Genomic DNA, 72,089 nt, shown 5'->3' on the forward strand with positions numbered 1-72,089 from the left:
AACCCAGATCCCACCCAATCTAACATCCCATCACAGGCCATTGGGCATATTTACTGCTAATAGTCAAAGATCAATTAATTGCCAAAATTAGGCTATCCCATTATACCATCCCCTCCATAAACTTATCAAGTTTAGCCTTGAAGCCAGATATGTCTTTTTCCCCCACTACTTCTCTTGGAAGACTGTTCCAGAACTTCACTCCTCTGATGGTTAGAAACCTTTGTCTAATGTCAAGCCTAAACTTCCTGATGGCCAGTTTATATCCATTTGTTCTTGTGTTCACATTGGCACTGAGCTTAAAAAATTCCTCTCCCTCCCTGATATTTATCCCTCTGATATATTTATAGAGAGCAATCATATCTCCCCTCAGCCTTCTTTTGGTTAGGCTAAACAAGCCGAGCTCTTTGAGTCTCCTTTCATAAGACAGGTTTTCCATTCCACAGATCATCCTAGTAGCCCTTCTCTGTACCTGTTCCAGTTTGAATTCATCCTTCTTAAACATGGGAGACCAGAACTGCACACAGTATTCCAGATGGGGTCTCACCAGTGCCTTGTATAATGGTACTAACACCTCCTTATCTCTACTGGAAATACCTCGCCTAATGCATCCCAAGACAGCATTCACTTTTTTCACGGCCATATCACATTGGTGGCTCATAGTCATCCTGTGATCAACCAATACTCCAAGGTCCTTCTCCTCCTCTGTTACTTCTAACTGATGAGTCCCCATCTTATAACAAAAAATTCTTGTTATTAATCCCTAAATGCATGACCTTGCACTTTTCATTATTAAATTTCATCCTATTACTATTACTCCAGTTTACAAGGTCATCCAGATCTTCCTGTATGATATCCCGGTCCTTCTCTGTATTGGCAATACCTCCGAGCTTTGTGTTATCTGCAAACTTTATTAGTACACTCCCACTTTTTGTGCCGAGGTCAGTAATAAAAAGATTAAATAATATTGGTCTGAAAACCGATCCCTGAGGAACTCCACTAGTAACCTCCCTCCAGCCTGACAGTTCACCTTTCAGTAAGACCCATTGTAGTCTCCCCTTTAACCAGTTCTTTATCCACCTTTCAATTTTCATATTGATCCTCATCTTTTCCAATGTAACTAATAATCCCCCATGTGGAACCATATCAAATGCCTTACTGAAATCGAGGTAAATTAGATCCACTGTGGTTCCTTTATCTAAAAAGGCCTTGTCAAGGCCTGTGGATAGATACAACAGCAATTATGTTGTTCCAGGAGATTATACACTGTACAGAACATAGGTATGAGTAAAGACTAATGCACCCTTTCTACTGACCTCAAATACACCCATGACTACTTCATGTACAGTTTGCATTTATATTAATTAGAACTGAAAAAAGACTGTAAAAATAAGTTATGAAAATTCGTGCCCACTCCTTTCAAATAAGCACCTTTGTGCTTTCTCCCATGCTGCTCCTCACACTTGGGAGGTGCTCCACATAAACATCCACAAAACTTACTCAAGGGACCATCTGTGTTTCTCAATGCCTAGCACAATTGAGTCCTGGTTCATGACTGGGAGTCCTAGGCGCTATGATAATACAAATAATAAATCAGTATAACACGACATTTAAGAGGTAGATTTACACTAGCATTAACATGGTTGTGAAGAAGAGTGTGAGAGAATAATCTACAACTTCTACAACCCCGTGTGGCTGCATTAAGACTACCAGATAACAGCTCTATATCCACTGCAGTCACTGGGCTGCTGTCTTTTCTCCCCATGAAATAATGGGGTGGGAGGCAATGGAGCATGACAGGGAATGGGTGGAGCTGTCTAGGCACAGGGTAGGAAGTAAGCAGCACCCTTTTTCAGGGCTGCAGTACATTATTTCCCCTTCAAAGTAAGGGACTTGGCAGGGAATTGTGTCTCTGTGTACGTCTACACTTACCTCTGGGTCCGACGGCAGGCAATCAGTGTTCTGGGATCGATTTATCACGTCTTGTCTAGACGCGATAAATCAATCCCGGATCGATCCCGGAAGTGCTCGCCGTCGACGCCGGTACTCCAGCTCAGCGAGAGGAGTACGCGGCATCGACGGGGGAGCCTGCCTGGCGCGTCTGGACCCACGGTAAGTTCGGACTATGGTACTTCGAATTCAGCTACGTTATTAACGTAGCTGAATTTGCGTACCTTAGTCCGAAGTGGGGGGGTAGTGTGGACCAGGCCTTAGTGTCAGAACAGAGTGCATGTCTAAACATATTTTCTGTGCCACTTTAACTATGAGTTCACAAACCGATTTAGTTAAAACAGTACAACCCTCCTGGTGTACGCACAGCTATAGTGGTATAAGGGCACCTGAGGGGGGGGGACAGTTCCTCTCCTCTCTACCTACAGTGTACACTGTAGATTCAATACATTGAGGGTACACTGGCCCTTTAAGACCCCATTCGCTTGGTTTTCTGGCTTATGCCAGGTGCTCTTTAACTCACTGTTGTAAGTACAACATGGGCCTTGAAAATTCCACTTCTTCCCCACCTTGTGGGTTGGAGGAACTGGAATCCTCTCAGCTGCTCCCAGGAGTCTCACCCCACTCCCTCGGGGATTGCTGGGTCTGTGCCTTAGGCAGCTCCTTGTCAACCACTGCTGAGACACTTCTTCAGGGTTATCATGGCCTCTCTGGAAATGACCCTTCTACCCGAGTGGCAGCCTTTTATCCCAGCAGTTGCTAGTCAGTTAATTAGTTACAGGTGGGGAGGTAGCCACTCTACCCATTAACATTTTTGTGGCCACTGCCACATAGGATATATTCACCCCATACAGCTTGTTCACATAAGGAAATGGGAATAAGTTATACCAGTATGAGGTACCTTTATGCCAATATAATTGCAACCACATGAGGGGTTGTACTGATTTAGTGTGAGCCAGACCTGGGAGTCACAATTCCCTCCTGTGTTCTTCTGGAGGCAGCACTGCTGAATGCTGCCCTACATTCAGTGCTCAGCCTAAAGGCTTAATCTAGCCCTAAATGAATGTGTTGTGACTGTTCAAGCTCCTTTTGTGTTAACTTTCTGTGAGAATTCTAGCAAATGAGATTACTAGCGGGCATGTTTGTAGGAACAGGGAATTTTAAATGAATAATGAAGAACATTAACATAAAACAAATAATTATACTGATACTGTGTGCATTTGCATCAAAAACCTAATTGTTAAAGTTAAACTCATCCAGTCGGGGAGCAGAAAAGTGGCCTGTGCCCTCTGTGCCCAATACAACGCAAATTTCAGAATTGAATTCCCACAAAGAACTGTTTGTGTGAAAGCTCCAGACCAAAAAATAAATGATTCGCTGAATAATTCTGAATAAAGATTATATTTGAGAAACCAAATCAGCTATTTTCAGAGGATTCATAAATAGAAAAATAGGCCAAATTCACTTGCATCATTTGCTATGAATTATTTGTCCTATTTGAACTAACATGTAAATGCATGGTCTTTCTTCTTAATAAACCAGTGAATATAAAGGCTACTTTAACTACACAGAAAACAGGTCAATACTTAGAGGTGATTGAGTTTTTTAGGAGAACATTTCACCTGTTCAGGGCTGATTTTGTTAGGTACAGGATGTGAAGGAGCACCTACTTTTGCAATATAAATATGAGTACCATAATAACTGTGATCTAGATGCTGTGCTGACATGCCATGAAATGCAAGATTTTTAACCAAAAATGTCTTATCCTGGCATTAAATATGTTATTTAACAGAGATCATTATCTTTATTGATTATTGGATCGATATTTTCAGAGGAATCCATTATGTTTTTAGAACCTAAATGCATAATTCTATCAATTGGACCAGCAGGGGAACTCTATTGATTCAAAACAAGAATGAAGCAAGCACTTAATCATCAATATGTGAGATCCAGAGTATCTCTCAACTAGCAGGCTTTCAATTTTACAAAACTGTAAAATGTTTCAGAAAGAAAAAGGTGAAAGTTGCAGCTTTAATCACTAGTGGTACTGGAATAGTTCAAAACTATCATATTTGTTTTAATGTTAATTAAGCAGCACAAGTTGAGGTGCTGAGGATTTCCTGGGGATTAATGACTGTCTGGGAAGAGTTGATACCTCAAGGCTATGTGTTGGGCCATTAGCCCCAGCCGATCATTGATCTCTAGAATATGCCCAGTATAGAGGTCATTTTTACTTTCACAGGTATACACTGAAAAGGGAGAATAAGCCCAGAGTGGATAGTTTTATCTCATAGCTGATGAAACTGCAATTGTTACATACAGGATATTTTTAGAGACTTAATGCCCTTGTCTATCAGGAAGCATCATGCAGCATTCAGTATAACCTGTAATTATCTGTTACAATGAAAAATATGCTATGAAATATGTCGGTATGATGTATGGTATAAAAGGGTATTTCTCATATTTTCTTCAGCCCACCAGCCCACACAAGTTTAAAAAGAAATTGCTATTCAAACTCTTTGTCACCCACAATTTAAGGACCCGATCACCCTACTTACTTGAGGGTGGCTTACCCATGTGAGTTATACCAATGACCCCAAGTATTAAGAGTTGCGGGATGGAGCCCTAAATATTCACGATATTGTTTTCATTCTACACTTCACTGTCACTATTCTCTGTCAGTATTCAGTGTGTGCTATTTTCTGTTTGAGCTATGCTTCTTATTTACATTTTTGCAGATAAATCACATAGCACCAGGTTCTTATATCCTTACTCCTTGAGCAGCCTTACTGACTACAGTGGGGCTACAGAAGGAAGAAAGTACTACTCATTGTGAGTAAGCATATCAAAGTCAGCCTATAGTATTGTGTTCATTTGCTGGCTGGTTGAATGTGCAGGCAGTCCTACTGTGAATGCTGATATATGTAAATTTAAAATACAATCTCCACAAAAACTTGCCTTTGTGACTTTCAGACTCATTTTCTGTAAACTCATGTGCCAATAAACTTGATCACATGAATGTTCACGGGGAGCAAAGGCAAAAGGGGCATGAAGAAAAGCCCAAACAGATTCTTCTAAATAGTTGAACAAGTGTTTCCACAGGAAGTTTTTGTTTGCAGTATTCACCCAGGAGAGTTTTCAAAAGAATTGCCCAAACTGACAAAAATAAGAAGATTTTGCAGCATATTGGAATCTAATATGTATTTCCTGTTTTTGTTTATGGCAAATCTATCTGCACCTCAGCCACCTGTGCAATCAAGGCACTTACCTTTCTTTAAACTCCTCTAATTTGGATTTCATGCTGCAAATTTGTTTAAAATGTTTAATAACGTATTCACTAATTGCTTGTTTAAACCCACTCTAGCTGGCAAGCATTCTGTTAAAACTGATAAAATATAGATCACTCTGAATATTTATGTGTGATTTGTGTGCGAGTGACATTTATGATTAACGCAAACTTAATTTGTTAGTGGAATCAAATAAGAATTGTCTCAGTGTAGTCTACTGGAATGATTAGCCGGGGTCATTAATCAAGAAGTCCCTTTGTTCTTAATTTTATGCCAGATGAATGAGTAAAGACACAAAGGAAAAGAATGTTTTGTCAGGTTCCGGCTTTCTTTATATGATGGATTAAATTTTCTAATAAGGAGCTTCCACATCTGTAATGCTTTTCATCACTGATCTTCTGTGTGTGGCCATGTGATGACTGATTGGTATTCAAGAAAAACAATTCCAGAATACACAGTCATACATTTGACTCTAGATGGAATTTTGAGCATCTGCATCATAAACGGACACACAAGGAGAGTAGATGCTGAATGCAATTAAAGAGCCTTATCCAAAGCTCATTAAAGTCAGTGGGAGTATTTCAGTTGCCTTCTATAGGCTTTGAATCAGGCCCAAAATATCTTGAGGCCAAATTCAACTCTTATTAAGAGCAATGAGATTCACAGGTGTAACTGAGGACAGAACTTGGCCTTTATTGTTTTTCTTAGTTTGCTAGTTAATTCTTCTCCCTTGATATCAGCAATTTGTTCGACAGTGACAGGGGGCATGCAAGCAATTTATGGAGATGAAGTAAAAGGTTTTGAAGCAAGTGAAGTGATACCATGAGCCTGCAGGAATGGTACCTAAGATAGCACTGTAAAATACACTGCTAGTAACATCATGACACACTTAGTGCCAGAAATAAGATGGTGATCCAAAAATATTTGAACAAATTATTTTTAAAATATGTAAAAAATAATTGTTATAATCTGATATTGTAAATGATTTGATAACAGAGGCTTTCAGCTCTGGGCTACTGAGTTATCATCTCATTACTGCTCAGTGTCGTGTGTGAAGTGGCCAAGTTCAGTTCCCAATGGGATGGAGGGTATTTACAGAGCAAAAGACGCCATCACAATTGGTAGTAATAAACTAGTTTCAAGTATTTTTAATGGACTGGTAATATAAGAGAAACAGTTGTCATGATTCCTCCAGACCTTCACCAAGATGAATTAGACAGGAAAGCACAGAATGTTGTCCCGTCTCACCTGTAGTCTGATCCAAAGTCCCTTCAAATCAATTTAGACATTTCCACTGATTTCAAGGACCTCTGGATCAGGCCTTTAATTCTTTGGTATGGCAGTCACTTTAGCCACTCCTATGAAATAATGGATTAAATAACCAGTTGAGTGATGCCACCATCTGGCTGATGTCCAGGAATCCTCAATGCAGTTTCTTCATGGGAGCCTCTGACTTCATTAAGAGTTCTCAGTACAAGCTGACAGTAGTATCCTCAGACAATGGAATGCTCAGAACCATTATAAGCTGTCATGCACTTAATCACTGTACAGCTGAAAAGCCATACAGTTACTAATTTACAGCCAATCAGTTGTCAGAAATGTGAGTGGGCTTTATGTTTGCAAATTTGTACAATCACAAGTATAAAAAATAAAATCTCCACAGTTGTTAAAAATAGCTAATACAAGGCAAAGGAACAAATGAACCACTCTATTCATCCACATTTGAAAAATTCACAAAAAATAGAGCATTTTTATAGAAAAATAAATATATATGTATACATCTCTTATTAATTATTATTATTATTATTATTTATTATGCTGTGCCTAGAAACCCCTACTATGATGGGTCCCATTGTGTAAATCTATTGCATTGTACAAACACACAGCAAGAGATAGTCCATATCCTGAAGGGTTTACAATCTAAGTTGATGAGCAAAGTGTGGGAGGGGAAACAGAAGTACAGAAAGTTAAAGTAACTTGCCCAAGGACACACACAAGAGGTCAGTGGCAAATCTGGGACTAGAACCCATGTATCCTGGCTCCAAGTCCAGTGCACTCTCTACTATAATATGTTGCCTCCCTTTTATAACTTATGTGAGGGGGAAAAGGCATTTTTATTCAAGTTATTTGATTTTAACAAAAAGGGGAATTTAGAAGCAAGGAAAAAATATTGACAGAAGGAAGCAAGAGTCCCCAAAGCATATAGAGCAGGATATGTTTGCTGAATAGCAAGATGCATTTGCTATAAAGCAGGATTATGGACCAGCTGGATCTTTGATTTTCTTCATCCACAGGGTCTCTATTACTGATCTTAAAAGTGCAGAATGTATTCAAGACAGATCCCTCAGTCTCACTAAAATCAAGCTAATGGTAGAGAAGTTACACATGTGATCTGGACTTACATCTCCTACCCAAACCGAAGTCCACTTTTATACGGAGTCACTACTCAACCTCCAAATTTCATTACTGGATCAGGTACATGTCAATTATAAACTTTCTTGGATCTATCTATCTATCTATCTATCTATCTATCTATCTATCTATCTATCTATCTATCTATCTATCTATCTATCTATCTATCTATCTCAACTCTTTAGTTAAACCATCAATTCTATGTGTATACAATTTATAGGCTAGATTCTGATCTCCCTTATGCCTATAACTCCCTTGAAGTCAATGAAACTACACCACTATAAAACATGTGCAAGATCAATATCAGACCCCACAAATCCCTACATGTTCACACTGTTTACATTATTCCAACAATTTGACCTTGTGCTCTCTCCTGACTGATGCTTATTTCCAGTATCACAGACCAAAAGGATGCTATGGGGATGTTAAAAGTTTGCAGAAGTATGTTAATGAACTTCTACAAAATGCCAGTAGTTAGAAAACATATATGAGTTGTGACAGAGCCAGACCAGCGGGGTACAGGAGTCTTTTAGAGGGCAAATATACTGGTCACTGGATGAGTAGTTTTCTGTTCCCTGAGTGACCAGAGCAGGGGCTGCACCAGAGTAATCAGGAACCTGCTAGAACCAGTTAAGGCAGGCAGGCTAATTAGGACACCTGGAGCCAATTAAGAAGAAGTTGCTAGAATCAATTAAGGCAGGCTAATCAGGGCACCTGGGTTTTAAAAAGGAGCTCACTTCAGTTTGTGGTGCAAGTGTGAGGAGCTGGGAGCAAGAGGCGCAAAGAGCTGAGAGTGAGAGGGTGTGCTGCTGGAGGACTGAGGAGCACAAGCGTTATCAGGCATCAGGAGGAAGGTCCTGTGGTGAGAATAAGGAAGGTGTTTGGAGGAGGCTATGGGGAAGTAGCCCAGGGAGTTGTAGCTGTCATGCAGCTGTTACAGGAGGCACTATAGACAGCTGCAGTCCACAGGGCCCTGGGCTGGAACCTGGAGTAGAGGGCGGGCCTGGGTTCCCCCCAAACCTCCCAATTGATCTGGACTGTGGGTTCTTCCAGAGGGGAAGGTCTCTGGGCTGTTCCCCAACCCACATGGTGAATCTCTGAGGCAAGAAAAATCCGCCAATAAGTGCAGGACCCACCAAGATAGAGGAGGAACTTTGTCACAGAGTATACAGCATTTAAAATAAAGAGTACCTCATAGCAATCCATTTTATATATATTTTTAAAAAATCAATGGGGGCACAGTCAAAATTGACTGCCCACAATTGAAACTGCCATGACCTGATAATGAATATAATTACACTGGTCTACAATTTTTGAGAAGTCGTCTGCTTCAGAGATAAAATGTGCTATTTATTATGTATTTTGATGTGCTGAATTCAAATATGACAATTAAAACAACTGATTGGCTACTGTTTCGAAGATATTTAAGTTTTTACATTTTATGTCTATGTATATTGTGTAGATAGTAGAGTTTTTAGGTCTTTTCATGTGTTTATGGTTGCTTTACATGATAATATTTCACCTGTCCTGTTTATGTAACCCTTTAAAAATCAGCAAAAGGGTTATATAAATAAAATTTATTATGAAACAAAAGGCAAAACACTATTATGTACATAGTTTAGTCCTATTCAGTGTCTACTCGGCGCTTCTTGGCTTGTCTCTTGTATTCATTAAATGGAGCATCTCTTGTCACTATCCAGCAATAGTCTGCAAGCATTGATGGGCTCCATTTGCCCTGATAGCATTTCTCCATTGTTGCAATGTCCTGGTGAAATCGCTCGCCGTGCTCGTCGCTCACTGCTCCGCAGTTCGGTGGAAAAAAATCTAGATGAGAGTGCAAAAAATGTATCTTTAGTGACATGTTGCAACCAAGGTTTTTGTATGCCTTGAGGAGGTTTTCCACCAACAACCTGTAGTTGTCTGCTTTGTTGTTTCCGAGAAAATTTATTGCCATTAACTGGAAGGCTTTCCATGCCGTCTTTTCCTTGCCACGCAGTGCATGGTCAAATGCATCATCTCGAAGAAGTTCACAAATCTGAGGAGCAACAAAGACACCTTCCTTTATCTTAGCTTCACTTAACCTTGGAAATTTTCCACGGAGGTACTTGAAAGCTGCTTGTGTTTTGTCAATGGCCTTGACAAAGTTCTTCATCAGACCCAGCTTGATGTGTAAGGGTGGTAACAAAATCTTCCTTGATTCAACAAGTGGTGGATGCTGAACACTTTTCCTCCCAGGCTCCAATGACTGTCGAGTGGCCAATCTTTCTTGATGTAGTGGGAATCTCTTGCACGACTATCCCATTCGCAGAGAAAACAGCAGTACTTTGAGTATCCAGTCTGCAGACCAAGCAAGAGAGCAACAACCTTCAAATCGCCACAAAGCTGCCACTGATGTTGGTCATAGTTTATGCACCTCAAAAGTTGTTTCATGTTGTCATAGGTTTCCTTCATATGGACTGCGTGACCAACTGGAATTGATGGCAAAACATTGCCATTATGCAGTAAAACAGCTTTAAGACTCGTCTTCAATGAATCAATGAACAGTCTCCACTCATCTGGATCGTGAACGATGTTGAGGGCTGCCATCACACCATGGATGTTGTTGCAGGCTACAAGATCACCTTCCATGAAGAAGAATGGGACGAGATCCTTTTGACGGTCACGGAACATGGAAACCCTAACATCACCTGCCAGGAGATTCCACTGCTGTAGTCTGGAGCCCAACAGCTCTGCCTTACTCTTGGGTAGTTCCAAATCCCTGACAAGGTCATTCAGTTCACCTTGTGTTATGAGGTGTGGTTCAGAGGAGGAGGATGGGAGAAAATGTGGGTCCTGTGACATTGATGGTTCAGGACCAGAAGTTTCATCCTCTTCCTCTTCCTCGTCTGACTCAAGTGAGAATGATTCTGGTGCATCAGGAACCGGCAGTCCTTCTCCGTGGGGTATTGGGTGTATAGCTGATGGAATGTTTGGATAATGCACAGTCCACTTTTTCTTCTTTGACACACCTTTCCCAACTGGAGGCACCATGCAGAAGTAACAATTGCTGGTATGATCTGTTGGCTCTCTCCAAATCATTGGCACTGCAAAAGGCATAGATTTCCTTTTCCTGTTCAACCACTGGTGAAGATTTGTTGCACAAGCGTTGCAGCATATGTGTGGGGCCCACCTCTTGTCCTGATCTCCAATTTTGCAGCCAAAATAAAGGTGATAGGCTTTCTTAACCATAGTGGTTATACTGCGCTTTTGTGATGCAAAAGTCACTTCACCACAAACATAGCAGAAGTTATCTGCACTGTTCACACAGGTACGAGGCATCTCTGCTCACTTTGGCTAAACAGAAATGTGTCCCTTTGCAAAATCAAACACTGACAAATAAGAGAGCACGACATTGTATGATTTCTAGAGCTGATATAGGGCAATTTGTTCAGCAGAGTGATGTAAGCTTCGTTATGATTGCATCATCCATGACTTCCAGGAATAACATCATGCAATTCATATCATGTATGACGCAATACCAGCTTCAGATTGCATCATTCATTGTTTTGCCTAAAAAGCAAGTACTGTCCAAACCCAGTCATAGATTTATTCATAGATCCAGTCAAAGATGTATTTTAGTCATTTCTGGTTTAAATTGAGATCCCTTCCCTTTATAACTCACTTATCCTCCGCCATTCCCAAGTCACAGGTCGTATATACTGACCCAATAGCATATCTTGAAAACTAGAGCCAATCAACAAGTTTAAGCATCATTTTTGTTCTCAGTGACCCAGAATTAGTAAAGTTTGACTACATTTATTTCAGAAGCATTTTGGCTGTAGAGCAGTGTTATCAGTCCTTCAAAAGATGGACTTCAATACTATTACAATTGCACATCTTTGCCTGGATGATACATCAATAACAAACCAAAGGCACAGGCTATGAAACAGACATGCATTATTTAAATTGGGTAATTGTGCGCATAAAGTTGTGTTTGCATGTGCAGTTACCTGTTTGCTTGCAAATATTTTGTAGGAGCAACATAGGGGCCCATTTGTGACAATGTGGCTTCTTAACTTAACTCAGCATGAATCTCCAGAAATATGTCAGAAAGTGATCCTGATCCTGAAATTGACTCTGAGTCCCATTGACTTCAGCAAGGCTCCACACTGACTCTTTCTGGCCCTGTGGAGCCCCACTGTATAAATCAGTTGGACCCTATCATAGAATCATAGATAGGTAGGGCTAGCAAAGGTCATCTAGTGCACCCCTTCCTTCACTGAGGCAGGACTGACACCCTTGACCATCCCTGACATGTGTTTGTCTAACTTCTTCTTAAAAACCTCCAATGACAGGGATTCCACAACCTCCCTAGCTAACCTGTTTCAATGCTTAGCTATCCTTATAGTTAGAAAGCTTTCTCTAATATTTAACCTAAATCTCCTTTGCTGCAAATTAATCTGATTACTTCTTGTCTTAACTTCGGTGGACATGGAGAACAACTGATCACTGTCCTCTTCATATAAAATGTCGAGTCGATTGCAGGACATGGTTGAAATGAATATAAAATGATAGAATTATTAATTTGCTGCTTTTTTAAAATTAACAATTCCTGTTAAAATTTCTACTTTCTACCCTACAAAGGGCCACGAGGGACTAATGGAGAAGATGATGGTTAGCTGTTGTTCTTAACATTTTTAGAGGTGTAATCGAGGGATTGCAATAAAATCTTACAGCCCCTGCTGTGTCTGTGACTGACATCCATTAGGTTGCCAAAGGTTCCACTCACTTGTAGCCTTGAAGCAGTAAAGAGGGGGTGCATAAAACATATTCTCCTTCACAGCAGTGTCCTCTGATGCTGAGTTGTTGCTTCCCTGCCTGTTTCTGAAGACAGTGGATGCCCAATGTACTTTTCGCTAGAAGAACTGTACTGCCCATTACCTAAATCACAGTGCATTTACCCAGTTTGAAGACTAGACCCTTGCACAGAGTTTCCTGTGGGGAAAAGTAAGGTACTGGGACTACTGTCAATTGTCCTTCAATCTACAGTTTTAACCAGAAAGGAAAAGCATATGTCAAATGACGAAGTAAGAAAATTGTAAAGAGTGGTGACAAGAGTCATTTTCTTAGTGGGTGCAAAGTAGTAGGTCATCTTGCAGTGGAATGTATTCAGCATAAGCACTAACTCAACTTAACTTGCAGTAACACTATAGTATTAATCTCGGGTTAACCTTGAAAATGGCTTGTATTATCTTGCTAAACTTAGATTAGTTTCAGTTAATTTCACAAAAATGCAAAAAGCTACTGTTCACTCAGTGTGAAAGTAAGCATCCATGAGTGAATAAGGTTAAATCAATACAAATCTATGATGGTGTAACCGATCCATAGATAGCACTGTCTGAAAACACCACTGCACCTCTCCTCTCCACCATTTTTCAGGATAAACTCCATTCCTAGAAATGTCTTCTCTAACCTGGAAGGGTGAAATCTACTTCTGTAGGTGCGCAGATACCACAGTGATAATATCAGTATAATAATACTGATCAAGCAGCCAGACAGGTCGATAGTCTCCTATTAACATCTTGGGCCTGGTCTACACTGGGGGGGGGGTGTCGATGTAAGATACGCAACTTCAGCTACGGGAATAGTATAGTTGAAGTCGACGTATCTTATTTCGACTTACCTCCCGTCCTCACGCCACGTGATCGACGGCTGCGGCGCCTCCGTCGACTCCGCTACCACCGCTCACCCTGGTGGAGTTCCGGAGTCGACGGGAGCGCGTTCGGGGATCGATATATCGCATCTAGACGAGACGCGATATAGCAATCCCCGATCGATCGATCGCTACCCGCCGATCCGGCGGGTAGTCTGGACGTACCCTAGCAATCAGGTTCTAGGCGGGAGAAATGCAGATGGATTTGAGACGTGAAATCCATTCCCACACCTGGTTCAGGGCATGGGGCTACCATGGAGTAGTGGCCACAGTCACTCTATGTTAATCAGCATAATAGACAATTCCATGTCCCCTCTCCTGACCTGTCCCTATCATAGCACTCTATGCTAGTCTTTATGGGCTCGGCATGGAGTCTCCCTCTGCAGTGCGCATGGGATACAGGCATCCTAGTGTGGCCACTTTGCTTTTGGGTCCCCTAAGCAGCCCAACTAGGGGAAATTACTGGCACTGCAACTCACCTGTGTTAAATAAAACCCTAACTGAATATTTGCAGTAATGGCAAATCCATCTCACTAGTTGTAGCACATGTGAGCTTCTAGTTAAACAGCTTGCAGTTTCTAAATAACAGCAATATCTTGTTCTCAGGATCGCTGACCAGCTAGTGACAGATTATTTTGATGAAATGCCTCTAGTCGTGGTTAATATATATCTTGCTAGAGCAGTTGTAAGCTCTTTGGGGAGGGACTGTCCCTTTTAATCCAAGTGTGTATAGCGCCTGTCACAATGGGAACTGATCCTTGACTGAGGCCTCTAGGCACTACAACACAAAATAACAGGTGTTACCTCAACACTAATAATGACTGTTAATAGTGCAAGTCTGTCTGTAATAACATGGAACAGGGACAAGCTCCAGCCTACCTGTGTTTTGCTCTTAATTAAAGCATGTTTTAGTTCGCGTTTTAATTTGCCTTTGGGATCTACTACCCCATACATAATAAAAGCCCAAGCTGAAGTCCAGGTACTCTTCCTGTTAATGTTAGGGCAGCCTAAATATTTTCTTCCTTAATTCCTTGTTGTGTTTGGTGGTGTGAATAACTCCTTCCCTGATATTGTTACTTTGTAAGTATTCATGGGCTCTAAGACCCGGATCCTGCAATTTACAATACATGGATGGGCCACATCACCTGTACAGAGCCTTATTCATTTCAATGGGGCTCCTGCATTCTACACGTTAGGACTGCAGTCCAAATTGGTCAACCTCATCTGACCAATTTTCTAGGCAATGTTGCATGTCTGAGTTAATGACTCGAGATTGTCGAAATAACAGGCTCAATTGAAATGATCTAAGATTATTAATCAAAGATTAGTACAGCACTATACAGAATACAGAAATAAATAGATACATTACCACCCTTTGTTGTCAGACCAAGATATGGGTCTGTCCTGCGTCTGGAAAGGACGTGTAGTTTTTATTTCCCCAACCTACGTTTTCATATCACTGTCTTTATATAGGGTTTCAGACTAAGAAAACCTCTTTGCCAAGAATATTGTCCCCAAAACATATGTTGTGATGTCATTTCTATACAGTCTCAGTTTACCTGACTCATGTGAGAAGCATGATTATTTACAGCTGAGAGGACTAACAATTTTTCAAGTTAATATCTCTCAGTGGGTCTTTCTTACCCCACAATCATTCTTCCATGTTGACTTCCCCAGTAGAAAACATCTGCTATAACAATAATCTCTTATTAGTTTCCCTAGTCTGTATATGCTTATGTTAGCATTTTATATATATGTTAAAGAGATGGTTTTCAAGAATATCTAGAGTTTTATAGACATGAAGGTGCCCTAGAGTTATTAAATACAGCATAATGAATACATTCATGAATAGGGTTACACATTGGTCAAGACCAGTGTTCTGGGCTTTAGACTTCAGACATACACTTTGTTGAAGATAAAGATTCTAAAGAATAGTTAAAATATATAAATGAATCAAATATACATAAAGAAAGTACTAAAAGTATTACTATTTACTAACAGGTACTAACAGCAACCAAAGTTTAGTTCCAATCATTTGTCCTTGTTTGTCTTTTCTCTGATATTCAGGTTATTTTCTTATCCTTCTCTGTATTTTTGTGGGTCACAGTTTGACATTAACCCAGAGCCCCATCTTTGTGTATGGGCTTGGAGTGGTTTGCAGGGGCATGGGCATACCACCTCAGTGGGAGCTTCAGGAGGCATTTTGTATCAAGCTGGCACAAAGACTCCCAGAGCCCCTCCCTGGGAGGGCAAGCAGAGTGCAGTGCCTTTCCCATCTCCTACAGGTTCTGTAGCATGCTCTGTTGTCTGGTGAAGAGTGAGAGGATGGAACTATGGCTCCACCCCCACACACATGCTAACCTAGCCGAATGTAATTCAATTTTTTTTTCTTATTTTAACTTGTGGATCATGGGGTTGTGTAATGGGGCAACAAAAAATTCTTCACCAGGAGCACCCATGTACCTAAGGCTTGCCACGGAGAGAGGAAGCCTTAAAACTTAAAACCTCTGAAGGCTCCCTATGCCAAAGAGGGTCGTGACCACATGGTCATCCTCTACAAGAGAGTCCCAGAACCTGGACTTAAAAGAGGATAACTTCTCAGATAGGAAGGAACTTGTAGGTTTGGGATTGCTGGGGAACTATGGAGAGATCGTGCTTCCTGGTGCAGAGGGGCCACAAAGATTCAGATAGTTCAAATCAATTTTCTTCAGATTATACCCTGACCCGCTGTACGCCAATCAGACCCCACCTGAATTGTGGATATTTGGTGATTATGTGTAAAAGAGGTAGCCAGCTGGCTATCTGGCCCCACATTGGATCTTGAGGGGGAAAGCTGAGCAAGCTGAGCTATTCTCAGCTGTTGGGATTTTCAAGGAGGGTGTTGGGGCTAGCTAGCCTGTTCCCTGTCTCCCAGGCATTTTCAGGTGTGTCTGTGTGGACAGTGGTGGAAAGGTTTCCCATTCTCCCACTTGGAATCACTGAGGGTTGAGTGAAAACCAAATTTGGATCTGTGAGAGGGTTGCTGACTGGCCCATTTCTTCATCTCCTAAATGCACAAGAAGAGTCTTCCATGGAGTGGCTTGTACAGTCTCCTCCCCTGGAAGAGGAAAACACTCTGCTGGTCTTGCTGCTGCCACTGCCTGTATTAACACACTTTAGCTTACATTAGGCTGTGGCTTGACGTGCCTCTGACTGCACTGTAGTAATGGGACATATTGGGATAATTATGGTATTGCATTCTGGGGATGCTTCTGACCAAAGGAAATTATCGTCTGAAGCCAACAAAAGCTGCCAGAACTGCTGAGAGCCTGTCACCCTCTACCAGCAAAGGAGAGATCAGTGGAAGAAGAAAGAATCATGGTGGAATGGACCACAGGAATCAGCATATCCAGCCTAGAGTTTAGCTAATTGGACTCAGAAGGAATGGACCGGGGACCATGCCAAGAGAGCTGGAGAAATGTGAAGGATACAGTGATGAAGAAAAGGGAATATTACTCTTGGGTTTAAAATAAAAGAAGAAAGATGTGATGCAGTCAAGGAGGGTGGGGAGAGAAAAATTCTCAGATGGTTTGGATAGGTTTGCTTAAGAAGCCAAATAATCACCCATGCTGTTAAGATGACAATTATGATAGCTGTAACATGAAGCTGAATTTAATATATATAGATATAGATATAAAATAACATCCTAGAGAAGAATATATATTAAAAGTCTTGATGTTCTGAATAGCTTTTTCTTGTGCCTAATATTTAAAACTATTTCTATGAGCTATGTTTGGAAGATAAATTACTTCCCTGGTGGCAGTAATTTACCTCTTAAAAGTAACAATATTTTCTTAACTATCAACCATTACATTATTAATTTTATTAGACTATAGTAACAGTATAAATGGTTGGCTGCCCAGCAGTAACTTTTTATCTCTACCCAAACACAACAGAGGTTCCAGGATATATTTTGCAGCTGTAATTCCCCTTATAAACAGGTGTAAACTAAGACAAATGTTGCCATTTATAACATTGGAGAAGAAAAAAAGTAATATGCTAGATTGCTTTAAGTAGGAGATATATATGTATTTGGATCTGGATGTATATTACACAGAATATGCTGTTGCATATAGTACCTGATCCTATACCTATTGAAATCAAAGAGAAAGCTCCAATTCATTGTAATGGAAAGTATCAGACTTATGTTAGCACACAGAATGAATCTGGCATCTGTCTTCATAAAAAAAGCTACCTGTTTTGTTCTTCTTAAGGCAGAGAGAGTAACAAAGACGTTGCTTTTTCAAAAATGTTACATAACCATTGTTGCCAACTCTTGCTATTTTATCACAAGTCTCACAATATTTGGTGTTTTTATTGAAGCTGCTGAAATCTTCTCATTAGCTGAAAAGCTCAGCTTTCATTACAAAAAGAAAAGTTTCTAGGCCTCATGGTTGCAGGAAACAGCTTGAAAATATGACCCTTAAAGGTTCCAACATCAGAAGGAAAATAAAAAGAACCGCAAATTTATTATTTTTTAAATCTTATGATTTTTACACCAATCTCGCGAATGTTGGGGGGCATGACTAATGATTTTTAAATACTTGGGTCTTGTGACACTGCAAAACAGAACCAGCTGTAAGTTGCTGCCTCCCACAGGATGATTTTCCCTCTACAGTCCAGACTCCCACCATGCAAAGTAGTAGATGACCTTTGGCCTCTGCAGCCACACCGAGCATTATCAATCTCAAGTGTTCATAAACCAGGCCCCATAAAATGAGATTTGAAATAATTATACATTGTGAGTGCTTTTGATTTACCATTGGAGGATTTAAGGTTCACATTTTTAAGCTTTTCTTTGAAACCATGGAGGTTGGAAACTTTTTATAAATGAAAGCTGAGATTCTCTTGGATAATATGATTCAAAGATCTGAAGCTTTAAGAAAAGCAGCAAATACTGTGAATAAAATCATGAGAGTTGACAATGTTTGTTTATATATTGTGGCATCTATTTTATGACACTAAAAATGCTACTTAACTAAAATGGGGATAGAAAATAATGGGTATGGGAAGACAAGCTCCCATTGCTTCATTTTCACTTTTTGATTTCCTGACTTTTCTGATTCATGCAACCTTAACATTACATTTAATGAAGTTTTTAAAGGTTAATTTTATAGGGTATTTACAATGAAAAAAAGATAGTGAAAACGGAAAAGGTATAATCAATAGTTGTACAGCTGGGGTCGCAAGTATGCACATACATGAGTACCATTGTTTAAGTTGGAGCTGATCAGAATATATCCCTCTCCCCCCTGGTAAATTTTGATGAAAACAAAACAAAAATTCAATTTCCTTGACATTTCCTGTGAAAAATTTCAAGTTGGCTTCAAAAACCAAAAACAAAACAAAAAAACCACCCTGCAAAGTTTTCAATTCCCATTTTTTGACAAAAAGTCAAAATTATTCATGGAAAACAGACACTCTTCGCAACAAATCCCATTGAATTGAAAACCCAATTTTCTGTCAATAATCAGTTTCAAACAAAAAATTTTGACCAGCTGTAGTACACATATTCATAGACTTAAGAACATTTTATTCTGAGTATACAATTTTCAACAATAAATCAAAACAATTATTCTTCACAAAACAAGAAAAGTCACAGTTGGGATTTTCAAAGCCGTCCAGATACATATTCTGAGTCTTACCTACTCACCACTGATTCACTGTATGACTTTGGGCGAATCACGTAACTGCCTTAAGGCCTCTGGGGGGGATAATAAAGCTTGCCAGTCTTTGTCATATGCGTGAGATCTATGGGAGTCAAGGATGATAAAAGTGATATGTATTATTATTAGTCCTCAATATCATGGTATCACCACAGTTAAGTGTAAAAAGCAGGGGGACCCTGGATACAAAGAATCATTTGTACTCACACTCAAATACACTATCAGGTAAGACAAACATTTGAAAAAAACAAGTACAATCAAATCAAAATCCTATGGAAAGTCCTGGCAGGACACTGAGTACAAAGAAATATCTATAAATAAATAAAAAGGTGTGTTTTCTTTACATGCATGTATTTCAGGTTGTACATCTGTGTGGTATGAGGGACAGATTGAGGTCTCTCCTGTTCATTTAATTATATGTGATGATTAATAGCTATTATTCATGCTTTTCAGGCTTTTCACATTTAATAACAGCTCCTTCTGACCAAAACTATAAAAAAACATGATGAGAATGGAGAGTACGTGGGTGGATTAGAAATTCTGCATATTTGCCGTCATTCGATTTCTTTCCAACAGAGCACTTTTTTGATTAGCTCCAGAAAATGAAATTGGAAACATTTCATGTAATTTAAAAAAAATAAAATAAAGAGAGAGAGAGAGATTGAGAAAGAGAGAGAGAGAGATATCTGACTGGCATCATAGTCAATTGGCCCCTTCATATTTTTCCCTGCTCATTTGTACAGCTATAATTACAGATTCTTTGGGAAACTTTGATGTCAATCCTTATTAATCTCTAATTTCTAATCACAGGCCTAAGTAGTTTTTAAACTTCATCTCAAACCTTTTGAGAGGTCTGTGGTTTCTGAGGGAGAAATGACATGTTGCTCATCTTTATGATGTTTTCTGGAGACTTTTTGACACAATTTTTTTCCAAGGGAAAAAAAGCTTGAGGAAGGGGGAGAACTAGAACTTTTTGCCAAGTGAAAGTTGAGTTCCAGTTTTTAACACAATTATGGCAGGATTTATTGGTGGGTGTGACAGTTCTTGGTTAGGTAGCTGCAATGAGAATGAAGATAAATGAGACTACAACACCTAAGAGACATGTAGGCAAGATTAGTTGAGAATTAAGAGCCTCTTTTGAGATTCTGAAACCTGTGAAAAGATTTAGCAGAGCTCCAGTGTACAAGTGAAGGCAGCAAGGAGAAAATGGATCGGAAGTGAAAAGAAAGAGTGGTATTTTTAGCCTGTTACTGTATGTGAAATCAATCAGTGAAAGTGAAGCCAAAGAAAAGGTACCAGTCAGGATTTGACTTTAAAAAATGAGTACCAAATGTGTGCTCCTAAATACAGTAACATCTCCAATTTTTTTCTAGTGTTTCAAGAATTCCTCACAGTAGTTCAAGAGCTATTCCTTATGCATACAAAAAATACTGTAGTTTCCCCCTGCCAATGAAACAGTATTTTTCTATTGCTTCTTAAAAGAGGCACCATTTTACATTGCTATATTGTATACAAGGGAAAGGATAATAAACAAACACCTATTTATACACTAAAAGAGCCCAATTTATCAGCACCTAAAATCTGAATTGCAGAAAGCATGAAGGATGAGTTTCAGATGATATAGTCATGATCCAACACCTACTCCTGATTTTTATATTATAAACTAAGGGACTGATCCAAAGCCAGTAAGGTCAATGGAAAGACTCCGATTACTTCAGTGGATTTTGGATCTAGTCTTAGTAGCATATATTATCAGTGTGTTTTTAGAGCAAAGTTTGGTTAACACAAAGAGGTATAATTGGAAGAGACCAAGAGGGGGCCAGATCTGTAGCTGATGTAAATTGGCATAGGTCAATTGAAGTTAATGAGCTTCTGAATTTATACTAGCTGAGCATCTGACCCTAGATTGCATTCCCTTTTCATATAAGAATCAGCAGTGGAGAAACTATGGGCTAGATCCACAAAGGGATTTAGGCATCAAACTGCCATTTTAGGCATTTAAAGCCAAAATTTAGATTTTCAAAACCCTCATGCAGTTGCCTTTAACTCCATAGGCATCATAAATTCCCTGGTAACTAGTCTTCCTCTAACAAAGTCTCCTAAGCACCTAAACCTCTGTCAGTTGGGATGCACACAGACACCTAGTCCCGATGCCCTGTGCCTAGCTCATTCCTAAGCCCCATCAGGATCCTCAAACTAGGCATTCTCCTGCCTGTGTCACCTGTGGGCCCAATCTGATAGGCATGCTCGGAGGCCACTTTACAATATGCCTACCAGATCAGGCCCTACTGTGATGGAGTACATTCACCCCGCACTGGACAGGGAAGGGTTGATCCCTCACTGTGGGTGGAGGAGGCCATGCCTACACAGCCCTACCGGGCATGGTTAGGCTTGCCAACTTTCTAATCACACAAATCCGAACACCGTTGCCCTGCCCCTGCCCCGCCCCTTCTCCGTGGCCCTGCCCTGCACTCACTCCATCCCCCCTCCCTCCGTTGCTTGCTCTCCCCCACCCTCATTCACTTTCACTGGGCTGGGGCAGGGGCTTGGGGTATATGAAGGGGTCAGGGCTCCGGCTGGGGGTGCGGGCTTGGGATGGGGCCAGAAATGAGGAGTTCAGGGTGCGGGAGGGGACTCTGGGCTGGAGCAGGGGGTTGGGGTGCAGGAGGGGGTGAGGGCTCCAGCTGGGGGTGTGGGCTCTGGGATGGAGCCGGGGATGAGAGGTTTGGGGTACAGGAGGGGGCTATGGGTTGGAGCTGAGGGGTTCAGAGTGCAGGAGCAGGCTCAGGGCTGGGGCAAGGGGTTGGGGTGCAGGAGGAGGTACGGGGTGCATGGTGCAGACTCTGGGAGGGAGTTTGGGTGCAGGAGGAGGTTCAGGGCTGGGATTGGGGTGTGGAATGGAGTGTGGGCTCCAGGAGGGAGTTTGGGTGTGGGAGGGGGCTCAGAGCTGGGGCAGGGGGTTGGGGTGCAGGAGGAGGTGTGTGGTGCAGGTTCCAGGAGGGGGCTCAGGGCTTGGGCAGAAGGTTGTGAATCAAGGCAAACCTGCTGACCCTGACAGGGCGATTCTATTGACTCAGGCCGCTAAGCCTCATCGCCCTTCCAACAAGGGCAATCCTTTTGACTTTATCCACTGGGTCTCACTGTCTTGAGACAGAGGACAGCTTGAAGGCTGGGATGCACTCACCCCAAAATGGACAGGGAAGCCCTCCCCATCACACGTACAAAAACACACGTCCAAGAGGAGGAAGTGGTGGGGAATCCCCTTTTTAACTCCACAGCTTTGTGGAGGGGCCTTGGGAAATGGGAGACATAGGTTCAACTTCCTGCTCTTTTCAGGCAGAGTGGGGATTTGAACCCTGGCTTCCCACATCCTGGATGAGTGCACTAACCACTGGACTATTGGGTAAAAGGGTGAATCACTTCCTGAAATGTTTTAAAAGAAATCTATTTCTCTGCTTTCTGGTTAGAAATTTAAGCTTTGCAATACACACTTGGGACAAGTGGTATATGATCATCTTGAAATATTGCAAAACACCTTTTAATATACCAGGTTCAGTAGACAGTGGAGTGTGTTCTTCCCTCAACATTCTTCATAGTTGTGCTAAAATTTGGGGGGGAGCATTTAGCTCTGAGGCAGTAGAAACTGGCTGAAAAGAGACAAGGAATTAGGAAACAGGGAAGCTAAAAATGACACTTCATGGCGTAGAAGTTTAGGCCAGATCTTCAGCTAGTGTAAATCTGAGCATTGACTTTAAACAGAGCAATGTGGGTTTAGGGTCTGTCTTATTAGAGCTGGAAGGTGTAATTTCTGGCTCAAGCAGACATACCCATGTTAGCTGTGATCGAACTAGCGTGCTGCAAATAGAACCGGCGCTGTGTGGGTGCAAGTGTCAGGAAGGGCTAGCTGCCTTAGTAAGATTCCATTTGAGGCCTTGGGTACATACTTGGATGGCACGTCTCTCCCACCGCTCACGTATCCATTGCTATTTTTAGTGTGCTAAGCAGTCAGAGCTAGTGTGGGTACGTCTGCTTCAGCCAAAAATTACACCTTCCTGCTCCAGTGCAGACAAATCCTTAGATCGGTGGAGGATCTGACCCAAAGCATTCTGTAGTGGGATCTTTCACTTTCATATGTTTCTTTGGCCTAGAAACCTTTCACAACTGCTGCTTAAGGGCCTGATCCCAAACCCTTTGAATTCAATCGATAGAGTCCCATTGATTTCAATGGGCTTTGTATCAGGCCCCAGGTCTGGTCACTAAATGAAGATTCCAACCAAGGATACTGTAAAGCTTTAACTTCATAGAATCATAGGGTTGGAAGGGACCTCATGAGTTCATCTAGTCCAACCCCCGCTCAAAGCAGGACCAATCCCCAACTAAATCATCCCAGTCAGAGCTTTGTCAAGCCTGACCTTAAAAACCTGTAAGGAAGGAGATTCCACTGCCTCCCTAGGTAACTCATTCCAGTGCTTCACCACCCTGCTAGTGAAAAAGTTTTTCCTAGTATCCAACCTAAACCTCCTCCACTGCAACTTGAGACCATTACTCCTTGTTCTATCATCCGGTACCACTGAGAACAGTCTAGATACATTCTCTTTGGAACCCCTATAACTTCCATTAGGAAATGATAGATATTGTAAAGGAACAAAGAAAAATATAATCAGCCAAAGTGGTGTAGACAACAGTCAGGAGGAAGAGAGTTTATCTCTTTTATTGGAAAGAGCAGGGGAACTAAATTCAAGAACGACAAACCAGTGCAGAAGGGCAGGTAGGCAGAACGGAGGAAAGCTCAGCCTCAAAAAAAATCATTCAGAAACCACTGCCAAAGAAAAAAAGGAGAGGGGCAGAAAATCAGTGGAACAGTCAGTGACTAAAAAGAGTACAGTGCAAATCCAAAGGGCCTGGGCAAGTCTGATATGATTGCTATCTTGACTGGAAGTGAGATGAAACAGACTGAACAGTGGAGTTTTTGCAGGATTTGCGCAACACCTGTGATGCAAACCAAAAGCTCAAAGCACATTTGTATTTTACTGAAGGTGTTGTATTTGCTTAATATTTTAAAAGAAAATAATTTGGGGAATCTTTTTAGATGATCTTATTGCTTAAGCTGGGGAGGAGCAAAGGAAGAGAAAATAATTTCTTAAAATGGAAATGGGAATGGAAATATAAAGAACACATGTATAATTTGAATGGTTTTAGCATCTGATTGGACGATTCTGTTCTGAGCCTGCAAGAGGCATAACACAGAAGTTACTGCCCAGCGGGGGGGAAGGCAAAGGTGGCTTTATGACACTTTCATACACATCAGTGTGTGTGTGTGTGTGTGTGTGTAATAAGTGGCACAGCCCAGAATCCCTATAGCACCATAAGTTATGGGTTCACCATCAATCCTTTTCTTACCCTCAACTCCCCCCCCCCCCCAGCACATTTCCTATACCAAGGCTTGTGAGGGGGCATTGTAGGGCTGGTTATGTCTGTGCTTGCACCAGGCAAATCCTACCCTGCCTGTTGCAGCACATTAATGGTCCCACATGCCATCGGAGTGGCATATGGGAGCAGGAACAGCCCTAGGCATTTTACTGGCCAGGGCAGAAAATGTTTTCATTGCCACCACCCTGCCTTGGATCAGCTGAGAAAAAAAAAAGGCTGAATAACACAGCGCCCTCTGGAAGTTGGTGCCCAGGGCAACTTCCCTGCTTGCCCTTCCCTAGAACTGGACCTGTATAGGAGCCAGAGTGAGGGACATCATCTGTCTCTGAAAGTCTGGAATCCTCTGTTCTTAGTTTTGATAGATAGTTAGTTGTTTGTTAATGAAATGTTACTGTTTCACAACACTAGAATGTGCATGGTCTGATCTTACCAATTGTTCATCCACTTGTCTGCAGTAAAACTGGGAAAATTAAATTGCCTGCCCTCACAGATTAGGAAGAAGGTATAATTTATTGGCTTGTGGAGTTTTCTTTCTGCTCTCTCCAACCCACCAAAACAAGACCTTTAATAAATACTTAAGTAAGGGAAAACCAGATTATTTAAACTCCTCAAGTGCAAGATGTCAGGAAAAGCCCTAAACTCTGATCATATTCCATCACCTCCCAGAGCCCTATTCTTCTGCCACAGGATATGAGTAACTAATTGAAGATGGAGAGTGGAGCAAAACCCTGAAATGATCCATAAGGCTACTGCCCACCCTGGCCACGGTGGCTGTAAGAAATCAAAGAGTTAATGTTGGCTCGAAGGACAGAGAACTTGAAGGTAGCTGACACTTGGCTTTATATATTTACATTTGCCAGAAAAATTGCAAATGTATATAAAATGTGAATATCACTGTATGTACGCCCTTTGTATATTACTTAGGCTATAAGCTGTTTGGGGCAGGGGCCAGGTGTTTGTAAAACACCTAACATGATGGGTTTTTGGACACAACCATAATATAAACATTAAATCATAATTATAGCAATAACCAATAAAGCAGTCTGTAGAGATCCCTAGGAAGAATGCATACAATACAATAAGAGAAAGGAATACATAATAATCACCTAAATATCTTAATAAACATTTTACTTTTTATTGAGGACATTAGTGAGTTATATATATGATGAAAATAGGATTTAATAATAAATATTGGGTCTATCAGCTTTTCACCAGATACTGGTATAAACTTACCAGTTAGCATCATTCTCATCTGGTGAGTGGACTTGCTACCTGGGAGCAGACTTTTACCTCAATTCTCCTACTCCAGGGGTGCCCAACCTACAGCCCGCAAGCCATACTTGGCCCACCAGAGCATTTCAAAAGGCCACGGCCTGCTTCAACACAATATACTAATGGCCAATTCATTAGCGTTTTGTTGTCACGTTACATCATTTCAGTTTACACAAGTGTGTAAATAGACAATACTGTACATAGGATCACCCTATATAAATACATACGAAACAAGCTGAACTTAAAATATAAATCAATATAGGTAACTTGAAATCTTATTAAAATATATAGGTTGTGCTTAGGTTTCTGTGGCCCTCCTGTGTAATAAGGTTGGGCACCAATTTTACTATGTGAGTCAAAATGAAGCTTCCCTCCAGCCAGCCAAGTAAGCTTGTCTTATCTGGGAGTCATTTGCATATCTTACATATGTTGTTTTACCCAATGTCTTTGTTCTTAGTACAAAGATCAGATACTTTGATTCACTACAGCAATGAGGATAACAAGACTGAAATACAGAAGTGTTTTGTAAAGTACTTTTCAAAATCTGACATGCAAAGAATTCCAGCTGAAAACTGCAAGCAAATGAGTTACTAATCTCAAGACTTGTATGTATTAGCTGACAGTTTCTGTCTGCTCCTTTGCCTTTGCCTCCAAAATGCTAGCCTGAAGTAGATGAAGTAGATGGCAGGAACCTCTCCATAGATGCTCTTTGGCTGTTCCTGCCCAAGCTGTCAGGCCCATCATGCCTCAGAGCCTCTTCTCTGTTTTTAATGTGCTGTCTGCGTGTCATTCTGTAAAGGAGAGCAGAACAGAGGCACTGAGGCAGCTCAGCAGCAGAATATGCCCAGCTACGTCAATAAGGACAACAAAGAAGCACTACTAGAAAGACAGCAAAGGATGTCTGGAGGCATCCAGGTTACCACTGCAGTGGCAGAGGGAGCAGGACAAAATGTAAGGAAACACACTATTGAGGTACCCTGGCTACACAGAAGGGCCCCAAGAAAGTTCCTTTGTGTTACTTTTAAAATTTTGCAGTGGGAACTTACAAGTTTTCTCCCAACACGAAGTTTTATTTAAAAAAAAAAAAAGCTGACATTTATATTCTTGACCCACTCCACTCCCCTGCATGATGGGGGGCAAAAGTAAATGATACATAGGTCTTGTACTGGTAAACATGGAAATGTCAAGACAAGTTTTCTTGGGAATTCTCAATCTCCCTCCTTCTCTCTGCTCTTAAATTAAACTTCTGGAGGCCCCAACATCCTATTGAATCCAGTCCTGGTGAATCCTTCCACGTGATGGTCTGCAAGGGATAGAAGTTTAGTCTGAAAAACTCCATCTTCCAGCAGCTACTGTACCAGGTGCTACCACAGTCCTAATACATGTTCCTCTCTGATGGACTGCAACCTTGTCGTGGTGGAGAGGCTTGCATGGGTTAAAGACCCTCAGAGCTCTATTGTCCGGAGCTTTTATACTCCTGGTAGGGTCCCCCTTGGCAAGCAGGTCTGAGGTGAGGCTCCTGCCTAACCATGGTCCAAACTTCAAATGACCCCAACGGTGGATCGAGCACATAGAGAGGACCTTCTAGTTCTCTGCGGCTTTGAAGGCGGATGAGAGCTGCAGCAGGAGGGAGGCCCCAGGTTGTCTTGGACCTCCTTGCCACTGGATCAGGGTTTTCCTCCTGTCATGTTTCGTCTGGTTACCACCTGCGCACCGGTTTCCCCATGTTAGAAGATTTCACATGCAGGCCTCTGCCAAAGGGCTCACACCTGCACAAAGTCCTGTGGTGATGGATGAGTGGTAGGGAAGACAGGAGCAGTGATCTCTGGGAGTCTTCAGTCACAAATCTGCATGCAGGCAGCAGCCATGTTATTTTCCTCTTGTGCTTGGATGAGACAGAAGTGCATTTCAGGAGCAGCAGATGTGACTGACCAGGCCTTTTCAGGATCCCCTCTGCTCACCCCAAATGGGGAGGGAGCTAGAAAAGGTGCCCCAAACATAGGCTGTCTCACACTCTTCCGATTGGATGGCCGTATCCAGTGGAATCACTCAACTCGACGGCCTAAACAAGAGAGACAATGAATTTCGCCACCTGGAATGCCCACAACCTTATGGACTTTCAGCACAGTGAATGCCCAGAAAGAAGAACTGCCATAATTATCAGATAACTGGCAAGAATCAACATTGATATTGCAGCTCTTAGTGAGACCCGCCGGGCCGATGAGGGCCAATTAAGAGAGGATGGAGGGGGCTACACCTTCTTTTGGAAAGGAAAGCCACCTGAAAAGAGACGCATTCACGGATTGGCTTTGCCATCAAAAATAAGATCACCAGTCAACTTTTGGAGCTTCCTGTGGGGATCAACGAGCATCTCATGACTCTTCGGCTCAAGCTCAGCAACAACCAATATGCCACAGTCATCAGCACCTATGTTCCAACACTCGATGATGATGATGAAGACAATAAGGAGCAGTTTTATAGAACTCTTGATGCAGTACTCACAACCACACCTAAGGCAGACAAACTCATCCTCCTGGGAGATTTCAATGCCAGAATTGGACAGGATTCCCAACTCTAGAGGAGCACAATAGGAAAGAAGGAGTGGGAAATGTAAACCCCAATGATATTCTCCTCCTCAGCAAATGTGTGGAGCATGACCTGCTCATCACAAATACCATCTTCAGGCAGAGTAACACATTTAAGACCACCTGGAAACATCCTCGGTCCAAATACTGACACGTCCTTGACTAGGTTATAGTCAGAGCCCGAGACAATACCAATGTCCGTATAACACGATCTATGAGAGTTACCGATCACTGTTGGACAGACCATCAATTAGTAAAATCAGTCATGTACCTGCAGCTCGCTCCACCACACCTCAAACACTCAAAAACTAAGCAAAAGCAGTACAACATCAAAGCACTTCAGGACCAAGCCAGCTGCAAGATGTTCGAGCAACATCTGTCTGAGAAACTCTCTAACCTGCCTGGCAACATCATTGACATTCAAGAGCACTGGGATCAACTTAAAAACACCATTCACAATGCATGTGCTGAAACCATAGGATATTCCACTCATCGGCACCAAGACTGGTTTGAAGAAAACAACGAGGAAATCCTAGCATTAATTCAACAGTAAAGAAATGCATTTTGTAATTCGCAAAATGATTCCTCTAACAAACGAAAACATGAGGCCTATCACCTACTTAAAGCCAAAGTCCAAAGGAGGCTACATGACCTCAAAAACAAGTGGTGGCAAGATCCAGGGTTTTGTAGATCAGCATGACATGAGAAGCTTCTTTCAAGCAACAAAAGCTATATATGGGCCAAGCTCCAAAGGCCCAACCCCCTTACGTTCTCAGGATGGCTCCACCCTCCTCAAGTACAATGCAGCCATTAAACAATGCTGGAAGGAGCACTTTTAGAGCCTACTAAACGGAGAATCCATGTCTCTGAAGACACCATCAAGTTTATTCCACAACACTCAGCAATGCTGTGTAGGTTTGGCTGTACACAGACATTCATTTCCATCATCAGCCTACTCCATGATGGGATGACTGAACCATTGAAATGGCTCAGAGACTGAACCATTCACCATTCGCACTGGTGTCAAGTAGGGATCTGTCATTGCTCCAACACTCTTCCCCACTTACTTTGCCGTGATCCTTATTCTCAATCGCGATCAACTTCCTGACGGAATCGGGGTTGAGTATCGTATGGATGGCCAACTCCTCAATCTTCGATGTCTCCAAACAAAATCTAAGATCACAAGAACTGGCATCACTGACCTTCAGTATGCAGATGACTGTGTCTTCTTGCACACCCAGAGGCCGACCTGCAAAGCACCCTCAATCTTTTTGCAGAGGCCCATCACAGCCTGGGTCTCTCTCTAAACATCAGGAAAACCAAGGTACTCTACCAGCCCTCACCTACACAAACTACTCTTCTTACTCCACAAATCACCATCAGCAGAGAACCCCTGGAAAATGTGGACCATTTTCCATACCTTGGCAGCCACCTCCCCCAAACAGCCAGCATTGACACAGAAATTGAATACAGGATCCACTGTGCCAACACATCTTTTGGAAGACTACTCAAATGAGTCTTCCGGGATGCATCTGAAGAAGTGAGGTTTTTTTACCCATGAAAGCTTATGCCCAAATAAATCTGTTAGTCTTTAAGGTGCCACCAGGCTCCTTGTTGTTTTTGTGGATACAGACTAACATGGCTTCCAGGATAGGAATCTACAAACAGGTACCAAGATCTTGGTTTACAAGGTAGTTGTCATCCCCACCCTTCTCTATGGGTGTGAGACTTGGGTAACCTACAGACGTCATCTCAAGTGGCTGGAGTGGTTACAGCAGCGCTGCCTCAGGAGGATTCTCAGGATCAGCTGGGAAGACTGACGCAGTAACATCAGGTTTCTCGCTGCAGCCAACATCAGCAGTATAAAAGCGCAGGTCATGAAACACCAATTCCGCTGGGCTGGCCACTGTGTACGTATACCTGACACTTGCCTCCCGAAGCAAGTAGTCTTCTCTCATTTAAGTCAAGGAAGAAGGGCTCGTGGAGGGCAGCAGAAGCATTTCAAAGACATACTGAAAGTACATCTTAAAAAGGGAGGCATCAACCCAAGAAACTGAGAGGACTTGACGCAGAACAGAACACAGTGGTGCCACACCATACACCAAGCCACAGCTCACTTTGAGAAGAACAGATGTGCTCATAAGACAGAGAAGCGACAAAGGAGGGAAAAAAGGGCACAACACTCCAGCCAACAACTATGTCTCCTCCAAGATTACACCTGTCACTTCTTTGGGACAATCTGCAGGGCAAGAATTGGACTCCTCAGCCACTTAAAAATTCACCAATGAACCCCCTTGGCACACATCATCCTCGCATCGAGGAATAGCTGAAGAGACATGTTCTTTAAACAAATATCCCTGCAATGTAGATAGGGTATCTCATCGATTAGGTGTTCCCCTTTTGGCCCATCTCTCATCATCACCTCTATGATAATACACCTTTGTAAAGAGACATGTGGAAAGGTACCCATGCTCCTATGGATATTAATTGAAGTTCCAAATCCCGGCACATCACCAAGAAAAGGTACTCTTTAGTGCTTAACTGTGATGAGAGCTTTAGCATATGCCCTGCAGATCTGATATTGGTTCATTGTGTGCTATGCAAATGTGGATGTGAAATTCTTCTGTTCTTATGAATTAGCTAGCTGATCTTTACTGCAAATCAAAATTGTTTTTATTAGCGCTGACTGTAATTACTTTGAACAAAAAAATGTTGTCAATCCAGGGGAGATTAACTTTCTCCTATTGAATGTCTGAGATCCTTTCTCTAATTAATCTAATTTGTTTTTTCCACATTTTGTTTACTTCTGAACTCATTTAATAGTTTAGTGAGTTTACATTTCAAATATTAAGAAGTTTTAAGGATTAATTTTATAGGTATTCAGAGTAACACTTTCCCTTGCTTCCTACCAGTGTGCAATGAGCCCTTATATGGCTGTGTTATATTTACATATAAAAGCATTCTGCAAGTATTTAACCTAAAATTAATGTTAACTTATTGTAGAATGCAATATTTCATATGAAGTCTGGTCCTGCCTACACAAATCAGTTATATATTAATCACTCTTGTCACCACCCTAAATAATACCCAGGACAGGACTTTTTATTAAAAATAATGAATATTCTGAAGTGAAGCAGAAACGCAAAGCACATTCTTGAAGTGAATAATTCAAAAATGCACTCTTGTTTAAATTGGCATTTTATATGTCATTTCAATCGCCTTATGTGTAATTTTAAATGCCTCCTACTTCTTGAATTCTCGATTTACAAGAGCCCTGTCAATCACAACCTAAGCTGCAGGGTAGGCTATTTTACTAGTGTCAGGCTGTTCTAATTTCCTCTGTCCATATTTTCCATCCCCCACAGAGAGCAAAAGTTTTCAGAAATGCCAGTGTGCACACGTATTCGCTGCTGCCAGGACATCTTTCCCATTGCTTAGCTTCGGTATGTGAGTGTGAGCAAGAGAGATGGGGGTAGTTGGGCAGTTCTTCAGCTCTCCATCTTCTATTTAAGGTTCCCAGGTCCTGAATTAAATTACAGAGAATGATCCATAATATATGTTCACTCATACAATGGCTCTCTTAGGGCTCCATTTACTAATGACATAGACCCATTTGTGGAGGTTTTCATGCAGCTCGCATGAAAGGGCCTCTGCAATACACCACTTTTGAGGAAATTACAGGCCAGCATTATTGCTCACCAAAGGGGTTCTTGGCCTGGAACAGGTTATGTAGCCTTATTTGGCTGGGGAAGAGCAAATTATAAAAGGGGAGGGGGAAAGGCAGCGATTTGTGAACCACAGGAAAGGGGTGGGCAGTAACATAAATTAGCAATTTACACTTTTTCATGAGTACAAAGCCTGAGCAGACTCACAGGGCTTCCTACCAAAATATCCTGTTCTTGAGCTATTTCTCTCAGGCATGTGATATGAAAAAGCTGTTTCTGAAGAAAGAGGTATGTAGAATGCAACTTTTTTTAGGGAAAGGTGAATCTACTCACCCAGCTTCCACGTTTTGTTCCAGTTGAACACCCATCTGAGTGGTCTGCTGTGGTCAGCAGTGTGTTTGAGCTGCTGGCTCCATCTCCTGCTAACCTATAGGAGTGCCCTCCTGCCGCCACACCTCAAGGAAAAGGAGGAAAACTCCCACCTACTGTTGGATCCTGTCTTCAGATCTCCAAGGAGGAGTGCCTGAAACCAAAATCCTTGAAACCATTCCAACTGCCCTCCCCAGCTGACCTCCTCTCCTTCTACTCATGTCACTACCTTAAGCTGTACATGAGGACTGGGACATTTCCCCTCTGCCCCCTTCCTTCCTATTCTGATATCTTCTGGAGCAACCAAATGGCTTCCCTCCATTTCCTGGTCTGGATCATTTAGGCAGCAGACAAGTAAGGATGTTTCCCAATTGCATTCCGGGTGTCACAGGCTCAGAGATGAAGGGCCGGCCTTCAATAGGAGGACTATTTAGGTTTCCAACCTCTATCTGCTACAGGATGGGGATGTGAAGCAGGAAGACTGTCTTCTACTCTACAGGTCATTCATGATGATTTTTGGTGGGAAAAGAGGACCTGCTTTGATTGTTCCACCAAAGAAACCATATCTAGGAGTGGGCCCTTCCGCTGAAGAGCCCAGTCTGCCCTGTGAAGACATTGCAGGTGAGGCATAAGTTTAAGATGCCTCAGTGTGGCCTTTCTATACCAGGGAGCTATCTCATGGTAAGTCATGAAAAGAGAGCTAGGGTTGTTTGGGGAAGGAGGCATTGAGAGCAATTATAGAAGATAGAGCCAACATCTGCTGGGAAGGAGTAAGCGGGGAGATCTATGAGTGTGCAATGGGGAGGAGAGGTAGGGGAGATGCGTGAGTCTTCTATTCCATTTCTCACTGAGCTCTGAGATCGTAAACTCTGGAGCGGGCTGAAAACTTGTTCAGGATGACTCCAGTCTCTTCCTACCTGCCTAGATAATGGCCTCCATTGGCAGACAATAAAGATGGGCAAAAAAGCTTTATTTATTTCTGTGGATCTAAATATTGCCCAGATATTAAGACCCCATCTCCAGCCAACACAAATAACACTCAAACTTGAATATCAGATTTAATAATTTTTCCTCCCTTGGCTATGTTTACAGATTTTATTTTTATAAATAAACCTCAAAAAGTGGGATTAGTAGAGTATTCAGTTATTACACTTGATGGTCATAGGGACTTGAAATCCTATGTTTGGCTCCTCACTTGTACTGTATCTACCAGGGGCTCAGACTAGCACAGAGGTGACCAGTGGGGGCACAGGGGATATACTTAATCCCTGTGGCTCCTGTTACGGGCTTATCAGAATTGCCATTAACTGAGCTCTGAATAAAGCTGAGTTCAAAGTTCAGTTCAGCAATCCAAGCTGAATGATTGCTATGTTAACAGATGGCAGATATACAGGGAGTTGAAGTTACATGAGGGGGGAAATGTAGACTCTTGATATAGACACATGTTCAGTCTAGAAACACTGCTGGCTATGACCTTCAGTTTGTGACTCTGCTAGGTCCCCCTGCCAATGGAAGATTGAATCAAATTATGTATTTCTACATAGTGGCTCTGTAAAATTGAGGAAATACAGCTTTATTAATTATTATTAGGTCAAATCCCAAAGTCCTTGCTCATTTTTCAAGTACTAACAACTATATGCATGTTAATTAGGTATACAATTGCACATTCAATCAGATAGTTTAGGTAATAACTTCTGTCATCAACACGCAGAATTTTAGCAAATGTATGTAAAGTCTACCAATTGTATGCATAAATGTTAGGCCTTGATCCAACAATGTACTTAAGCCTATGTTTAACTCTAGCTATGAAAGAAGTTCCATCACTGTATAAACAGTGCATTCACAGATATTTGCCAGCACAACACAGATCACAGAAAAATGTAGGCCACCTCTAAAATCAGATGTTAAAATAGAGTTGATTAAAGCAGTTATAAGTGAGATGGAACCAGACAAGGGACCTACAAAAATTGTCTGCCAACATATGTTATCTGCTAATGAACATGGAGCTGAACTGTACTCAACTCAGTTGGAGATACTTTTGGGTAGTGTATTATTACAGGATATTGCCTACTAAAGAGGATTTCTTGTGAGGCTGGTAATGGAATTTTGCTGGAGCTGAAATGTTTTGCTGAGACATTTTGGTTTCAACAAAGACTTCTTGAAAACTTTTTGGGGATTTGGAGAGAGACAGAAAAAAATCCTCTCACACTCATGCCTGGTGGGATATGGGAAAACCAGGCTCAGATCCTTGCTCTGCCTTGTTCAAAGCAGAGTTTTAAATCTCAGATCACTCTGGGTCAAGCAGAGCAGGGATTTGAGCCTAGGTTCCCCGCATCCTGGCCATTCTCACAGACATATCAACACTTCTTCTCAAATCATCCTGTTTGAAAACAGACATTTTACCACAACTCCATTTTCACGAAAATGTTCAAAAGGTTTTGTTTCCATTCCAATGTGAAGCAAAAACAAATTTTGAAACCTAATCAAAGTTGCTATGAAATGGAATTGTTGTCCCACAATCAGCTCTAGTTCATTGAACAATTTTCACTAAGACAATAAATATGCAGAATAAAGGGCAAACACACATAAAAGAGTATAATGTTTACATAATGTAATGGAAACATAATACAATAATGAGGGAAGAGTGGTCTAGCTCTGGGCAGGGAGCCAAGAATACTGAGTCTGTTGGGGGACATGGGAAGGGAAGATGGTTAATGGCGATAATGGGGAATCTGACTGAGGTGTATATATTTATGGATATGGAGTACAGACAAATATCTTTAAATTGACACCTCCACTGTGGCATCTTTAAATTTCCTCTGGGTTCTACCTTTCCTGTCCAATCAGGCTCTACCTTTTTTCAGAGCAGCCTGACCCACCTTTGTGACTGTATGAGCTGGTTCTGGTGCCCCACCATAGCAAGGATTGAAAGCACCTTGCACTGAAATAATACTGTTCTTGGTGGAGTTTCTGAAACTAAGGAGCTAGAGCCTGGGTTTCACCTGCTTGCACTGGCAGAAGCCAGGGAATGAAACTGTCCCACTGTTTTATAGTATTTATCCAGCTTTAATAATGATGCATCTGCTGTTATGAATAGAACCTTGTCTTCCTGTACAGCACCTACCCAAACAACGAGCACAATCAACTGCCTAGTAGAGATGTTCTTTAAAAGATTGAATAAAATTGTACTGGAAACGTTGGGAATACGTTGAACTAGTCATTGTAGCCAGGAGGTTGCCTATTAGACATGCTCTGTAGTGCAAATCTCATTCTATTAGGTTCTGTGGAATGCTTTTCTTCGATTATATTTTCAATTGCATGTAATATGTAATGTCAGATTTTTCTTATTATCCAGCAACTCATAGACTTTATCTCAAAATACACAATTACTTAATAAGTACTAAGTATTAATTATTCTCGTAGTCTAAACCCTTTAGACAAATCCATTTTTAGATAAATAATCTCAATGTTTTTAAAGCTCTCTTTAGAAATATTTAATAGAAAAAAACTATGTTAAAAGAATATTATTAAGATTCCCAAGCCAAACACTCAAAAGTTAAGAAATGCCAGAATTAAGATTGCCCATACAACCAATTCAGCACTCTTGTCTTATTTTTTCCACAGGACTCCTAACTCATTCAGTGCACAGGATAGAAGGTGCCCATTGAATGGGTAGCTATTCAATTTTTATTTTTATCCTCATCCAAACCCTGCACTGAATGTGGAATTATTAATTTCCTCATGGGCTTTACTCTTAAACTCAGAATTGTTGTATCTAAGTGCTTTGCAAACAGCAAAGAGGTTATGTTTACAACACACCTGTGAGGAGTAGGGGGCGGGGGGTGGGGGTGGCATGTGGTATTATCCAGGGCCGTAGCAACAAAGAACGTGGCCCCCTCCGAACATGGCCCCCTCCGAACATATGTCCGGGCGGGGCCCCTTACAATGCAGAAACTGGAATGCGGTATTTATTTTGCCATTTTAGGGGCCCCCTTCCTTGCGGGGCCCCCTCCGGTCGGAGGGTACGGAGGGCGCTCGCTATGCCTCTGGTATTATCACCATTTAGAGATGGAGAGCTGAGGCACAAAGATTAAGGCCAGAATGTCTCCTGTTACAGTACTCCTCACTTCCTATTCACCTTTCCCCCAAGCTCCTATCCCTGTCCTCCACTACCCCTACTTCTGTGCTCCTCTTCTCTTTGCCTTTGCATCAGGAAGCATCTTCCTTCACCTTCATGCTACTTTGGTGCCAGCATGAGAGGCATTGAGAACACAGGAGAAACAGTCTCCCTGCTCTTAGTTTATGGTGCCTAACACCACAGTGATCCCCCTGACAGCCAGGAGAAGCAATAGCAGGAACAGTTCTACATAGACCATGATGTCCCAAGATGGAAATCCAGACCCACCAGTTGTTCTGTGGTGGGTCTGGAACTGACTTGGACAAATCAAAATGAGAGGAAATAACTGTTAGATTTGAAAAATAAATAAATAAACAAACAAAAGCAGCTAGTTAAGACCATTTATCAGTCTAACAACTGTACAGCAGTAAGAACACAAGAGAAAGAAAATTTAAAATAGCCAGTTTTATTAAGACTTTTCGCTTAGTGAGAAAAAGCACAACGGGGATAAAATTGCCATCCTATCAAGTATGAATTGCATTAAAGTTCTTTCCTCTAGAGAATTGATTAAATCATTGTAAACAACCATTCTAAAATAGTTGTCAAACAAATCACCATAGGAAATGAATTATGAAAATTAATCTGCCCTATTTAAAATTAATAAATAGGCAATTGTTAAAAGGCCAGCTATGTCACCATTATTTATATGGGCATGATCTTACTTGGCAAGTGATCCCACTGAAATCACTGAACTGTTTGCAGAGTAAGATACTGCTTAGTTTGAGTAAAGCTGGCCCAATCTTTCCCCAAATTTGTAACCTGGCCTCAAATATCCTAATGCCATTGTAGACATGTTTTCAAATTGCACACATAACAAAGGTCCACTATCTCCTCCAGAACATTGTGTTTTATATGAAGGAAGTATTTGATCTTGTTCTTAGATACCCAAAGCTTAACCTTACTCAATTTGATGTATAGGAATTTTACCGTTGCTTTACTGATGGTTAACAAAATAGTTTCATTATATCTGTCGTGTAGCACGGTATTAAGAAACATCAGCAAAACAGAAATGGCATGAAAAAGTGCCATTAAAAGAAAAAACAGCCCCATGTACACATTTTACTAATTAAATGTATTTCCCCCGATTAAGACCCTGATTAAGGAAAGACCTTGAGCTTATACTTAAGTCCATCCTAATCAAAAGAATATAAACATCTGCTTAAAATTAAGTGTATGCATAAGTGCTGCCTTTAATGGGAATGCTTTCCTGAGTAGGGGATTTAAAGAGCACGTGGTATATTATTGTAGCTCCTCCTTGCTGTGGCCAATCTAGTATGGTAAAATATGAATATCTATAAGTATTTGGAAAGAACAAAATTTGAGGGTCAGTAAGCACATTGGGTTTCCTGCCTATATAACCACATTCTAAACCAATGACTAACAACTTCCTGAAGTTTGATATTTCCAGAATTAATGTAGCTGTAATTTTGGGGATGACGCCATTGCTTTGGTTAATGAGGAACAGAGTTAGTTTATTAGGTGATGTTTCTGGGCATAATATAAAAACATAGATCCTCTCTACCATAAAGAGTTACGGATACCTATATTTAACCAGGGTATTAAGGAAACAGAAATCGGTTCAATAAAATATATTACATCCCCCACCTTGTCTCTCTAATATCCTGGAACCAACAAGGCTACAACAACACTGCAAACAAGGAATAACCTGGGCAATCAAGCAGATCAGTGATCATATTGTGACCCTCTTGTAAGAGAGATTTTTCATCACATCCCATTGGAGCTCTTCTTACATGTGCTTGAGGAACACAAGGCTCCTAAATGTGTAGCTGAATCTGTTATTTGTTTACAGACTTTCTAAATGGGTATCAATGTCAGACATTGTCAGTCATTTGTGTGGCACACGACAATAAAATGTCTTACTGTATGACGGATACAAGTTTCAGTTTCAATAAAGTTGGCATTTTGTTTCCCCTTCTCTGGCTGCATTATGCCACCACCTTACTTGATGATTGTCATTAAAAAACAAACAAAAGCATTGGAACAGAGATCTAAACTAAACCTGGAACAACTAGATATTCCAGGCTCTTTGGAATCAATTCGTGCTGAAGAGAATTATGCCATAGCCTATGAGCAATTGATAGAGCAACAGAAGGTGAAGCAGATGCAATGGAAGAAAAATGAGCAGGTGTCTGGCATTGGGAGAAGCAGGACCTGGTTTTCCCCTCTGTCTGGTGTCTAGAAGAGATAATGGCAACACACATCCCTGCCAAGAGTGTGTTGTTTACGTAATGTGTTCACACCCACCTGCTCCTTCTCAAAATGAGCTTGTGAACTAACCTGATTGAAAAGAACAGAGGATGGAGAATAGAAAGTGATTGATGTTTTTTCCCCCCACCTATTGTGACTGTTGAACTGAGACAAAACTTTACAAAAATTCATAAAATCCATGAGGGAATACTGTTGTTTTACAGTTTAAATTAAACCAGTGTTGAACTGCTGGTTTTCTATCTCACAATGCTTATCTTGTATGCTAATGCCTCACACATAGGCTCAGGCCCAGATCTTTATCTTCGTATTTCCCAACCCTATGAAGACAGTGTTAGCATAGCTAATACCAGAATTAAGTCCACAAAAACAATTTTTATCTAATGAGTCAAGATCTCTGGCTGTGTACTATAGAAACGAATGTCTCTGAACATAGACCTTTCATGATCAAGCTATATAAACTGGGATTTTTCCTCAGAAACTGCACAAACATATGACAAAAGTAGTTGTTTAACATAGGAGCTCTTCTAGTAAGGATGGAACAGAATAATACCAAAACTTTTGAGAATACTGTGGAGTGGACTACTGAACACAGCTGGATGGAAAATGTTTCCCCGTTCTGGGAAAAATTTTGAGATAAAAAAAAATCCATATCCCATCAGGACCAAAACATCAACATTTTGAAAATTCATGAACCTAAAAATTTCAGTTCAGGCTAACTGAAAAATTTCATTTTGACATTTTTGAAATATTTCATTTTGATTTTGACGTTTTAATTTTTGATTATAATTATCTTAAATTTGGAAATGAAAAGCCACTTCACAAACAAAAATAAGGAATTTTTCATTAAAACAATGTCAAAACAGGACATTCTAACAATTTCAAAACATTTTTTTCCAAAAAAATTTTGAACTGAGAAATTCATTGAAACAGACCCTGTCTTATGAACAATTTTGATTTCAGTGAATTGACATTTTAAGGTGAAAAAACATTTTGTCAAAATAATCCTGATTAAGACAGGACATTGCCTCTTGTATAGTTTTTACTGGGTTGAGCTGCTTATTCAGTTGGTTTAGCCCCATGCCTAAAATAATCTTTCTACTGAAATTGTTGCTTACTTTGTTGTCTAGGTGGCATGATGCAGTTTAATAGCAGAGATATATTTTACTAGATGTTGTTTTCTAAAAAAAATACTTCATTAATGAAAATGCATACTTAGTCAATACAGTAAAAGTTTACCCAAAGTCAGAGTTTTATTATATTAGAGTGCCTATAATACATATTTTATTTTGTGATGATTTTCATAACTTATAACCTTCTTCTGTTAGTAGATGATTTTTTTATATATTTTAAAATCAGACTGGTTGAAATGTGAGGAAAAATCAAAAATGCTTGCAGTTTTTTCACCATTTTTCACTGAAATTTCAAATTTCAATGAAAAATTGTGTTGAAATTTTTAAAGTTGAAAAGCATCATCCAGCTTGATGTTTACAACAAAACCCCTCACACGCAGTATAATAAATGCATACATATGCATTTATTATTAATAACACTATGAACTATACCGTATTAACTGAATATATGATAGGCCATATCTTGTTCAGTTTACCTGCAGGAATAGTCCCAGTGAAGTAATTGGAATTACTTGAATGAATGTGATAAGCAGAACTTAGCACTTGGATTCAGCATATGATGTTTACTTGAATAAATATGGAATCAAGTAAATATTGTATTCATATAAATATAATTCATAGTGTTACATCCATGAAGAAGTTTCTTGTTCGTGAATGGAGGAATGCAGTTATGTTAAGAGTCAGTAAATTTCGATTATTTCACCTTACTGTGTCAATTAGACTTAGGCGTTTTGTTGACCAATCATATCACATATAAGTGCATACTGATAGGCTGCAACTACTTTGGGGAAACTTGAATGATAGAAAAAAACGGATTGTAGGTATTGTAAGAATTTATGGACTACATTCTTCTCTCAGACGAGTATAAATCTGATTTAATTTGATCTATGTTGCTGGATTTACAGTAACCTACTGTAGATTTTTCCAAGGTGCAACCACTTTGTCTTGGCATTTATTGTAAATCCACAATGACTACACCAATTTTCCAAGGTGCCAAAGAATATCATGATTAGTTCAAATGTGTCTGCCAGTTGTATGATATCGTCTTCGTAAACTAAGGAGCTTAACTCTAGATTCTCCACTGTCAGATCCTCCTACATGTCTAATATTCTTAATGTCCCGTTTAAGAATATGATGAAAAGTGATTCCATGCCCCCTTGTTTTACACCAAACTTTGACTTGAATGAGTTGCTTAATTTTCCACCAGTTTTTATGATGCCAAAGGAATCTTCATATATACCTTTTATTATTGCAATTATCTTATCTGGAACTCCATATAATTTTGCTTCTCTCCATGGCTCTTTCTTCTGAGCCTTATAAAATGCCTTTGTGAAATCAATGAAAACAGCAAACATCTTTAATCCTCATTAATCCTTGTCTGTGAAGACCGAGGCAAAAAAAGCATTGAGCACTTCAGCTTTTTCCACATCATCTGTCACTAGGTTGCCTCCCCCATTCAGTAAGGGTTCCACGCTTTCCCTGACCTTCTTCTTGTTGCTAACATACCTGTAGAAACCCTTCTTGTTACCCTTCACATCCCTTGCTAGCTGCAACTCCAATTGTGCTTTGGCCTTCCTGATTACACCCCTGCATGCTTGAGCAATATTTTTATACTCCTCCCTAGTCATCTGTCCAAGTTTCCACTTCTTGTAAGCTTCCTTTTGTGTTTAAGCTCACCGAAGATTTCTCTTAAGCAAAGCTGGTCACATTTGCTATTCTTTCTGCACATCGAGATGGTTTGTTCCTGTGCCCTCAATAAGGCTTTTTAAAAATACAGCCAGCTCTCCTGGACTCCTTTCCCCCTCATATTAGCCTCCCAGGGGAACCTGCCCATCAGTTCCCTGGGCTTGATTGGCACTGATGGTCCCATCAAGGATGAAGTTAAAAGGAGATGTGCCTTAGCCACAAGCACTGGACAGCAAATTGAAGAAATTATGAATAATAAAAACATTACATTTGATACCAAATAAAAATATATCAAACCAGCCTATTAACAAGCATTACTCTGTGATCTGGAATCAGCTTTATTAAATGAAATAGAAATCAGAAGGTTGGAAGCAGTAGAGATGAAAGTTCAAAAGATGATAGGTGTGAAGCAGAATGATTTTTAAGACAAATGAGGAAGTTAGAAGGAGAGCAGAATGTGAAATCCAGGTATGGGGTTGCTATAATTGAAAAGATTACAGTGTTGGGGACACAAATGTTAGGATGCCAAAGAAAATAATGCAAACAGAACTAAAATCAGTCTGACCTAGAGGACGACCACCTACTAGATGTCAGGACATCATACATAGGCACATAACCGAGCTGGAGGAACAAGCCATATACAGGAATGAATAGTGATGCTGTACTGATTCCTGTGGTTTGCAAAGATGCTCTGGGATGAAAAAAAGAAGACATTAAACTAGAATTTGGTGCAGTGACCTTTTTTTGTTGACTATCAAGATCTCTTGTCCTTCATGAGTCAAATAAACTTGATAGTGCCCTCAAAAGAAAAACGGAAAACATATCTATGGTAGTTTCATGCTGTATCTTTTATGATTTTTGTCACATATAATACACAGACACAGATACATACATATACATATGTAAATGCATGAGTCTCTGTGTGTGTGTGTGTGTGTGTGTGTGTGTGTGTGTGTGTGTGTGTGTGTGTGTGTTTCTCAATACGTACAACACCATTCTCTTCTTTAGCTATGGGTCTTAGAGTGCAAGCTGATTTTCCCTTGAATTGAAGTCATATAGGATATATTAAAGAGAACTGCTGTCTGAGCATTCTTGCTATCAATAAGCATAGATTAACAAATTTCCCCTTTTATTGAATCAAAATCATAAAAAAATGCTAATAAGAAAAAAGAGTTCTAGACATGTAGAGTAGCTAGTGTAATCTGGATAAAAAGTTTCCACAAAAAAAGGTCCTAGTTTAACTCAAAAATCCTATGGTTTTATTATGTAAACTGGTTATTTTATGCAAAATAGAGTAAACAAAACAACTGTAAATGGATATATTACCCTAAAACTAGCTAGAGAATAGCTGAGGGACCTATGGGTTGCCTTCAAATGCTTGGTATATCTGTGGGAATTCTAATCTGCTGGACAGTTTTATACCCATTATCTTTTTTCTAAACTATTGGGTCTTTCTCAGAAGTAACAAAACCAGGCTTGTACTTCTGGAAAGAAAGAACAATAAGAGGGTAAAGTCTATTCTTTCCTTGGTTCTCGGTGTCAGATAAAACCTACAAACCCACACCACATTCTGAGTTACTGGAATGGAACTAAAACTATTCAAAGATTCTTTTTTAAAAGGCAGCATATACAGTGTCACAAAGAGATCATGGAATCAATACATAAAAGCAGTACACAGATTGACCAAAGGCAAGACTTCCTTTTGAAATAAATATGGTGCAGTGGTAAGTTTTCCCTAACAAAATTTGTGTAAGCATCCTAATAGCACATGTACATAAATTGCACTAGCAGTTGATGCTAGGAGATTGAACACATTACTTTGTTGGCAATTCAAACTATTATTATGCTAATATTTTTTTATTTGGGGAGGAAAACAATTTAAATGAGCGCAACCTTTTGATGGAGCTCAAGGGATCGTTTTATTTCAATTTTTCTCCTGGGGAAGAGTCTGAGGGTCAATCTATTTTTATCCTTTAAAAAAATAAAAAAGCAGCCTCAGTACGGGATGCACTTTCACATTTCACATCATCATCAAGAAATACTGAGCCCTGACATCCAAGATCAATGGACAACTAACCAAAAAGCAGTGGGAAAGGGTCAAATCCATTTGACTTGTGGATGACTGTAGAGAATGGTGGTTCACACAAACTTTTATTTTATTTCAAAAACTGCCAAGTGGAAACCATCACATGCAAATGTTTCATTTCCCTGATTGTAAAATAGGGAAAGAGGGAGATAACTTGGAAACGATGGGCCAACTCTGTTGAGTATTTTCAGCTCCTTTTGGTCATCTCCTTCATGAGCCTTCATTCATTTCCCGAATCTCATGATTTCAGTCAGCATCTCTCACGATTTGGTCCTGAATTGTTTTTGTCATTCATGGCCAAATCCTAATTTCTTTGTTCTAAGTCAAATCCTGCAAACTCTTATTTACCCCAGAGTCCTTCATCAGTAGCTTCATTGACTGAGTAACAAGGGAGGAAGGGCCGCAGGACTTCATCCTAAACGTTATTCTTTTCTATGTTATTTGTAAAGCTGAGGACAAATGTTTAAAACATTCATAAAAGTGTTGTTATTTACATCCCCCCCCTTTTTTTTTAAAAAATTGAAAAATATGATGATAATTTCAAGAGTCTTGTTTCACTATTTTTGTCAATGTTTGGGGAAACATCCAGTAAATATGACACTTTTTTTTTGCCAGCAAAGTGACTTTTTCTGATTATTTTGAAATGTTAACAGCTGCACATTATAATGGAAAGTAGGAAGCTGAAGTGCAAATGATAATATGAATTTGCTGCAGCAGCTGGTCTGGATCATTATCTTTCCCACATGATCAGAAAGACTCAAGCTCAGAATAGGTAAGACCAGGAAGTAAAGGGCTGGCATTAGAGAAATGGGATAAAATAGTATGAAAAAAATAGTCAATGATTAACAATATGCTTCAAGAGTAGTTTGTATCTCATTACACTAAAACAGGGGTAGGCAACCTATGGCATGCGTGCTGAAGGCGGCATGCGAGCTGATTTTCAGTGGCACTCACACTGCCCGGGTCCTGGCCACCGGTCTGAGGGGCTCTGCATTTTAATTTAATTTTAAATGAAGTTTCTTAAACATTTAAAAAAACTTATTTACTTTACATACAACAATAGTTTAGTTATATGTTATAGACTTATAGAAAGAGACCTTCTAAAAACGTTAAAATGTATTACTGGCACACGAAACCTTAAATCAGGGTGAATAAATGAAGACTCGGCACACCACTTCTGAAAGGTTGCCGACCCCTGCACTAAAAGGTGTACACTAAATTTTTGTGTGTGTTTTTTATAAAGTGCTGTGGCTATTGCTTATGATGCTGACTAGTATTCTTTCATTGTTTGCTTGTTCTCCATCTGTCTATTTGTTGTATGCACCTGTTGTATCTTGTCTTATACTTATATTTTATGGCTGATCAGAAAAGAGAATTTTAGTCCCATCGGAAATTCTGACATATTGACATTTGTTTATGCTGAAAAAAATCAAAATGTAGGAGATTGTTGTGCAATGCAAAGTTCAGAAAAAAAATTATTCCAAAATGTTTAAACAAAAAGTTTCACCCTTTTCACCTAAACAAATATTTTGACATATCAAAAGAAAATATTTTATTTAATTTTGAATATTGATCCAAACAGAAAGTTTTCATTTTCATTTTCCTAATGGAAAAAATATTTTTAAAATGGCCAGAATTGACATTTTCCCATGGAAAAAAAAATCAAATTAGATTCAACTACATTTTGCGATGGGAACATTTTTCAGTCAGAAAATTTCAGCCAGTGCTATTAAACTGTAAACTCTGAAGTGCAGGGGCCATCTTATTGTTATGTGTTTTTACAATGCATAGCAGTGACCTGATTCTTGAGTGCTACCTCAATTCAAATAATAAATATTTATAAAAATACCTAGGTGGGTATTTGTGGCTCAGAGTGGAATATTAGTAAAGAAAATAAATGATAAGGGTTGTGATGAGAAAAAGATTAAAATCCCACAAATCTGAAATGTGAAAAAGAGGAAGGGGAAAAAAAGACCTAACATGATCTTTGATCACCAGCATAGCTTCACATTTCCCTCCATCAAAATTCAAGAACAAACATTACAGCAATGGGGGTATCTTCTCCAGCATGCCCACTAGCTAGACGGGATTAGGCTCTTCCATTAGTTATGTAAGTTTGCCTTTTCTTTTAAATCCTTAGTGTTAACATGTTAGTAGTGCCACTTTCATTCAGACAGGTGACATAAAACAAACAGAGGAGCCATGGAAGTACTCCTCCATTTAGTAGCTGCAACAGTGAGTTAGTAAAATCTGATGTTAATCCAAAATTAATAGTTTAGGGAGGTTTGTGAGGAATTCTAGAAAAGCATAGAGAAACTAGATATATTGGCAAAATCATGGCAGATTAAATTCATCATAAACAAATCCACTAATTCTATACACTCATATTACAGCTCCTTAGATAAAAGATTTAAGCATCAAAAAGGACAATTAAGTGTAGATATTGGCTCATTATGAAATAGTGCTCAAAAGGGGGGGAATAAGACTGTAGGTTATATTAAGAAGGGGATCATGAATAATATGGACAACATTATAATAGTATGAATACTATACTGTGAATATTGTCTAGAGTACTGATCGCTTTATTTCAGAAAGAACATAGCATAAACAAATTTTTAACAAATATTGGACAGCATCTGCCCAAGATATCAATTAGTTATGTTCAGGGCATCCCACTATTAACCTCTTTCCATACTGAGAACTGTTCCTTTTACAGCGACCAAAAGGCATGCTTTTGTGACATCAAGGTTCGAATTTTGCAATGCATGTTTTAAAAGGGTGCTCTATCAGCTGGTCTGGGAATGTGTTCAGGAAAAGGTTGTGATACATATTTTCCCAAGTCTGTGGACTGTCTTTGCAGCTGGTCAAAGGAGGCACATTCAGACCAATGGCTGAAGCAAGTAATTTAGCACTCCTTGAATATGGCCCCCATTATGGGAAGAGGACCAGAGAATTTGCACAACAGTAGATGATTCCTCCTTTTCTCATTTATCCATGCCCTATATAGAAAACCCTTAGGTGCACATACTGAAATATGGTCCTTTTGAAGTCCTGAAGGACAGATTGCCCATTTTGTTAGAATCTGACAGCATGATAATTTGCTGGAGAACATTTTAGATAGGAATTTGCCTGCCTTAACTTGTTTTCTGTAATGGATGGTGTTTCTAGATGGATTATGTTTACACTTTTAGTTTTGACTTTTCAAGCCCTAAATGGACTGAATCCTAAATATTTCTGAACTTCTGACACATTATGTGTAATGCAGTGTAGTTGTATCCATGTCAGTCCCAGAATATTAGAGAAATAAGGTGGGTGAGGTAATATCTTTTATTGGACCACATAGAGCTCTTCTTCAGTCCGTGTGGCTCAAAAGCTTGTCTCTCTCACCAACAGAAGTTGATCCAGTAAAAGATACTATCTCATCCACCTTCTCACACTGTGTAAGTGTGACACAAACAGTGGGACTTTGACTCTGGGTCCAAGCAGGGGTAGATTTGGTGTCTTTGTTTTTGGCAGCCCTGAGTCTCTGGAATATCTTTCCTCAAGATCTCAGAAGAGTCATAGATGTAGCTTCACTCAACAGTAGCAAGAAATATATCTGTCTATTTGATCTGGTCTTTCAGTTGCTTTCTTTTACCTCTGTATTTTTTAAATTTTTGTCATGTTGCGTGATGATAAATGATAGTACAAAGAACATAAGAACATAAGAAAGGCAATACTGGGTCAGACCAAAGGTCCATCTAGCCCAGTGGTTCCCAGACTTTAACAACCTGTGAACCCCTTTCACTAAAATGTCAAGTCTCACGACCCCCGCCCCCTAAAATGAATATTTCCAGGGATTTTCTCCTTTACCTGATTATAAAAGCAGTGATCTTGGAAATATAAAAGTTGTTTTTATGACATGCTTATTACACACTATTTATTATTAATTATTATTTATCATTACAATATTTTTATTACATTATGAAAACAGCAACATTCTTCCAAGATCTCACTTTCCTAGCTTGTATCATTTTGAAAAAGCCAGTTATAAGACAAGGCTCCTATGTTTCATCAAGGAGTATCAGATGTGAAACAGCATGAAGGTATTTAAGAAGCCAGCCCAAAGAGTTCCTCCTACACAAGCATTCAGGTCTTGAGCAATCCAGGCAAACAACCCACGTTACAATAAAGCTTAAACTTGTTCTTCATAATTTTAAAAACAATACTAGCTGCCTACTTAATTTTAAAAACAGCAAAAAATATCCTCCTCCCTTTCTTATAAGGAGTCTTGAAGTTTAAATCCCCTCCATGTGATAGATATGCTTGCTTTGATCTTCTTAGCTCTTGGAAGTCCAGGGGCTCCGGGCTGCTGGCCCCGTGCTGCCCAGGGTCCCTAGGACAGCTCTGTCCGCCATTAGGGAATTTTTTCCCAAGAGCCCCCTGTAACATTTCGTGAACATTTGGGAACCACTGATCTAGCCCAGTATCCTGTCTTCTGACAGTGGCCAATGCCAGGTGCCCCAGAGGGAATGAACAGAACAGGTAATCATCAAGTGATTCTTTCATCTATCGCCCATTCCCAGCTTCTGGTAAAAAGAAGATGAATAGGACTCAGTCACCCAGATTTGCTTTCCTCAGGTGCTATAACTCACTCTTAAATTGTTGCTTTAAGTTCTGCAGCCATCTGCCTTCTCTCTACCTGTTTAATTTAGCTTCCCGGCTGCTTTTTTACAGATGGGCTGTGAACATAGCCTAATATATATTATTGATGTTTCTATCAAAACTTAGATACATTCTCCCCCTCCTCTCCTCTCCCCCCAACCTTGACCTTCTTTACCAGCTGGGGAAATAACTTTTAGGTCTAGAACTAATGGGTTTCATGGGTTTCCGAGCACTGAAGAAGACTCGAGCTAAGGCCCCACAAATTTAAAAAAAAAAAAAAATTCATGGAGTGCCTCAAATATTGCTATGCAGAGGGTCTCATTTTTGACATACAATTCAGTTACTATCTTTTATCCAGTCCCACACCAGAGGGGAATTTGAGTGCAGATGACAAGCATCCTGTGAGGCAGACTTCCACTGCAATCAGTTGTATTTAAACACTCATTCATGGACCATCCCAGTAGACCTGTGTGCTGGTATGTAGGGGGAGTTAAGTTAAGTTTCCAGCTTTCCAAAAGAAGTAGTAGCTGCTTGTGTTTGCTGACTGAAGGAGACATATTGACAGATTGTGGAGGGAGTCACATGCAGCCTCTTTTGAGAGATTTCATCTATGATGTGGAACTTTTGTAGGATCTCATTAAACTCTGCTCACCCAACTCCCACTGGAAAAAGAACACTTATTTAAATAGGGTTGGTAATAGTTGAAGCCTGACTTTATGTCTGATGGGAATTTAACTCCCACTCAGACAGCTATTGAGTCCAGGAGAGAAGGACCATGACTGAGGCATGCAAGATCACCATGCCTTATTTAGTTCCAGGATGGGAAGAGAGGAAGAAGAAAAATTGCCTTTCTACTTCACAGTCGATTCAGTATTCAGCTTTGAGGCATACTTAAAAGTGAATCAAAACTGTGTCCAAAATTCATAATTTCCTGAAATTATCAGTACAGGGTACTTATTTTTTCCAGAAATATTTGCATTCATACATATATACAAAACACAGCCCTTTAATATACAGAATAAGATGTTCTCCCAGCCACACGACTTTAGGACAACCAAAGCCATCTGATGAAATGGATTGATCCATTACTTTCTTTTACTTCATGAAACCTGTGTTCAAATTAATACTTACATCACAAGAAAGTTAAAATGGGTTTGGCTGCCTTATATACCTATGTGCCCTGAAATCTGACACAGTTGGCAATATCTGTTCAAGGGGGAACCAAGACTGGAAGAGCAGGAGGGGATTATAGTTCAAGAATAAGATGCATTGATAGTACTGAGTGGGGGAAAGGTACTCTGTTCATTTAGGGCATGGATCGGCAACCTTCTGCACGGGACCCATCAGGGAAATCCGCTGGCGGGCTGGGATGGTTTGTTTTCCTGCAGCATCCACAGGTTCGGCCGATTGCAGCTCCCACTGGCCGTGGTTCGCCGTTCCAGGCCAATGGGGGCTGCAAGTAAACAAACTGTCCTGGCGGGCCACATGCCAAATGTTGCCGATCCCTCCTTTAGAGGCTTTATGTTATGCCTGGTTAAAACCAGTGCTGTTGGTTCATCATTTTGATGAGCACCAAATTCACTTACACTTTTTCAAAGTAAATAAAACAAAAATAGATTCACTGCCAATGTGCTTATAAATGGCATTTTAAAAAAATAATGCCAAGTTTGTGTAATGCCAAGTGCTGTGAGATTTTGCCATGCTAATAGTCTTCATGAAATTCAGCTGGCATTCCTAGCTTTGCCATAAGTCTTTTACGTTCCTCAATCCTCTGGTTAGTTGCTCATGATATCAACACAAACCTCAGTAGCATGAAGGAGACATTCAGAAAGCTGCAGCTACTGTAGTAGGAAGAAAGAATGCCACTGCAATACACTCCATGCTTGAAGAAGCACACCCTGTTTAAAAAATATAAATGTTCATGGACTCAGAGCAAGAACTATTGGGAGAAAAAAGTGAAGATTCCAAAAATGTTTAAATACTGTAAGTTACTTTATAGAAATGCATTAATCTCACCTTGTTACTTTGGAATCTTTCCCTGTCTGCTCCAGGCAGCAGTACAAAGTGGTTGATAGCTACAGTTTGAGATATAGACTGACACTTTCTTCTGCAGCAGTCATGAGTGAGTTATTCCAATCTGTGCTAGCACAGCTGGAAAATTTACCTTCACACGGCTGGAATTCCATTTCAGTCTGTCATGATACACTACGCTGAGCCTGTTTCTTCATGAGCTACAGCATGGGTGCAATGTGTTTGCTGAGATTTCTACCATCACAAATACAGTCACTAAAGCCAACTATTAAAAGTAAGTTGAGATGAATGCTTTGAGACCATAAAATAAATTATTTTGTAAGGGAATCTAAAATGCCAGGACTCGCTGGGTTAGAAAAGCTTACATAATAGCATTTTTTATTTTTTTTATTTTGAGTCTTTACAGCTGCCTTTACACATAATTTGCATTATTCCAGGTTTAGGATATTTTAAGATTCTCCATCTCCATTACAGACTTCATTATAGATTGCTCCAGTCCTTACTTAATCATACAGAGGAGCAAGGTGGGGGGGAGTGAAGCTTGTTTCCTATTGCCTACATGGCCTTGAAGGGTGTATGGGAGAGGTAGTACCTTTGAGTGATTCGAATTTCTGCACTCCTTGAGTGGTTCTTTTCTTCTCTGGTCCTCACTGTAGACCCAGCTCTCACCTGTGGCTCCCAAGCATACGAAGACTGTTCTGGTAGCCAAGGTGAAAGAGAACATATATTGGTCCAACGGCTTGAAAAGCGGTGCAGCAACGTATTGTGGAAGGCAAAAGGCATGATGGGGCACTACAGAAGTCATGGCTATCCACTGCAGTTGTAACAGCCTTTGTGCCACTGGGCCAAGCTTCAGCAGCTGAGAGAATGGGATTGTCCCAGTGCAATGACTCTCCCATTTTAATCAACTTCGCGCACATGTCATTCATAAACATCTCTCTTTAAAAGTTCTGTGGCGATGAGGGAATGGCAAAGCGACAGGTGAAAATGATTACTGGCAGTCATAGCCACAAGCCTGCACACAGGTGGCCTGGGACATTGGTCGCCCATCCCTGACCCAAGGGCAAAAGGGAAGCTCGGCAACACTCCAGGTGACAGAGCAGCCCTTTTTAGGATTTCACTGCTCTCCCTTTGTAAGGGAAGGGGCTAGAAAAAGTGCCTCAAACATTGCCCGCCCAAATTAAATCCGGCCAGCTTACCACAGCTAACAGATCATCCTCAATGTGGTCGAAAACCAAAGTTAACTAAAAAAGCACTAAAGATTGCTGCTTGGAACATCAAGACTATGATAGACAAAGACAATACCTCTCTATTTGAAAGAAGAACAGCTCTCCTTTCAAAAGAACTAGCCCGGTATGACATTGACATTGCAGCACTCAGTGAAACTAGATTGGCAGATGAGGGCATTATTACAGAACCGGCTGGGGGTTGCACCTTCTTTTGGAAGGGAAAAGAACCACACAAAGATAGAATCCATGGAGTGGGAATTGCCATCAAGACCAAACTCTTGCAATGTCTTGAAGACTTTCCAATAGGCATTAATGAAAGACTCATGAAACTCCAGTTACCACTAAATAAGTCGTGATTTGCTACCATCATCAGTGCATATGCGCCCACCTTAACAAGCCCTGACAGTGATAAGGAACAGTTCTATTCTGATCTCGACTCTCTCATCAAATCAACACCACAAAGTGGCAAACTAATCATCCTAGGAAATTTCAATGCAAGAGTAGGTAAAGATAACAACAACTGGCAAGGTGTCATTGGGAAAAATGGCATTGGAAAAATGAATGAAAATGGTCTCCTACTCCTAAGCAAGTGTGCAGAACATAGCCTGACAATTACAAATACCATCTTCAGACAGGCAGACAAATATAAAACTACATGGATGCACCCCAGATCCAAACATCCCAGATCCAATGCATCTAATAGATTACATCATTGTCCAACAATGTGACATAAGGGATGTCAGGATCACCTGGGCCATGCGTGGAGCAGAATGTTGGACAGATCATAGAATGATTAGGTCAATACTGAATCTACACATTGTACTCACACACCTGAAATGCCCAAAACAATCAAGCTGTCCCCTGATATTGTTAAACTAAACCATGCATCCTATCAAGACAAGCTACAAAGTGCACTAGAAACCAACCTTGGTGAAACCAACCCTGTCTCATGGGTGGAATTCAGAGAGACAGTATAAAAAGCTGCAACTGACATCCTTGGATGGAAGAAAAGGGCTCACCGTGACTGGTTTGATGAAAATGATGAGGAAATCACAGTACTCTTGAAAAAAAAATGAGGTGTTCCAAATCTGGCAAAATGATATTCAATCCACTTCAAAGAGAGACAGATATAAACACCTGCAAAGCAAGGCACAGAGACAACTACACTTGATACAAAATAAATGGCGGGAGAAGGTAGCAGAAGACACTCAAATGTATGCAGAAACAAATGAAACAAAGAAGTTCTTTGATTCCTTGAAGCTAGTTTATGGACTTTCAAAGGTGGGCACAGGTTTGTGCATGATGGCTGATGGCAGGACAGACATCAAAGACAAACATGGCATGGAACAGAGATGGATTGAACATTTCAGCCAACTACCGAAAAGACTATCCTCAATTGAAACAAGTGCTATTAATCAGATACCTCAAAAGCCTGTTAAGCACCACCTTGACTCACCACCCTCACTTGAAGAAATAGAAAAGGCAATCAGTTTGATGAGCTCAGGAAAGTCCTTGGGCAGAGATGGAATACTGGCAGAAATATATAAATCTGCAGGTCCAGAAGTGGTAACAACACCCCAGAAGATCCTTACTGACATCTGGGACAATGAAGAAATGCCACAAGACTTCAAAGATGCCACAATTATTCCTTTATTTAAAAATAAAGGCAGCAAAATGGTCTATGATAACTACCATGGGTTATCTCTCCTATCATCGCTGGAAAAATCTTTGCTCGTGTCCTCCTGAAACAACTGATTTCATCTATCTCAGAAGCCAGTCTATCCAAGACTCAGTGCAAATTCAGACCTGGTCGTAGCACCATAGACATGATTTTCAGTATCAGGCAAATACAAGAAAAATGTATTGAACAAACATGAATCTGTTCAGTGTTTTCATTGATCTCACAAAAGCATTTGATACAGTCAGTAGAGAAGGATTATGGATGATCCTCAGCAAACTTGGTTGCCCACCAAAACTAGTAAAGATCATTTGTTTATTTCATGAGGGGATGCAAGGTCAGGTACTTTTTAGTGGAAATCTCACTGACTCTTTTCCCATTTCAAATGGAATCAAACAAGGCTGCATCCTTGCCCCTGTACTGTTCAACCTCTTTTTCACCAAAGTTCTCAATCATGCTACAAATGGGCTCAACAGAGGCATATACATCAGATAGAGACATGACAGCTCAGTCTTCAATCTTACAAGGCTTAAAGCAAAAACAAAAGTTTGTGGATGATTGTGCCCTCCTAGCACACAGAGGGAGATCTCCAGTGCATCATAGATCACTTCGCTGAAGCATCAAAATTGTTTGGCCTCACAATCAGCCTGGAAAAAACTGTGCTGTTGCACCAATCATCTTCTCCGCTCTGTGCTATATCCCCTAGCATATCCATTAGTGTAATCCAACTAAAGCAAGTTGGCAGTTTTACCTATCTAGGCAGCAACATCCCCAATGATGGATCTCTTGACAAAGAGATCATGAACAGGATACAGAAAGCTTCTCAGTCATTAGGAAAGCTACATAGCAAAGTCCAGAAATCCTACAACATAACCCTCTCAACAAAAATAAAACTTTATAATGCTTTTGTGCTCACATCTCTCCTCTACGGCTGCATGACCTGAACACCATACAAATGGCATATCAAACAGCTAGAGGCCTTCCATATGCAGTCTCTGTGCGCCATTATGGGGATCTGCTAGCTAGACAAAATTACCAACCTGGAGGTTCTCCAAAAGTCAAATGCCATAAGTATCAAGGCCATGCTGATAAAAGCCCAACTATGCTGGGTTGGACACATCATTAAGATGCCTGAATATCGACTCCCCATAAAACTTTTCTATGGAGAATTGGCACAAGGACATCAGAATCAAGGCCACCCCAAACAGTGCTACAAGGACAGCATCAAGAACAGCATACACTGTGCCAGCAATGCCCCTCTGCCATGTAAATTGGTCAAACCAGACAGTCTCTACACAAAAGAATAAAGGGACACAAATCTGACATCAGGAATCATAACATTTAAAAACCAGTAGGAGAACACTTCTGTCTCTCTGGTCACTCAATAAAAGACCTAAAAGAGGCAATCCTTCAACAAAAAAACTTCAGAAACAGACTCCAACGTGAAACTGCAGAACTGGAATTAATTTGCAAACTGGACACCATCAGATTAGGCCTGAATAAAGACTGGGCGTGGTTGGGTCATTACAAAACCTAAACCTAATTCCCCAATACTAATTTCCCCCTACTGTTACTCACACCTTCTTGTCAACTGTTTGAAATGGGCCACTCTCATTACCACTTCAAAAGTTATTTTTCCTCCCCTGGTATCCTGCTGTTAATTGAATTGTCTCGTTAGACTGACCTCACACTTGGTAAGGCAACTCCCATCCTTTCATGTATTTATACCTGTGCCTGTATTTTCCACTACATGCATCTGATGAAGTGGGTTCTAGCCCACGAAAGCTTATGCCCAAATACATTTGTTAGTCTCTAAGGTGCTACAGGGGCTCCTTGTTTTTTTTTTTTTTTTTTTGCTGATACAGACTAACACGGCTACCATCTGAAACCTGTCAGCATACACTTTGTTGCAATAAAACCAAATGTTTTTGAGAAGGCTGTGTTAAATAGATCAGCATGCCCATAAAGAATGATGTTCATGGGGTCTTTCATGTAAGGTGAGGGAAAGATGAGGCCAATCTTTAGAACTCTATTGTGATAGTTTTTGAGAAATAAAGACTAGGACATGAACTCTATCCCATTGGATTAGTCTGTGCTTGTCTCATGTTGTGTGAACCTTTAGACTATTTTGTGTTATTCCTTCCCAGTTCTCCTCAGCCCCTTTGTCTAGTTTTGGGTTGCATTTTATTTCTAGGAACAGTATCTCAATGCCCTGTCCATCCCAAAGTTCCATCAGGGTGCTGGAACAATTTATATAGTGGGGGTACTGAGAGCCATTGAGCCAAACTGTAAACCCTGTGTATGATGGAAACCACTTCAAGCCAGGGGGTGCAGCAGCACTCCCAGCACCCCTAGTTCCAGCACCTGTGAGTTCCATGCAGTGAGTAAGGAATGGAGGAATAAAGGGGCGGTTATACAGGAGAGTCAGCACTAGTTTCGGATAGTGCAAGATCTCCAGTATTAACTCTTTAATCATCTCCCACCCTGGCTGCTCTTCTGATGCTGAATCTTACTGCCTCCTAATTTGGGCAGATTGTATGTCTCTGACAGGACTGTTGACTTGGCCTTGGAGCCTCTGAACTTCTCTTTGGACTCCAGGGCCACTGTTCTTCCTAACAGACCTGACTCCCTCCAACTTGTGGCAGCAACAGTTTCTAGGTGGAGCCTAGTCTCCAGCCCTGCTATTGATGGGACAGCTCAGAAATGTGGTTGGCATTTTACATTGCAAGTATCTTTGTCGTAAAATGGAATGGCAGTGCACAGCTGATTTACATCTGTTTGATCTGAGCAGGCTTTGGGGGTATTAGAATGTGGTTTATATACTGTCCTTCCCTGTGCATCCAGGAGCAAGCCACACCACGGAGACTGCTGTACACAGGAATAAGCTTTCATTTGTGTTGGCAGGTCACAATAACCTTTGTGGACATACTTATATTTATAAATAGGAAAATATACTTTTCTGCTGAGGAAATGTAAGCCCATTAAATAGAAAGACTCCTTTAAAATTTCACAGGTTAGATAGCTTGAGGATGGTGACCATTTGAATTATAGCATTACACTCAGAAGTCAATTTCCCACAGCTTCCTTAAAATACCTTTACAAAGAGATTTTAAAATGCAGTGCCCTCCTCAACCCCCCCCCCCAAGGTTTTACATTAGATCCAGTGTTCAAGGCACTTACTTATTGACACTGTTTTTACTGTAATGAAAACAACTTGCTTTTAAAAATACTCATATATAGTTAAAGTGTTTATTTATTCCCAGTGTCATGTAATACTGATTTTTAAAGGATCATTATTATGAACAGTGAGTCAAAAAGTTGAATAAAAGTTTTTTTTAAAGTCAAAATGAAACATTTTAGTGCAAGGATGTAAGGTAGGAGGAGATTTTCAAAAGGTACAAAATGGGCCGCTAGGTATCCAAATCCCTTGAAAGTCAATGGGACTTGGGGGCTTAGCTCCCGTCTGGGCCTTTGAAAATCTCTCCCAAATCTTTTTCCTTCTATCAAGAGGTTAGATTCTTTAGGGCATATTCTCCATCTAGTCAACTAAATAAATAATAAACAATAAAAATAGGGAGGCAGTGTGGCCTTAGTGGAGAGAATGCCAGAGTGGGACTCCCAAGACTTGGTTCTACCATTGGCCTGGTGAGTGACTGGGCAAGTCCCTTCACTTATCTGGTCCTCAGTTTCCACAAGAGTAAAATGGGGCTAATGATACCCTTTGTGAAGTGCTTTGAGAGCTACTGATGAAAAGCGCTAACAGTTAATTATTTTATTGTAACTAATTTATTGTTTTGCAGTCGAGGAACTCACTACGTGAAAAGAAAACTATAACGTAAAAAAGGGTCTAATTATGTCCTCAGGTACATGTGCCCTTAGCTCCTGTAGAATTCAAAGGGAGCCATGCATATCTACACTAGAGCAGCATTCCACTCTAATGAGTAGTTTATATAGAAGCTTTTCTTGTAATTCAAGTGGACAGATATTTGTTTTACCAACTAAAGCAAGTGACATGCAGTATTGATTTGCAGGGATGCTGAGTGTCCACTCGTCTCCCTGAAGTCAGAGGGAGCTATGGGTGTCCAACACCTCTGAAAACAAGGACACTTATGCATACCGATGTAAGCAGTGTCAGGATGAGCTCTACCCTGACATCTGGTGGTGAATTATGGCGAGTGTGGAAAAGAACTCCAGGGGCTGATCTTGTTTGCATAGGCACACCCACTCGCCTGGCATGGAACAACAGCAACTGAAAGTGGTTACTTTGGCTGGTGTGGGATCCCCAGTTTCTCTATTATTGGGGCAGGAAGAATAAAGTTTTGTTACCCTGATTCTGTGAATCAAGGCCAGTGGAACTGTTGTATGACAGAAGGACTGAGTGAGTCCTTCACCATTACCTAAGTAGCACTTGCTTGACAAGGGGAATGGGTTACAAAACCCAGTGAATTGAGAGAGGATGGGGACAGGTATTTGTACCTGATGGTATGGGCCCCCTCTGAGGGTTTGAAACACCAATTGCACCACCTCCTCTCTCCACTGTTGAATGTCAGAGCTAACTTTGATTCCATTAGGAGTCTAGTTACAGGCTGCTGAGCTAAATTCACTTTGGGCCAATGGTGCACCAGCACTAGGGCTCCCCTACTATTGAGCTGAAATCACAAAAGAGCTGAAATCACAAAAGAGCTAAAGTTATTAAGAGCTGAGATCACTGAGTGAAGTGTTAACAAGTGGGGGAGCCTGAAGCTATATTGCTCAGCAGCTGGCGGAGCAATTTATGGGGACAACTGGAGGAGCAGCGAGCGGCGCGGAGCCTTGCGGGGCCGGTTGGAGTGGCCCAAGGAACGGCAAGCGGAGCTGTTTGCGGGGACGGCTGGAACGGCTCACAGGTCGGTGAGCGGAGCGGAGTGGAGCGGAGCAGCTTGTAGAGCGGAGCAGTTCGTGGGATGGCAGGAAAGTGGACTGGCTCGTGGTGAAGGCTGTGGCGGAACCCCCACGGAGAAACAGACGGCTGGCCAGCCTCGGATCACGTAAGGTGCCCCTTAAACACCCTGCGTGCCCCCCCTTTTTGCTCTGGGGCTGCACTGACCAGGGACAGAGACTTTGGGGGTTGTTGGACTTTTGGGACTTTGGGTGGTTGCTGGACCCAAGAGACTTTGGGGGTGTTGGACTTTGGGGACTCTGGGTGATTTTTGGGTTGTTGGATTCAAGAGACAAACGGAAAGGACACAGCCCAATTTGCTGGGGTGGGTTTTGCTCATGGTTTGTGTTATGAATCCTGTTGGTGGTGTTTTTTTCCAATCTTATGCTGATGTCGTTTACCTCATGTTATTAAACATTTTCTGCTACACTCAGACTCCGTGCTTGCGAGAGGGGAAGTATTGCCTCTTAGAGGTACCCAGGGGGGTGGTATGTAATTGTCCCAGGTCACTGGGTGGGGGCTCGAGCCGGTTTTGCATTGTGTTATTGAAACAGAACCCCTAGATACAGAACCCGGCCCTTGTTGCTGCCAACTTAGATGGGCAGAAGGGTTACACCTGTAGGACTGAATGTTCAAAAGAAGGTGACAAATTTCAGGGGCACCAGATATACCTAAAACTCAGCTTTGTGCACACAAACACATTTGCAGATGTAAATCTGTTAACTGTGCATGCAAGCAGACACTTGAACTGGCAAGTGTACTGTAGTGGGGCGGCTGCCCCACTCCCTGAATATGGGCTCCAGTGGGCCTGCGCAGACAGGGAGCCAATCAGGGAAAGCCTTATAGGGAGCCAATCAGGGCCCAGATTAGAGGGAGCCAATCAGGGCCAGGCTCACCCCTATAAGAAGGCTGCTCAGGACAGGAGCAGGCAGTCTGTCCCAGGCCTTGGACAGGGGATGGTCTGTCTCCAGGCTGGGAGACTAGCACCCAGGACAGCGCAGAGCTGGGCAGGCCTGGGGAAGCAGAGGGTAACTCCAGCCCGGAGTCTGTCAGGGTGCAGGCCCTGAAGGGAAGGACCTAGCCGGTGCGAGGGGCCGAAGGGGAAGCGGCCCAGGGACGTGGACAGACGGAGGGAGAGAAGGAGGGCAGGACGGCTGCCACTAGAGGGTCCCTGGGTTGGGACCCAGAGTAGTGGGCGGGCCTGGGTCCCCCCCTTGCCTTGCACCCTGCCGACGGAGCGGCCATCTAGAGCTGCACCAACCCCCTGCCAAGAGGTGAGTGACTTTGAGGGTGCAGTTGGCCACATCGGCCAGGACGCAGAGAGGCAGCTGATTGATCCCCCCTCCCCCAGAAGGGGGCGAGGATGGACTAAGGGGCACTGCCGGAGGGCAGTGGCTCGAAGAGGACGCCGCGAGCTTGGGAGCAACGTGGGTCCGGACACGCCAACCGAGGGCGAGACGACGGACGGGACACCACCAGGAGGGGGCGCTCCACTGGACAGAGCTAATTCCCGAGGCAACCAGTAGGAGGTGCCAGGTGGTGAGTCCCAACCCCGTCACATGCACATTTAAATGCCTAGTTGCAAGCACAAGTACCCATTTTGTATATGTATATGTTGATTTGCATGTACAAGCAAAGGGTTGGGGGGATGCAATGGGTACACATGCATTTTTGTTGGGCTCACCATCTATTTACTGTGGCAAATTTGGCCCATCATGCACAGTAGATATTGTATCATGCTCTCCACTGGATACGTTGGCATTAAAACTCTTACATGATCCTTTAAAAGCACCAATTCTGAGGAAAAATATGGAGACTACATGTTAATTCCCTTGATGGATTGTGTCATTATGTAGCATACAGCTCTTGACAAACCAAACCACATAAAATCTCATCTAAATTTTTATATAACGTAGAACACAATTTATCTGAAGGTGTCAGGGGAGTCTTGACATTTTCAGTTAATCAGGGCTTCAGAAAATCAGGGGAACCAGTCAAGATGCTTTAAAGACTTCACTTAGTCTCCCGACCCTAACTAGATACTTCAGTAGCTGCCAGTCTTCCCTAAACTGGCCAGCTTAGAGTCTTAGGCCAGTTGATCCCTGTCACTGCAGAGAAGATCCAAAGGCATGGTGATTCAGTCCTTTGTCACTCAGGAGCTGAAGTGAGAGTGAGGAAGGTTGTACCTGATAGGTTCTCCATGTGTATTCCTTAGCCTTGTTCTGTTTCACAGCTGTTGAAGAGGGAATGATTACTCTGAATCATAATGAACAATCCACTATTTCCCTGGCGGGTGGTCGATCAGGTAGGGAGGAAGCTGCCCTCACTGGGATGTCTGGGAAGGTTCTGCCTATGTTCAGTGCCCCCTTGGGTGTTACTCTCCTGCACCTAATTGTCATATACCCATATAGCCGTTTGGTGGGATGGCCTGGATGGCCTGGAAATGGGGAGGGGAGTTATGTATGCATTACATGGCCATATCTAGCATCACCCCCTTCACACTTCTGTTCTGTTGAGTCCAGGTGGCATGCACTGTTTTAAGGGTTATTTCTAATGCATACATTTGGATACACCAAGATGCTGACTAGCTGACTTTTGGCCTAGCCTTGGTTTGACCTGGGTGTTTGTGTCTATAAATTGCTATGTGGAATAAGGGTCATGTTTTTGTGATTAAATTGAAGAACAACAGACACACAAAAGGTACTGCCAAGAAGCAATTAGGAAAAAGAGACAAAAAATCCCTATACAGAGTAAGTGGTAAAGGTGACCTGGCCAAACTTGCACAAAGATAAGTAACCAGCAGTAATAAACAAATCAGAAAAGAGAATAACAACATGAAATTAGTCAACAGCAAAAAGTTGTTCCAAATTAAAGTTTGTGTACGTGTATTGTATGAGTTACATAAGATACTTAATATTCATAATACTTAATGGTGATTGGAAGAGAATTATTGTGGATGTGTGTAAATATGTGAAATATTGTAAGGGCAAATCTTGGGAGAAATCCACCATGATGTGCCTATGCCCCAGGAAAAGGCAACTGGCTATTGCTTTTTTTTCCCTGTATATCTGTAGTTTCTTACTTTAATAGTAATTGTAATTGCAAGAAATGCTTTTGGTTAAAATAAAGGTTTGAATTAATAATCCTGAGTGTCTTAGACCCAACCGTGTACCTTTCCCACCCAACACATGCAAATATTGATGATGTTTTTCTTAAGACAGATATTGTGAGAAAGAGGGAGATACAATATGCACACATTATTCAATTTGAAAAGTGGCATTCCTGATGTTCTCAAAGCAGGAACCCTAGTTTCAGTGACAGACTATAGCAGGACAGAGTGTATACCTGATAGTGCCATTACATGTTTTATATATATATATATATATATATATATATATATATATATATATATATATATATATAATGTTCATGGTGTTGCTTTAAAGCTTAAAGGGTTAGAAAGGAGCTCAGAAGTTAGAGAAAGGAGGAGAAATGGCTTCATTGTATATTTACCTGGTAGAGTGACACTCAGGGTTTGTCAGGCTATTTATTTGTCTCAGCCCTGGCACTCTATATGTGTGTGTGCGTATTATTCTTGTTATCATTTGATGTGATTAATTCTGAAGTAATCTTAAAGAAAAGTGCACTTAAATTCAAATTTTCATCCCACTTTGATATCTATATACCCAAAACAGGACAGACACTGCATCCTCTCTCACAATTTGGTTGGGGATGTAGTGCTTTGATCATCCTTTAATACTTTATGTTACTACCACCGCTACATGGTGAGTCTAGCTAATGCATTTACTGACTTGTGAAATGACTGACTGTGGCATATTAGCCAGTAAAGATGCTGTGTACAATGTTTATAGAATGACATCTTGCAAACAGAGAACCACCCCTAGCCCTGCATTCCTTTCACCCATCACTTTCAAAGTTCCACACAGTACTTGGGAAGGGCAAAAAATTGGCATGGTTATAGTTTTGCAAACATTGCCAGTTAGTTCTTGTTTTGGTGAAACTCAAAACAGGAATGGGTTGGCTCATTTAAACCCAGCCCTCAACATTTATTGTACAAAAGGATTAGCAAAGAAAAGTTATGGTTCCTGTCCATCTCTGCTATGTCAGACTCTGAAAGGTAATAATGATTATCAAACTCCACCTACCTCTTATATAGTGCTATTCAGCAGTAGATCTCAAAGTGCTTTATGTGACAAACTGACAATATCCTTCAATATCCTGGACTAGTCAAACTGGTTTCTCCAGCGACCAACAAACAAAGGGTTTTTGGATAAATAGCCTGGTTTTAAACTGGTTCAGGACTTTCTTCCTGATCCAGCAAAGAGACAGGACTCCGGTCCCCAGATGGCCGCAATCCTTAGGGAAGGGTTGGAAGGAATGGGCCTACCGATGACCCATAAGACTGGGAGCTTGTTCTGAACTAAATATGTGATGAACTTGAAATTACAAGGAAACCCTTCAGATGATGTTTTGAAGGGCTGCTCCTGCTAGAGCTCATGTTAGGGTTGGGGTGATCTCTGGTAAGCTTATTTGCATGTATGTAGGTACTTGTAATATTCTTGTAGTGCTTTTACCTTCAGAATACAATAGGCTAGTAAGTACGGTGTGGTACCTAATAATGGTGGGCAATTACTCTGTTATTAGTCTCTGAAGAGAAAGTAAACAGGCCTGCTTAGGCAGAGTCCCTTGCTGGGATATCACAGTATAGTCAGGGGACTGTGCAGCCTAGGGTGACTAGATAGCAAGTGTGAAAAATTGGGACGGGGGTGGGGAGTAATAGGTGCCTATGTAAGAAAAAGCTCCCAAAATCAGGACTGTCCCTATAAAATCAGAATATCTGGTCACCCTAGTGCAGCCTGGAAATATCCTGGTCAGAACAGAGTGAGATGCTCAAGAGAGGCGATGGCCAGAGGAGCTTGAAGCCTAGAGAAAGTGGCCTTGCTGGACCACAGAGGGAGAATACAGGTACTTGTCCTGAACTGTGTCTCTTTACAGGATGACAACATGTTTAAAAAACCACAACATTAGTAACAAATATTTAGCAACCACTTTTCTGACCATTTTTACCAAGAAAACCCTGAATTCTTTCAAAATGTCACCTGTCCCTTGAAACAAACAAACAAACAAACAAAAAGCCCTTTCTAAACACACACAAAATCCTGTGCCCCTTTTTGACCCAAGGGGCTTGTCAAAGTTTGGGGCCTGGGCATGTTCCATACGGAAGCAGAAATTGATGGAGTCTGATATTTTCTTTGATGAAATCTTGTTTATTTACAAGGAATGTACAAAGCTCGGCTTCTCCAAACGCAGGAGGAACCAAGAACAAAAAGCGCAATTTCTAAGCTTACTGTCCCCAAACACCAGACCCAAATATATCCTTGCAGCGTCACACCATGTTTACAGGATGATGCTTGCCTTTCCTGCTTTTCACCTCTTCCTTTCTCTGTGCTCTGTGTGCTCTCTCTCTCTCACCCCACACCAACACCAGGTCACAATAACCAGTGGATATCCCCCCATCCCGCTGCATGATGGACGTTTCTGGGCAGACTTTGTTAGGCGTGGCCTCTTAAGTGTTTCTCACAGCTATCTTAAGTGAAGGGCATGTTCACACATCAGTTTTAACATGGTTTTAATTCATCCCATAACAGTGTTTTACTTACTCATAGCAGTACTACGACATCTTCTGAGTCACGAGTTGCAATGGATGTATGTATAAATTAAGCAGTTGTTTCTCTTTTCCCCTTCAAAATACATTAAAATACAATCATCAGTGTCTGTCCCTGTGACAATACCATTCTCTGCCACTGGAAGTATCCAGTGACCTCCTGGCATAAATATCTAGCTACGCAACAATCTACTACCAGAGCTTGTTATGTCCACCACAGCAATGCCTCCTCTGTGGCCCGGACCGCAGTGGCTGCACCGCTGCAACTCTCTCATACTTCTGTGAGCTATTTGTGCTGGGCCCACTCCACAGCTGGTTGCTACCCCTATTGCACAACCAGTACCAGCCATTAGCATTGGCTTGCACCTCACTCACAATCCTATTGCTTGGTGGGAAGCCTCATTGTACTTCTCACTGTGAGGGATATGTATGAAGAGATGTTTCCAACAGTGGTCAAATACAGGCTGTTTATGTATTTAACTACATACACTTAGACACATACTGAAAAAGAAATACAAGAAAAAATGAAATATATTTGTATAAGTTATTAATTAATATCTAATATTGGGGCTACATGATACAAAATATTAGAAGTACACTGTCATAGCCTTACTACCTTGTGATGTGATCCCATTTAGGAAAAGAGTTTTGGGGCATATCAATACTTGAGTAGAAGATGTCCAAAGAGCATGTGGGTGCTCATGGTTCAGGGGGATGAGTGTTCATGAGTCAGTAGGTGGCCTTCTTTCCAAGGAATCACTATGACCCCAATCCTGCTGGAGTTGCCATCTTTTAGATGAGATGTAAAACAGATCATCCGTGGTTACCAGAGATCCCATACCACTTCCTTTAAGAGCAGGGATGTGAACTCTAGTATTCTGGACAAATTCCAAATTAGATAATTACCATATGCTTACCTTAAAATTCCCCAGCACCATCTGGATACAATATTTTTTACTTCTTGTCCTAATTGTTCCATGTGCCAGTGAGCAGGTGCTGTGTTACAGTTCAGAGGTGTCTCTCTTCCAGTGGTGGGTGAAATGATCTCTATTGATCCCATATCTACATCCCTGGGGAATTCTGAAGCCCAGTTACTCTGTAAAATGCTTGCTATCCTCCAGATGAAAGCAGCGATATAAATTCAAACATGTTATTCTCTCATGATTTAAGTGCTATTTCAGCTGATGAACCTATACCATTTCCAAGATGTCACTCTTTCAAACTGAGATGGATCCTTGACAGTAGTTGTTTTTAAACTATAGACTTTGTTTAGTAAGTTAAAGAACATGATTTCAAGAATACCATCTCTCAGAAAATCACTTGATACATTCCTTGCAGATTTGAAGACTGCCTCTCCAAAAGGGTTTCGGTGTTTTTTCAGCTAACATTTATATAAGAATGTTCTCCCATTAAAGAAAAGGGAAATAAATATTGATTATCTTTGTTGATGTTAAATTCCAACCCCCCATAACAATTTAGAGTAATCTTTTCAAAATACAATATTTCCAGGCAGAATTACATTTCCATGCCACACATTTGATACTGATGGTGAATGATTAAGTGATTTATTCCCAAAGGCTCTGTGAATACAAAACCTTAACAGTTCATAGTAATCGTAGATCAGTGTGATTTACAACAAAGGTTTGGGATTATGAACCCAGGCCCAGCCACATAGTAACACAGGCATGTAATGCACATTTATTATTCAATTTAGCATCACTGTCATTTTGTATTTCATACTCTGGAGAGATTTGAAAATGAAATAAAGGACGACACTAAACATAAAGTGCTTCAGCATTCAGTGTCATTTTGAAACTACCTAAACAGATGAACCAAAAATGAGAAGAACAGTCATTACAGCATGAAGTGATTATCATTTCCCTTTCCAACTTCTACAACGAAAAGTCATGTAAGTAGCAGTAAATCCTACATGTTTGACTACACCAGCTAATTAGCAAATAATTATGCCATGGCATTTTGTCAAATTCGCTGGTGCTCCATTAATGTGCATTTCAGATTTAGTATATAGATCATAAAAGGGTACTCTTATCATTCTTTGCTTTTTGACAAGCCTTTTGCATATTTGCTGCCATACATAAATAAATATATATTGGACAATACAGGATAAAGCATCTGTTTTTAATTAGTTTTGCAAAGTTTCGAATAATGAAGTCACATAAAATCTGAGTGATAGTTTCAATCATTTAATTTTTTTTAAATGACAAAACCATCCATGTTGAGAAAAAAATGTAACCATGATGCAACTTTTTTAGTACATGCATGAAAATATAAGCTATTTGAAAGTTCAAAGCAAATGAGTGAATCCTTCACTAGGTTACTGATTCAGAACATCTAAGCTTGTTCCAACAGCCATAACCCATTCAATTGGATCCATTCCATATGGCTTTTTTCTAGGGCCAGATTTCTAATCTCAGTTACTCTGATTTCTAAACTTTCTCTGGGCTAGATTATCACCATCCTTACTCAGCTGGGCAGAGGATTGAGGGGAAGTAAGACTGATCCCTCCTTCCTTGTTCCCCTGCTTTCAATGAGACTCTGGTTATGGTGGGAAAAGTATGAATTACTTATTGGATACTTTCTGCTGCAAGAAGAAGGCAGGAGAGGAGGAGACCATAGTGAGGTTGAGAAGCTCTCCTCCACTCACTTGTTCACTAGCCAAAGCTACTGGTGAGGTGTACAGGGCTCTTCGTGGATATGGATTAAGTAATTTACTTCTCTGCCAGAATAAGATTTTTTGAGTCACAATTTGTTCTCTTCTCAGCTGCTGGGCAGTGCAGCTGGGCACTGCCCCTTACTCAGGGCTGATTGCAAAGTTACAAGTTAGTTTTTGCTGCAAGTTTCATGTTTCTGTGTAGAGTGAGCTCTCTGAGAAGAATCTTGGAAAGACCTTTATACTTAAATCTATAAACTCCTGAGCATTCTATAACCCAGCTTTCAAAGTAGGTTTTTAATGTCACTAACTGGAACCTGAGTAAAGTCACAGCATTGTGCGTACTGAACATTCAATGACTATTTACCATAAAAAATATACTATAAAACTGAATAAAATCATTTACAGACTCATGACATTCAGTTTTGCAACATAACAGCCAATTCCAGAGGGAATGATTTAATGCAAGGGGGTAGCCCCAGAGCAATATAAAATATTATAGGAAAAGCAGTAAGGTCCAGCAGAGAGTCTGCCAGAACTTCCAGGCTTCACCACTTGACCTTTTATGTAAATTAAGAATATCATGAGTCCTGGATGTGGCAGCCAGCAAACAAGCTGCCTATTTGAAGGAGTGAGGACTGATTCAAATCAATTTCAGTAACAACCATAGTAATAGATTTAGGACAGTCTGAAGTAGTGTGTAAGAGTTATAATTAAAATGCTTGTCCCTTTCCACAAAAAATAAAATTAACTTATAATACTTAACACTGACATAGCACATTGTATTTCTCTTCCTGCTCTTCAAAGCACTGAACAAACATAATTGTCAGAATGCTCCTGTGACATACCAAATGTGTGTATATATATATTGTTTCCGTTTTACTGGTGATGAAATCAGGGCCGGCTCCAGGCACCAGGCAACCAAGCTGGTGCTTGGGGCGGCACCTGGAGGGGGGCGGCGCGGCGCTCGGGCCGCCGGGGAGAGCGGGGCCACAGCCGGGCTCGCCGCCCTCCTCCCGGCACTCTGGCCGTCCTCCCCCCCCCCGCGCCCTCCCCCCGGCTGCTGGGGCTCGCCGCCCTGCGCTCTGGCTGCCGGGGGGAGAGCCGAGCCCCAGCCGGGGCTCGCCGCCCTCTCGCCGCCCTGCCCCCGGCGCTCTGGCCGCCGGGGGGAGAGCCGAGCCCCCGCCGGGGCTCGCCGCCCTGCCCCCGCCGGGGCTCGCCGCCCTGCCCCCGGCGCTCTGGCCGCCGGGGGGGGGGGGAAGCCCCTGCCGGGGCTCGCCGCCCTCCCCCCCCGGCACCCTGCCCCCAGCCGCCCCGGGGCTCCGGCCGCCCTCCCCCCGGCGGGAGAGCGGAGCCCCCGCCGGGGCTTGCCGCCCCCCCCCCCGGCTCCGGGCGGGGGGGGGTGGCCGGAGGCTTTTTTGCCTGGGGCGGCAAAAAAGCCAGAGCCGGCCCTGGATGAAATTGACCTACAGAGGGTGACGTGATACTCATGACCTCATAACCTCATGATCAACAAGTCTTGAGATAAAGTTTTAGTCTTTAAATGAAAATAATGGTATTTTCACCTCCAAAGCAAAGGAAAACAGTAAAAGAAGAAACAAACGTAGTGCACTGGTTAATGTGTATTACATGGAAACCTCTGTGCACAATCTATAGGAGATATGAGTTTGTCGCAGCCCTTATCTACAAAGCCTGGCTTTTCAACTCAAGATGTTATGCTTTTAGCTCTGGAAGTTTGGCAATCAACCCCTGGTGTTGACCAAGATGGTGGCCATCTCATAAATGGAGATTTATCCCAGATTCAAACTGCTCTTGGGCTCGGATGCTTGGCATAAGCTTTCTCTGTCCAAAGAAAGTACGTAGCCAACTGGTCAGTGTGTGCTATGTGTCCTTCTCAGTGCCTGATCAACAGAGGATATGGGTTTGTTATGACCCCAGATAAAGAATCTAGTCATTTTACCTCAAGAAACAGAGGGTCATGCGTTTAGATCGAGAGGTCCTCCATTCAGTCTTTGCAAGTAGCCTGATCCAAGGTCCAGCTTGGGGTGGTCAGTCTCGCAAATTACTTACTTCATCCTCACCACAGGAGACATTTTCCAATCTGTTTTGCAAGATCAGAATAGTCTTGTAGCGACAGGATAGAATGCAGTCCCCTTCCCTTATCTAAGATAGCTGTTTCCACCAAGTTTATCCATCATGCTGTAGCCTGTCTTAGGTAAACTAAAGCAGCAGCAGCTTCTTCTCTATCTTCAAAAGGGGAGCTTTCTTAGTGTTTGGAACTACTCTGTCCTTTCCAGGAGCTTTTCCTGCTGAATGAAACCAGGCTCACTGCTACAGATAAGTATAAAGTATGTTGAAAAGGATTCACTGTTAACTGAACATGCTGATCCATAATATAAAGAGTGCAAACTAGAATAAAAAGAGAGGAACTCCAGGTAACACTGCTCAAATGTAGCAGCTCCAGTTTCCCCATGAAAATGGAACAGTGGAAAAACACAATAGGTTTACCTATTTCCCACAGATCGCCATAATAGTGAGGAATTTCAATAACGCCCTTGCTCTAACTGATCTAATACATTCTAATTTCTCAAAAAGGATTGTTTTAGTGCATCATCCCACTGCAACGATTCTTGAATTACCAAGGTATTTGGAGGATGTGCTTTGGAGATTCATCAGGGTTGTGCTGAGGTCTGACAAGGCTCAATGCATTTCAGCACACCTCCAAGAGTCCTTGCAATAGCTTGAGGTGAATTAAAACAAAAGTGGATGCAGGGAAACAACAAGAAAGCCCAGTCGTGAAACAAGATATTTTTTTCATGGCATTAATATTTTAACATTTATACCTATTGTTAAAGAAAATTAAATCCCATCATTGCATGAAAGGAACAGTAAGGCTGCCAGATAATAGCCATGAAAGCCAATGGGCCTGACTATAGTGGGTCTGACATTGGGTTTCAGTGGGAATTGCTGGTGATCAATATCCCTCAAGATCAGGCCTGTAAGAAATTCAAAGTTAAAACTCTAACTCTTTGCTTAATTCAGTAACTCTTACAGCGTTAGATCTCTGAAAATAGTGTGTGAAGTTTTGCGCTGCATATGTTGTAATACTAAGCTTGACAAAGTGACCAGAGTTCCACTTAAGTATGAAAAATCCCCTTGATTTTAAACAACTTGTGTCACAGTTTCTGTGTTTAATAAACTACCCGTTTTTAAAAGGAAGACAAATAATGAATTTTTAAATTGGAAAACATGGAAAAGAACTATTTTAATAAGCTGTTTTCTTTATTTAAATATTATCCACAACGTGTCACAGACAGCTTTAAATGAAATGTTATTGTGCATTAGGCAGCAGTTACATTTTACAAGGCAATTTCTAGTTTAACATTTTAAAAATCACTAAAGGCTGTTATTTGAAATTGCACTCAAAGAAATGGAAGCTTTTATGAGCAGCTTTCCAATACAATTTTACCAAAGGTGCAGCAACAGTATTTGAATATATTCTTATTGCATATAATTAATGTGGTGCTTGTAATTTAACATTTTTTAAATTATACAAAGTTTAATTAAAAACTAGAAGTGTAGCTTTGCAATGTGTAGTAGATTATGGTATTGTAAATCTCTCTACTCTCTACATCTTCATTTCAGATACGTATATTATCTATCTATCTATCTATCTATCTATCTATATCTATATATATATATATTTTTTTTTTTTTGAGATGCAGCTAAGACACATTTGTTTCTAAATCATCATTGACTATCTATCAAGTTGTTTTCATGTTTTACTTATTTTGCATATTTTAAAATAGGCAATATGCACCAGTTACTAGAGATATGCAGTCTTGCCACCTTAGAATGATGGATTCTAGGAAGTATATTGCCTAGTCTGCATGTATTCTTTTTTTAATACTGTAGGTCTAATTTTCCAAAGGTGAACTGATTTGCATATGATAATTCCATGACCATGCATTCAAATGATGCATCTCTTCAGGTATCTAGTTGGTGATTTGTGCAAATGTCTGATATGCACATGCAATCATAATGCACACACAAATTGGATGCACAAGTTTCAGTCCCATTTTTGCATGTGGCTGTAAACATGTGAAAACCACCCTTACCAATTATGTCAAGTTCAGAGTTGGCCACAGAGATTCTGCTGCCCAGGCAGATATTCATCCCTACTTACAGTATGACAGACAGCAAGTATGAAAAATCAGGACAGAGGACATCTGGTTACCCTACCCCTACTACTCAGGAGTTGCAGACACACAAATATTTACTGAACATTTTCCTGTACTAAGTGACCGCTTTGTCTGCCTATATGATACAATTTACTCTGAACCTGTTACAATTTCAGAGTACATTTAAAATAAAAAATAGTCTATCCTTTCTTCAAACTAAGACTCAGACAGAGGAATACCTCAGCCCAGGGGTCGGCAACCTTTCAGAAGTGGTGTGCCGAGTCTTCACTTATTCACTTTAACTTAGGGTTTCACGTGCCGGTAATACATTTTAACGTTTTTTAGAAGGTCTCTCGCTATAAGTCTATATTATATAACTAAACTATTGTTGTATGTAATGTAAACAAGGTTTTCAAAATGTTTAAGCTTAATTTAAAATTAAATTAAAATGCTGATCTTACACCACCGGCCCACTCAGCCCGGTGCCGGCCTGGGGTTCCGTTCACCTTGTTCGGCAGTGGGCTGAGCGGGGCCTGCAGGACTCCGGCTGGCTAGGGGCCAGCAGCTGGGACCCCAGACCGGGGGTGCAGGTGGGAATGTGGGTGCAGGAGCTCCCGTTTGGTGCTCAGGGTGGGGGTGTGGATGTGGGGGAGTGCAAAAGTCAGGGCATGGGGTGTGGGGGGGCTGTGTGTGGGGGGGTGCAGGAGTCAGAATGGGGGCTGGAGGTGTGTGAGGGGGTGCAGGGGTCAGGGCAGAGGCCTGGGTGTGTGTGTGTAGTGCAGGGCAGAAGGCTGGGTGTGTGGGGGGGTTCGGGGTCAGGGCAGAGGGCTGGGTGTGTGTGAGGGGGTTCAGGGGTCAGGGCAGAGGGCTGGGTGTGTGTGAGGGGGTGCAGGGGTCAGGACAGAGGGCTGGGTGTGTGGGGGGGGTGCAGGGGTCAGGGCAGAGGGCTGGGTGTGTGGGGGGGTTCAGGGGTCAGGGCAGAGGGCTGGGGTGTTCGGCTCATGCGGGTGCTCACGGCAGGGGGCTGGAGCGGATATGCCCCATTCCCATCCCTTTCCCCAGGGCCCCGTCCCCACCTCTTCTCTACTTCCTCCCCGGAGCAGCGAGCACGCTGCGGCTCAGCTCCGCTCCGCTCCCCCTCCCCTTCGCCAGGGCAATCAGCTGATCGGTGGCAGGGAGAGGGAGTGGGAGGGGGAGGGGCAGGAAAGCACCACACTGGGGGAAGAAGCAGGGGAGGGGGAAGCTTGGCTGCCGGCATGACTAAGCTTCTGCCTCCTGCCCCCGCAGGAGAAATCGGTGGGCGGGGGGGGGGAGGGCTGAGTGGGGCCAGGACCCCGGCAGGCAGCAGTGTGCCATCAAAAATCGGCTCGCATGCCATC

Source organism: Emys orbicularis, chromosome 2, assembly GCF_028017835.1.
Source record: "Emys orbicularis isolate rEmyOrb1 chromosome 2, rEmyOrb1.hap1, whole genome shotgun sequence".
Taxonomy (NCBI): Eukaryota; Metazoa; Chordata; order Testudines; family Emydidae; genus Emys; species Emys orbicularis.